Source organism: Lethenteron reissneri, chromosome 51 (genome assembly GCF_015708825.2).
Source record: "Lethenteron reissneri isolate LAM-NWPU_2019-01 chromosome 51, ASM1570882v1, whole genome shotgun sequence".
NCBI classification, from domain to species: domain Eukaryota; kingdom Metazoa; phylum Chordata; class Hyperoartia; order Petromyzontiformes; family Petromyzontidae; genus Lethenteron; species Lethenteron reissneri.
Genome location: NC_083829.1, coordinates 10,496,878 through 10,568,966, shown reverse-complemented (window position 1 = coordinate 10,568,966; position 72,089 = coordinate 10,496,878). Strand labels below are relative to the sequence as shown.

The following is a 72,089-nucleotide window of genomic DNA, read 5'->3' as shown; positions in this document are numbered from 1 at the left end:
TTTAACGACACATTTATATATTTATGCGATCTAACCCAAAAAAATTATCTTGTATTATGGAGCCCAAATGTAATTGCCAGCCCTCACTGAAAGCCAAAGTGGAGGCTTTTGTGCGCACTGTGTAAATATTTTGTCGTCTAAGCAGCTAAGTTGCAAGTCGAGTACATGTCAAATCTATTCTCGCCAATGTCACCACAAACGCAGCCGGAACGATTGCAGCAATTAATGTCGCCCGCTGCCTTGAGACTCGGGAGAGGTATTCGGGGAATAGATAAACGGCACCGTTATTTCCGTGGAACGAAGCGGTGTTAATTACAACGGTCGCGACATATTACTCGGCTCGTGTTTGTTCACAACTTCTGCGGCAGCGACAAGCAGCGGCGGCAGCAGCAGCAAGCACACAGCAAGCAGCAGCAAGCACACAGCAGCAAGCAGCAGCAGCAGCAAGCAGCAGCAAGCAGCAGCAAGCACACAGCAGCAGCAAGCAGCAGCAGCAGCAGCAGCAAGCAGCAGCAAGCAGCAGCAGCAGCAGCAGCAGCAAGCAGCAGCAAGCAGCAGCACACAGCAGCAGCAGCAGCAGCAGTAGTAGCAGCAGCAGCAGCAGCAGCAGCAGCAGCAGCAGCAGCAAGCAGCAGCAAGCAGCAGCACACAGCAGCAGCAGCAGCAGCAGCAGTAGTAGCAGCAGCAGCAGCAGCAAGCAGCAGCAAGCAGCAGCAGCAGCAGCAGCAGTAGTAGCAGCAGCAGCAGCAAGCAGCAAGCAGCAGCAGCAGCAGTAGTAGCAGCAAGCAGCAGCAGCAGCAGCAGCAGTAGTAGCAGCAGCAGCAAGCAGCAGCAGCAGCAGCAGCAGCAGCAGCAGCAGCAGCACACAGCAGCAGCAGCAGCAGCAGCAGCAGCAGCAGCAGCAGCACACAGCAGCAGCAGCAGCAGCAGCAGACAGCAGCAGCAGCAGCAGCAGCAGCAAGCAGCAGCAGCAGCAGCAGCAGTAGTAGCAGCAGCAGCAGCAGCAAGCAGCAGCAAGCAGCAGCAGCAAGCAGCAGCAGCAGCAGCAGCAAGCAGCAGCAAGCAGCAGCAAGCAGCAGCAGCAGCAGCAGCAGCAGCAGCAAGCAGCACACAGCAGCAGCAAGCAGCAGCAAGCAGCAGCAGCAGCAGCAGCAGCAGCAGCAGCAGCAGCAGCAAGCAGCAGCAAGCAGCAGCAAGCAGCAGCAAGCAGCAGCAAGCAGCAGCAAGCAGCAGCAAGCAGCAGCAAGCAGCAGCAAGCAGCAGCAAGCAGCAGCAAGCAGCAGCAAGCAGCAGCAGCAGCAGCAGCAAGCAGCAAGCAGCAGCAGCAAGCAGCAGCAAGCAGCAGCAGCAAGCAGCAGCAGCAGCAGCAAGCAGCAGCAAGCAGCAGCAAGCAGCAGCAGCAGCAGCAAGCAGCAGCAAGCAGCAGCAAGCAGCACACAGCAGCAGCAGCAGCAGCAAGCAGCAGCAAGCAGCACACAGCAGCAGCAAGCAGCAGCAAGCAGCAGCAGCAGCAGCAAGCAGCAGCAGCAGCAAGCAGCAGCAGCAAGCAGCAGCAAGCAGCAGCAAGCAGCAGCAGCAGCAGCAAGCAGCAGCAAGCAGCAGCAGCAGCAAGCAGCAGCAGCAAGCAGCAGCAAGCAGCAGCAAGCACACAGCAGCAAGCAGCAGCAAGCAGCAGCAGCAAGCAACAGCAGCCCCTTAAGCCTTAATTCGCTTCTAGATTTGAAGCTTTCGTGACTGCAAGGATTCATACTCTTTGGTTTTGTCGGTAAAGTCACGTAGGTGAAAAGTAAAATAAAATAAATGAAAACAACTAAATTAAATCACGACGTTTCGGGCGCAACACAAGCGTCCTTCTCCAGGTGGGGACAACGTAGCGAAAGCACAACGCTTAAGCGATTGTGCTTTCGCTACACTGTCCCCACCTTGGTCGTAGGTTTTTACCCTTTAAACTGGTACAAAACTGCCACCTTTATACAAGGCATCATGTTTGCAATAACCACAACACAAGCAGTCAAAATGCTAACAAAAAGAAACAACTCTGATAATGGTAATGATATGCACCGTCCTTGAAGTTGATTGGTCCACACCAGAGACAGCTTTCCTTAGAGCCTAGTCTCCATTGGTGTTGGACCAGATGACGCCAAAAGGCGTCATCTTTCTTTCTGTTTGCATTTTGACTGCTTATGTTGTGGTTATTGCAAACATGATGCCTCGTATAAAGGTGTCAGTTTTGTACCAGTTTAAACGGTAAAAACCTACTACTATATTTTGCCACTGGTAAATGAGGTCTCATTGTGTAAATGTCCCCACTTTATTTCGCTGTTGAAGAGGCACCGAGGGTGATCCGTGACGCCTCTGGAGGGGAGGGATCGCCCTCCGCCTGGCTGCTTTTGTGAATCAGCTCCTCCGCAGGTTGGGGGGGCGGGGAGGGCTTCGAGGAAATGTTCTCGGTGGCGCAATTAGGATGAAGTTCTCCGGTTAGCGCGGTCTTCAGCCAATAACCAGCTGGGTCAGCTGCCAACATCGGTGTGCGGAAGGGGGTAAGGGGGGTGGTTGACAGGCGTGTGGCAAACACTCCCTTTGCCGCGGTGCGTAGCAACCCCCGACAATTGGGAATGCAAATTATTATTTGCGCACATCTATTCCCAAGGCTTGTTTACCTCTGCTTTGTTTAGGTCCGTGTGATGAGCGTGGGTGAAAGTGTTACTGCGCTAGAGAAGCAATCATTGAATACGTTCATCCACTCGTTAACATTTCTTGCAGAGAGATTTCATACCATCACAGCGCAATGCAAGGGAATTGTAACTAAGGTTCGATCCCATGCAGACTCCAAGTACACGGTTCGATTGGGTGGAAGGGTTCCTGAGTGCTATCGAACTCGTTAAGTGATTGACCCCACAAGCATCTCTGAGATCCTGCACTCAAGGCCCTGGATCACGTCATCCACTGGGACACCATACAGCATTTCTTGTGCGCGGTCCATCGATGATTCTTGGCTCAGTCACCGGTCATGCCACCCACTATTTTCTTCGTATTACTACCGACAATTCACACTGGCGTTCCAATCTATCGCACTCTTCGCCAATAGGCCTATTAACACGTTTGCATTCGGATGACGTACGTGTACATCATGGATGTTTCTTCCTAGTCCGTTCCGATGATGTACGTCACGCACGCGTACGTCATCGGAATGGAACCGGAAGGAAAAAAAACGAAAATTAAATAATGTTATTGGTACCGAGGATCCCACAAGGCCATGCGGGAGGGCGTGTGACGCAGTTTGTCGCCAGCTATCTCTGCGGCGAGTACAGTGTCTTTGAAAAGTTGCGCCACCACGCATCTCGAAATAAAACCAACTCTGAGCCACTTGCCGAGATTCAGCGGTGAACGGGACACCCACCCTGCAATTTGCAGACGTCTCAGAACGGGAAAGCGTCAGTATGGTCACAAGGCCACGAGTGCAACAACCTGCACGCACGCTGAGCAGCCACACCAATGACAGCTGGTCCAGGTGTGCTCAGTCAGAAGTGATCGATGTGTCCCTCAACCCCGCCCCCCCTCCCGATACGTTCCATTCATTGGCTACCACATTCTGATAAGCTCCTCCCCCCCTCTCCTCCCCCTTAGCTTGTATTTAAGCGCTTGCATCTTGAATCCCTGCCTCACTTGATGCAGCTAATCTGGCTGTGACGGTCCCACCTGATGACGGAGACTTGTGTTGCCTCCGAAACGTCGTGATTTTATTATTTTATTTTTTATTAATTTTAATTTCATTTTTTACCTTCGTGACTTTACCGAAAAAACTAAGAGTATAGACGACTCATCTCAGACTGAGTTGACCTCGTGGAGGACCAGGGCATGTATCCAGATATAACTTTAACTGATCTACGCGCTCTATTATTCATGTTTAAAAAATCCGCGTCCGTTAATTGAACTAATTGCAGGTCTAAGCGTTTCTCTTCCTCCTTTCCTCAAAGATCAATATTTTGAACTCCCATGATCTCTCTCTACCCCTGGTTGGGTTTATTCCACCCACTCCCGCACGAGTCCATATCAACTTTGCACAATTCAAAGCATACCTGCTAGTCCCCTATCCGCTGTGCTATCATTAGTGCGCGCCTGACTCTCTCTTTTCTATCTCCACCCACGCACTTTAGTTTTCTTTTGCAGATTGAGAGCCCGCTCCGACTTGGCGCACACGTCAGCGTGACGCGCGCGACATTTCGCCATTCATCGCGCAGCGTGCAGTGTGATGTGATCACTGGCGGTGCCGGTGGGGGTGGGGTGGCACGTGCCCCCCCCCCCCCCCGATCCGATCGAAATCCCTAATTTCGATCGGATCATTGGGGTTTATTAGTAATAAATCGGCATTTTGCGACCCCCACTGCCACTGTGTAGCATATCATTACGTGCCAGGGTCTCTGAGATGATAGGACAATAGTCCGAGTCCATAATTGGCACTAAGTAACGGCAAAGCAGTTATAAGCGACTCACAGAATTGTGCGCAGTTACGTATACAGTCCACGACTTCCCTGAAGGCATTCACCTTCAGCGAGCGCGATGCCGATCACACGACGCGGTTCTAATTCGACCCTCGATCGATGGCTGTGCCATCGAATAAAAAGCAAGGGACTTATAGTCCTTACTCACTAACAAATCCACGCGACCACTGGGAGAGAGAGACACGCAAACTCCCTACGACCTCCTGTATACCAGGCGAGGTAGTTAACATCGTCTAGCCACCACGGCGCCCCTATTGCTACTTCCATGGCTACCGTCGCCGTGAGCCTGAGCTTGATTCATCCTGCAGTCGCAGACCAACCTGCAGTCCACGACCCTTGCAGATCTGCTGCTCCACGTGGCTTCGTAGCTCCTCCTCCTCCTCGCACAGATCCCCTTGGGTGCCCCCTCCCTTCGTCGTCTTCTCTGCCACCCCAAGCTCTTCATAGTCGAGCGAAAAAAAAATGTGCTGCACCCTCTATCTGTGACAACTTTGAAAGCGCCGGTTGTTGCTGCTTGTTTTGCATCATTAACATTTGGGGTACTCTGCTCGGCAACGGGAATGTTAAAACGAGTCTGCGAATCGACCACAGGTGGCGAAGGTTGTTGGGACGGTTAATTAAACACAGACATCCTCCCTCCCGACACCTCTCGCCTCCCACACACATTTGCTCAACTAGCTCTTGTTTATGCGCGTTTTATGGATTTACACGGCAATTCTCTAACAACTGGAGCTTATCAATGAGCAGCCCACATGATGGGTCAGGTGCTTGTAATAATGATTTCATGCGGCCTCTGAAGAGCAACAATTATTCAGTTCTAAGTGAGTTAACCACTCATTTCCTTTGTCTGCGATTTGGCGAATCGCGAATGCACACTAACCCACTTACCCACCCACTCGCCCACTTACCCACCCACTCAGCCACTTACTCACCCACCCACTCAGCCACTTACTCACCCACCCACTCACCCACCGACCCACTTACCCACCCACTCAGCCACTTACTCACCAACCCACTCACCCACTTACTCACCCACTCAGCCACTTACTCACCCACCCACTCACCCACCCACCCACTTACCCACCCACTCAGCCACTTACTCACCCACCCACTCAGCCACTTACTCACCCACCCACTCACACACCCACACACTCACACCCACACACTCATCCACCCACCCATACACTCACCCACCCACTCACACACTCACCCACCCACCCACCCACACACTCACCCACCCATCACACACTCACCCACCCACCCACTCACACACTCATCCACCCACTCACACACTCACCCACCCATCACACACTCACCCACCCACCCACTCACACACTCATCCACCCACCCACTCACACACTCATCCACCCACTCACACACTCACCCACCCACTCACACACTCACTCACCCACCCAACCACTCACACACTCACCAACTCACCCACCCACTCACACACTCACCCACTCACACACTCACCCACCCAACCACTCACTCACTCACCCACTCACCCACCCAACCACTCACACACTCACCCACCCACTCACACACTCACCCACCCACCCACTCACACACTCACCCACCCACTCACACACTCACCCACCCACTCACATACTCACCCACCCAACCACTCACACACTCACCCACCCACTCACACACTCACCCACCCACCCACTCACCCACCCACCCACCCACTCACACACTCACCCACCCAACCACTCACACACTCACCCACTCACCCACCCAACCACTCACACACTCACCCACCCACTCACACACTCACCCACCCACCCAATCACACACTCACCCACCCACTCACACACTCACCCACCCACTCACACACTCACCCACCCACCCACTCACACACTCACACACCCACCCACTCACTCACACACCCACCCACTCACTCACACACTCACCCACCCACCCGCTCACCCGCCCACCCACTCACACACTCACCCACCCAACCACTCACACACTCACCCACTTACCCACCCAACCACTCACACACTCACCCACTTACCCACCCACCGCCTTCCATTTTATATTTGGGGCAGTGCGACATCACGTGATCCACGTCTTGGTGTTCGTAGCCTCAGTCGCACACAGGGTAGAGTATTCTTCTTTATTTTCCACTCGTGCATTGGGTATCCACGTGTTCTGTGGTTTGTGTGGATCCGGTAAAACACTGCCCATTGTGTCCGTGGAAAATTAAAGCCGGGTGGTGTGGTGGTGGGCTCGCTGATGAGCTGCGTGTAGAGGAAGCTGGGCAGTGTGGTGGTGGGCTCGCTGATGAGTTGTGTGTAGAGGAAGCTGTGGCAGTGTGGTGGTGGGCTCACTGATGAGCTCTGTGTCAAGGAAACTGGACAGTGTGGTGGTGGGATTGCTGATGAGCTGTGTGTGGAGGAAGCTGTGGCAGTGTGGTGGTGGGCTCACTGATGAGCTGTGTGTAGAGGAAACTGGACAGTGTGGTGGTGGGATTGCTGATGAGCTGTGTGTAGAGGAAGCTGTGGCAGTGTGGTGGTGGGCTCACTGATGAGCTGTGTGTACAGGAAGCTGTGGCAGTGTGGTGGTGGGCTTTGCTGATGAGCTGTGTGTAGAGGAAGCTGTGGCAGTGTGGTGGTGGGCTCACTGATGAGCTGTGTGTAGAGGAAGCTGTGGCAGTGTGGTGGTGGGCTCGCTGATGAGCTGTGTGTAGAGGAAGTTGTGGCAGTGTGGTGGTGGGCTCGCTGATGAGCTGTGTGTAGAGGAAGCTGGACAGTGTGGTGGTGGGCTCGCTGATGAGTTGTGTGTAGAGAAAACTGGACAGTGTGGTGGTGGGCTCGCTGATGAGCTGTGTGTAGAGGAAGCTGTGGCAGTGTGGTGGTTGGCTTGCTGATGAGCTGTGTGTAGAGGAAGCTATGACAGTGTGGTGGTGGGCTCGCTGATGAGCTGTGTGTAGAGGAAGTTGTGGCAGTGTGGTGGTGGGCTCGCTGATGAGCTGTGTGTAGAAGAATCTGTAGCAGTGTGGTGGTGGGCTCGCTGATGAGCTGTGTGTAGAAGAATCTGTAGCAGTGTGGTGGTGGGCTCACTGATGAGCTCTGTGTCGAGGAAACTGGACAGTGTGGTGGTGGGATTGCTGATGAGCTGTGTGTGGAGGAAGCTGTGGCAGTGTGGTGGTGGGCTCACTGATGAGCTGTGTGTAGAGGAAACTGGACAGTGTGGTGGTGGGATTGCTGATGAGCTGTGTGTGGAGGAAGCTGTGGCAGTGTGGTGGTGGGCTTTGCTGATGAGCTGTGTGTAGAGGAAGCTGTGGCAGTGTGGTGGTGGGCTCACTGATGAGCTGTGTGTAGAGGAAGCTGTGGCAGTGTGGTGGTGGGATTGCTGATGAGCTGTGTGTAGAGGAAGCTGTGGCAGTGTGGTGGTGGGCTCACTGATGAGCTGTGTGTAGAGGAAGCTGGACAGTGTGGTGGTGGGCTCGCTGATGAGCTGTGTGTAGAGGAAGCTATGGCAGTGTGGTGGTGGGCTCGCTGATGAGCTGCGTGTAGAGGAAGCTGTAGCAGTGTGGTGGTGGGCTCGCTGATGAGCTGCGTGTAGAGGAAGCTGTAGCAGTGTGGTGGTGAGCTCGCTGATGAGCTGTGTGTAGAGGAAGCTGTGGCAGTGTGGTGGTGAGCTCGCTGATGAGCTGTGTGTAGAAGAATCTGTGGCAGTGTGGTGGTGGGCTCGCTGATGAGCTGTGTGTAGAAGAATCTGTGGCAGTGTGGTGGTGGGCTCGCTGATGAGCTGTGTGAAGAGGAAGCTGTGGCAGTGTGGTGGTGGGCTCGCTGATGAGCTGTGTGTAGAAGAATCTGTGGCAGTGTGGTGGTGGGCTCGCTGATGAGCTGTGTGTAGAGGAAGCTGTGGCAGTGTGGTGGTGGGCTCGCTGATGAGCTGTGTGTAGAAGAATCTGTAGCAGTGTGGTGGTGGGCTCGCTGATGAGCTGTGTGTAGAGGAAGCTGTGGCAGTGTGGTGGTGGGCTCGCTGATGAGCTGTGTGTAGAGGAAGCTGTGGCAGTGTGGTGGTGGGCTCGCTGATGAGCTGTGTGTAGAGGAAGCTGTGGCAGTGTGGTGGTGGGCTCGCTGATGAGCTGTGTGTAGAAGAATCTGTAGCAGTGTGGTGGTGGGCTCGCTGATGAGCTGTGTGTAGAGGAAGCTGGGCAGTGTGGTGGTGGGCTCACTGATGAGCTGTGTGTAGAGGAAACTGGACAGTGTGGTGGTGGGATTGCTGATGAGCTGTGTGTGGAGGAAGCTGTGGCAGTGTGGTGGTGGGCTTTGCTGATGAGCTGTGTGTAGAGGAAGCTGTGGCAGTGTGGTGGTGGGCTCACTGATGAGCTGTGTGTACAGGAAGCTGTGGCAGTGTGGTGGTGGGCTTTGCTGATGAGCTGTGTGTAGAGGAAGCTGTGGCAGTGTGGTGGTGGGCTCACTGATGAGCTGTGTGTAGAGGAAGCTGTGGCAGTGTGGTGGTGGGCTCGCTGATGAGCTGTGTGTAGAGGAAGTTGTGGCAGTGTGGTGGTGGGCTCGCTGATGAGCTGTGTGTAGAGGAAGCTGGACAGTGTGGTGGTGGGCTCGCTGATGAGTTGTGTGTAGAGAAAACTGGACAGTGTGGTGGTGGGCTCGCTGATGAGCTGTGTGTAGAGGAAGCTGTGGCAGTGTGGTGGTTGGCTTGCTGATGAGCTGTGTGTAGAGGAAGCTGTGGCAGTGTAGTGGTGGGCTCGCTGATGAGCTGTGTGTAGAGGAAGCTATGACAGTGTGGTGGTGGGCTCGCTGATGAGCTGTGTGTAGAGGAAGTTGTGGCAGTGTGGTGGTGGGCTCGCTGATGAGCTGTGTGTAGAAGAATCTGTAGCAGTGTGGTGGTGGGCTCGCTGATGAGCTGTGTGTAGAAGAATCTGTAGCAGTGTGGTGGTGGGCTCACTGATGAGCTCTGTGTCGAGGAAACTGGACAGTGTGGTGGTGGGATTGCTGATGAGCTGTGTGTGGAGGAAGCTGTGGCAGTGTGGTGGTGGGCTCACTGATGAGCTGTGTGTAGAGGAAACTGGACAGTGTGGTGGTGGGATTGCTGATGAGCTGTGTGTGGAGGAAGCTGTGGCAGTGTGGTGGTGGGCTTTGCTGATGAGCTGTGTGTAGAGGAAGCTGTGGCAGTGTGGTGGTGGGCTCACTGATGAGCTGTGTGTAGAGGAAGCTGTGGCAGTGTGGTGGTGGGATTGCTGATGAGCTGTGTGTAGAGGAAGCTGTGGCAGTGTGGTGGTGGGCTCACTGATGAGCTGTGTGTAGAGGAAGCTGGACAGTGTGGTGGTGGGCTCGCTGATGAGCTGTGTGTAGAGGAAGCTATGGCAGTGTGGTGGTGGGCTCGCTGATGAGCTGCGTGTAGAGGAAGCTGTAGCAGTGTGGTGGTGGGCTCGCTGATGAGCTGCGTGTAGAGGAAGCTGTAGCAGTGTGGTGGTGAGCTCGCTGATGAGCTGTGTGTAGAGGAAGCTGTGGCAGTGTGGTGGTGAGCTCGCTGATGAGCTGTGTGTAGAAGAATCTGTGGCAGTGTGGTGGTGGGCTCGCTGATGAGCTGTGTGTAGAAGAATCTGTGGCAGTGTGGTGGTGGGCTCGCTGATGAGCTGTGTGAAGAGGAAGCTGTGGCAGTGTGGTGGTGGGCTCGCTGATGAGCTGTGTGTAGAAGAATCTGTGGCAGTGTGGTGGTGGGCTCGCTGATGAGCTGTGTGTAGAGGAAGCTGTGGCAGTGTGGTGGTGGGCTCGCTGATGAGCTGTGTGTAGAAGAATCTGTAGCAGTGTGGTGGTGGGCTCGCTGATGAGCTGTGTGTAGAGGAAGCTGTGGCAGTGTGGTGGTGGGCTCGCTGATGAGCTGTGTGTAGAGGAAGCTGTGGCAGTGTGGTGGTGGGCTCGCTGATGAGCTGTGTGTAGAGGAAGCTGTGGCAGTGTGGTGGTGGGCTCGCTGATGAGCTGTGTGTAGAAGAATCTGTAGCAGTGTGGTGGTGGGCTCGCTGATGAGCTGTGTGTAGAGGAAGCTGGGCAGTGTGGTGGTGGGCTCGCTGATGAGCTGTGTGTAGAAGAATCTGTAGCAGTGTGGTGGTGGGCTCGCTGATGAGCTGTGTGTAGAGGAAGCTGGGCAGTGTGGTGGTGGGCTCACTGATGAGCTGTGTGTAGAGGAAGCTGTGGCAGTGTGGTGGTGGGCTCGCTGATGAGCTGTGTGTAGAGGAAGCTGTGGCAGTGTGGTGGTGGGCTCGCTGATGAGCTGTGTGTAGAGGAAGCTGTGGCAGTGTGGTGGTGGGCTCGCTGATGAGCTGTGTGTAGAGGAAGCTGTGGCAGTGTGGTGGTGGGCTCGCTGATGAGCTGTGTGTAGAGGAAGCTGTGGCAGTGTGGTGGTGGGCTCACTGATGAGCTGTGTGTAGAGGAAGCTGTGGCAGTGTGGTGGTGGGCTCGCTGATGAGCTGTGTGTAGAGGAAGCCGTGGCAGTGTGGTGGTGGGCTCACTGATGAGCTGTGTGTAGAGGAAGCTGTGGCAGTGTAGTGGTGGGCTCGCTGATGAGCTGTGTGTAGCGGAAGCCGTGGCAGTGTGGTGGTGGGCTCGCTGATGAGCTGTGTGTAGCGGAAGCTGTGGCAGTGTGGTGGTGGGCTCGCTGATGAGCTGTGTGTAGAGGAAGCCGTGGCAGTGTGGTGGTGGGCTCACTGATGAGCTGTGTGTAGAGGAAGCTGTGGCAGTGTAGTGGTGGGCTCGCTGATGAGCTGTGTGTAGCGGAAGCTGTGGCAGTGTGGTGGTGGGCTCACTGATGAGCTGTGTGTAGAGGAAGTTGTGGCAGTGTGGTGGTGGGCTCGCTGATGAGCTGTGTGTAGAGGAAGCCGTGGCAGTGTGGTGGTGGGCTCACTGATGAGCTGTGTGTAGAGGAAGCTGTGGCAGTGTAGTGGTGGGCTCGCTGATGAGCTGTGTGTAGCGGAAGCCGTGGCAGTGTGGTGGTGGGCTCGCTGATGAGCTGTGTGTAGAGGAAGCTGTGGCAGTGTGGTGGTGGGCTCCCTGATGAGCTGTGTGTAGAGGAAGCTGGGCAGTGTGGTGGTGGGCTCGCTGATGAGCTGTGTGTAGCGGAAGCTGTGGCAGTGTGGTGGTGGGCTCGCTGAAGAGCTGTGTGTAGAGGAAGCTATGACAGTGTGGTGGTGGGCTCGCTGATGAGCTGTGTGTAGAGGAAGCTGTGGCAGTGTGGTGGTGGGCTCGCTGATGAGCTGTGTGTAGAGGAAGCTGGGCAGTGTGGTGGTGGGCTCGCTGATTAGCTCCACATCAGAGAGGGATGGAAACTGGAGGTGGTCATGGGTTTGTTGATGAGCTGTGTGTATAGGAAGCTGTGGCAGTGTGCTGGTGGGCTCACCGATTTGCTGTGTGTAGAGGAAGCCGTGGCAGTGGGCTCGCTGATGAGCTGCGTGTTTGATTCAATAATCACAGGGCGCCTGTAAACAGTGACACTCAAGCAAAGCACGTGGTCTGCATACGTGCGTGTTTGATTGACAGTGGCTGTGTCAAAAAACAAAATCTGTTCTACAGCTTCGCATCATTAAAAACTAATAAGGCACATTCGCTTCCTTCCGCTACCAAGAGGTGAAGTCATTTAACGAAAGTCAGGTGAACGGCAAAAAAAAAACAGCAATATCCAAGTGAACTAATGAGGTGCACGGATGAAGGTTTTTTTTGTTGCAAAGAAAGTCGGGGCGGTGCTCTCGCTTCAGCGCAATTTGGCGACTGAACTTGAGTGCAACCCCAGCGAGAGGCTACGGAGTGTAAAGACTCGAGGAGTTACTTGGAATGTTTCTTTTTTGTTTTACAACGCAACATTGGCAATTATCCGCCACCAGTTAGCGAAGGACGGACGATGGCATTGCCGGTGCTTGCGATGTGAGTGCTTGACTTGATTGTAAGGGCCTCACTCACGCGTGATGTGAATGTCTCTCGCTGTGTCAAGCATTTGGGTTAACAGCGTGCAGTTTTGCGTGCTTCGTAAAGGTGGGAATCTACCCAAGCTAGCCTGAAATGAATGATGAAACTTTATCGACAACACAACGCCACAAGCGATAGTATAAAGTAGTAGTAATTGTGATGGTTTAAGTTTGCCAACTTTTAATTGTCGGTGTAAAAAAAAAAACACACAGATCATGACACCGAAAAATCTGATTCGGATTCCTTTTCATATCATCATGTAAGCATCTCCAAAATAGTAATGATGGTCTAATTATTATGGGTATAATGAGCCATCCATTCATTGACTAATGTAGTAATATTCATTCTTTATTTCATGATGCGTATGAACAGGAACTGCCGGTGGCGCCAGTCTTGGAAGGTTGTCGCTTGCGTCTTCTGAGCGCGTACATCCAGCAGCCCATATCAAGGGACTCCTCTACTTACGAACATTCGACTTACGAACTTACAGAGATACGAACAAACCTGTGCGTATGTCATGTAGATGCCACACGAAGAACCAGTGGCATCTACATCTGCGGAACGTGAAGAACCAGTGGCATCTACATGTGCAGAACGTGAAGAACCAGTGGTATATACATGTGCAGAACGTGAAGAACCAGTGGCATCTACATCTGCAGAACGTGAAAAACCAGTGGCATCTACATCTGCAGAACATGAAGAACCAGTGGCATCTACATCTGCAGAACGTGAAGAACCAGTGGCATCTACATGTGCAGAACGTGAAGAACCAGTGGCATCTACATCTGCAGAACGTGAAAAACCAGTGGCATCTACATCTGCAGAACATGAAGAACCAGTGGCATCTACATCTGCAGAACATGAAGAACCAGTGGTATCTACATGTGCAGAACGTGAAGAACCAGTGGCATCTACATCTGCAGCACGTGAAGAACCAGTGGTATCTACATCTGCAGAACGTGAAGAACCAGTGGCATCTACATCTTCAGAACGTAAAGAACCAGTGGCATCTACATCTGCAGAACATGAAGAACCAGTGCCATCTTCATCTGCAGAACAAGAAGAATCAGTGGCATCTACATCTGCAAAACAAGAAGAATCAGTGGCATCTACATCTGCAAAACGTAAAGAACCAGTGGCATCTACATCTGCAGAACATGAAGAACCAGTCGCATCTACATCTGCAGAACATGAAGAACCAGTGGCATCTACATCTGCAGAACATGAAGAACCAGTGCCATCTACATCTGCAGAACAAGAAGAATCAGTGGTATCTACATCTGCAAAACGTAAAAAACCAGTCGCATCTACATCTGCGGGAGGAGGAATCCGATGAGCTATGGTCCATGTGGTCAGCGAGTTACAACATCCAAACAATAAAAATACACAAAAGGAGTGCAAAATAGAGAAAATAGTAAGCAAGTAACTACACATAAACGAATACAAAATAAACGATTTCATTATATAAGTCCGATTTTGTCAAGCCTTGGGAAAGGCAGCAAAAACGACACGAAAACAGTCCCAGACCACACGGAGACAACACCACAGCAGCATCAGTCCCTGGACACAATGGCACGTTCACGTTTTAACCGTCGATACTACGCAGGTAAGGATCAAAGTTACAAATCCTACATTTGCAAATGTGACTGCTGTGTCCAGCACTAATCTTCTGCTTTAGGATCATCATTTTGTTGTCAAAAGGAAGATCTACGATGCTATGGGAGAGAGAAGCAAGATTGTTTACAAGACGTTGGTACTGCGACGGCAAAGACCTTGTCACCTACTCCTGGTCTCGTTCTCGGGATGGTTAAAAGGCAATTGGACAGACGCCTTCGGTTGTTATGTTTGGGTTTGACAATGGGGAGAATGCATTATCACCCCAAATACTGTCCATTACGAAGCACTTCCTGATATGATTTCATGACATTGGCCGAATGCTGCACTCCAATTTACCCATGCGGCTTAGCGGATGGAGCGAGCGGCTCAGCAGTTGAAAGTTCTCAAGTTCGAATCCTGGTCAGGGGCGTTGACTCGGCCCGTCGTACCTCTGGGGACAAAAAATAGGTATCGCTTTGCGTGGAAGCCAACGGAGGTTGTCTCGTGGGTGAACTGTCCCTCGCCACGGGAATGTGGAGTTGCCACACACTGGCTCAGGGGCTGTAAACATGAGATGCGCACCGCCTCCAAAGCTCGCTTGAGCGAGGAATAAACTTGGGCTTTGACGCGTTTCACCATGGAGTCCCGTTCCATTCACCCCTCGTGCACGGCCAAGTGTTTGGAGTGCAGTGCGTTGGGCACATTCGCAGAGAATTAGCAGTCGGGTGCGGCATTAAATGTGCGTGGACTTGAGCATGACTTTAAAATGCATTGATGAGAAGGCACGGTTTGGATCGTATAGATTTTTAAAATTAGATTCATTTCATGGGATTATCATTCTCTGCCATGAGTAATCTAATTAGTCACATATTGTAACTCATTACTCCGAAATTCCGTTTACAGCTTATTCAGAAATCACTCGCTAGCGAGTAAAGTGTGCGCATGTTTGAGTGCACGTGGGGAAAGTAACGGGCAATTAATTAAATAAATACACCCCCTCTCACAATAACATGCACAAGGTGGCCTCATAACACTGGGACATTGGGAAATTAATTGGCGTTCTGGCTTCATCTGGCACGTGTTTGGTGATATTCCCAAAAAAAAAAATGGGGGCGTTCACGTGAAAACTCATCCCGGCCTCGGAGTGCTCCCCACGCTATTCGGCAGCTGCCGCTGTTTTCTTTACAATCCGCTCTCCTGCGAGTCGTTGAAGGTACATTTTAAAAGTCGCCGAAAATATGTCGCGTTACCAAGACGTCGCATTGCATCGCGATTTCACTTTGTGCGAACCATAATCAATAATAACAATTACAATTTACATTCATAAAGTGCCCTGAAACTATAGATCTCAGTGGCGCTATGCCACGGCAAGGCAGACAATAGTTTAACAACAACCAAGTAAAGAATAAAGCGAGAAGGACGGTTTAAAATAAGTAAAGAGAGAGAGAGAAAGCCACTCTAAACGGAGACGTTTTTTTTAGTGGAGATTTGAAGATTTGTGCAGAGTCTCAGAAGTCCGTCGACCTCGAAGGGGCTAGCTAGAGGAGCTGCACAGTTTTTGGCGTCGCAATTGCAAAGTCGCCCGCCGCCACCACGCCCCGAGTGTGATGGCTTTCTCGCGTATGTAAGGGATGTCATGGGAATGTTCAAGTTCATTTATTAGGTATAGCCCTGTGAGCCATTCGGCTCTTGAATCGGGTGCAACCGCAACAAACAAAAAACTAAAACATGAACAAAAAAACATCTTAAAGTGAATTTGTGACTGAGTGCAAACAGAAAATCCAAGAAAAGACAGCAAAATATTGCAGAAAAAAACACCGTACACCAACGCTGTGTGCAAAAATCCCAGTGGGATGCAAGTCAAACAACCAACAACAACCACAAGACAACTTAGATTAAGGCCATCAGTCTAACTCTGTACTACAACATACAAACATGGCTAAACCAATACACTTTTCAAAATCACTAAAATAAAGCCATGAAAGCAATGAAACAGTGATCATAGGAACTGTGACGGAATTTTCACAATACATGGCATAAACAACATGTACTACCAAAACCCTGCAGCCATAGCTGGCTGCATGAGTCACTCCACAACAGCAGGAGCATCAATCGGAGTATTGTAATTTTTCAATGCACCTTTAAGATCAGCACACTAAATCAAAACACAGGTCATACTTTGTAGCGATGTTGCACGTGGCTGCCGTGAAACTCCGAAAGGCGGTCGCCCAAGAGCACATCAGCTCCCACACCTTTGGCATGGCTGCCACGAGTCGGTAAACTCGTCTCAAATCGTCCCCAAAGCTGCAATTCAAATTACTACAACAACAACAACTTGCTTACAACAGTTAAATGATTACCACATCTCTTAATGCGATGATGTGAGGATGGTGGTGGGGAAATATTTTGAGAAGTTAAAATAAAATGCGTTCGTGCCTTTTGATTATATTTATCTGATTATATGTATCTGTTGATTACGTTTTGAGCGAGGCTGGGCCAAGATTGGACAGAGACGTGACACACTTTTCTCCCAGGCAATTGGAAAGTTTGGTATTTCTTAAATTATCACAAAAACAACAAACAGCTGCATATATTTTAGAACTCACAAGTAAATAAAAATACTATGAAGATGATTATTACATTCACAATTTTTTTTTACATAATATCGCGTCAATAATTATCATGTCTGGGACACAATTCAAGTATCCAAGCAAGCAAGCATCGTTAGATCCAACTGATTCCAATGTAAATGCGGTGCTTGAATGCCATCTCTCTGTGTGGGTGGCGTGATATGTAACGTTTCCCCTCACACGATACAAATTTGGGTAAAATCAGATCTTGTCTCTAAACAGGATAGCATTCTTTTTCCTTCCGCATGCTGAGGATATTTCATTTGAATAACTCCAGAAGGTGTTTCGTGGAGCGAGATATTGAGTGTCTGAGATGAAGATTCTAATAAAATGTCACATCAAGAATGTTCAAGGCGCTGACTGAGGCACACTGACAGATTGATGGATTATTATTTTTTTGAAAGCGGATTTTATACTTTCTGAATTATTATTTTTGCGGTATTCTTTTTTGTGTGTGTTTGATGTAAAGGGCACCTTGCACCTTTGGATGGCAGAGCCATGCCAGCAATGTGCCACAGATAAATTAAAAATAAATCTGCCTTGACTCGGCACGTGACTCCCAGGGGTGGCCCCCTCTATCACGCAAAAGACAAACCGAGCAAGTGGAATGTGGATTACTTTTGTTCGCTCCCGACAAAACTCAGGACATGAAACGAGGCACACATTGAGCAGGCCCACGTATGTACATCTGTATGTCTGTATGTATGTCTGTGTGTATGTATGTCTGTATGTCTGTATGTCTGTATGTATGTATGTCTGTATGTCTGTATGTCTGTATGTCTGTATGTATGTCTGTGTGTATGTATGTCTGTATGTCTGTATGTCTGTATGTATGTATGTATGTCTATATGTATGTCTGTATGTATGTCTGTGTGTATGTATGTCTGTATGTCTGTATGTCTGTATGTATGTATGTCTGTATGTTTGTATGTCTGTATGTATGTCTGTATGTATGTCTGTATGTCTGTCTGTATGTATGTATGTATGTCTGTATGCATGTCTGTATGTATGTATGTATGTCTGTATGTATGCCTGTGTGTCTGTATGTGTGTCTGTATGTCTGTGTGTATGTCTGTGTGTATGTCTGTCTGTATGTGCGTCTGTATGTATGTCTGTATGTATGTCTATATGTATGTCTGTGTGTATGTCTGTATGTATGTATGTCTGTATGTATGTCTGTATGTATGTTGCTATGATGTTTAACTTCTTTCCAACTGAATGTGGCCAAGCGTGAAGGCTTCCAGCAAGACACCTACCATCGCTCGTAGCGGTGCGGCAATGTGATACCTTGAACCCGCTCGCAAGCTGATTTCATGGCTCCATCTCCTAATCGGATGTCCTCTGAGACAGTGTTCCGTTCTTTGCATTTGTGAATCTTGACTATATTAATTCTATATTGCTGTGTGCATATATGTTTGTATGTGTGTGGTCCATTCCCTGGATCTGTAAACAATTTTTTGTACATGTTGTACGTATAGTTACATCGTTCTTTTGTATTTTTGTATGATTTTTGTCAGTTACATTTATTTTTTAATGCCCCAATTCATAATGCAGGTCTCAATTCAGAACTACCGTAAATCGTTTGCAATGTGCATACGCTTTTGAACCAGTGGTGAGAGTTAAAAATGTATTAAGTATATTACCACTGGGAGTAGTTTGAAAGCTAAACAAAACCACGAAAATAATAATAATAAAAAGGAGTTAAAGAATATCAAAAGCAGTCAAATATTGTTTCCAAAAAGCTCACGGTATCTGTAATGCAAATTAATTTAGAGACAGTCATGTAAATACATCTGACATATCGCATTAACTAATAATAATAATATGTAAACAAAATGTAACATATATTTGATATCTTACTTTTTGAATAAAAGTTAAGAATTGTGTTCCTTTGAAATTGACGAACAACAAAGCCGTGATGAACGCAAATCTTTGTGATTCGCGCACATTTGTGAGTGAATGTTGAAGCTCACCCCAGCCTTGGCTTGCTGCACACCGCCACCTCGTGGCATGCCACGGACCGTACTTGCCCGTGCGCGTGTCTCTGCCTCGGTGGACCTCCGATGCCATAACCTTGACATTTTAAATTCGATTAGGACCCGGCTTAGCATGCATGTCGGTGGTTCTTGGGACATTACGTGCGCTATTAAAATACATTTCACGTTGAAAGGTAAGGTCACATCGCCGGTGGACAGATGCGCTAACAGGTAATGGATTACACGAAGGTTGATTTTTTATTATTTTGTATTATCTTTTGAACCACAGTAATTTGTCTCGCTTTCATAAAGTATTAACACCGGTTGATTATACAACAGGCGAGAGAGGTAGCAGTGCTCCGATGTATAGAACTTATCAACTTACTGACAAACCTGCAACGACTTCACACACATGCACGGTGTAGGGTGCAGCCGAGAGCCTCCTCGACCCGAGCTTCCGACGGTGACGATGACGACGAGGCTGACGTTGACGAGGGTGACGACGATTGCGAGGGCGACGATTGCGAGGGCGACGATTGCGAGGGTGACGATGACGGCGGTGACGATGATGACAGCGGTGATGATGATGAGGGTGATGATGACGACGGTGTTGCTTTGTTTTGGGCTGCTCCCTCTTTGTCCCACGGCGGATCAAATCTCGACATGTCCCTCCGTCAGCCGAGATCCATCATCATCATCATCGACGGCAACACGGCGCATTTGTGTGCGGTGATGAAAGTCCATCGCAATCTCTGCCAATTCCCACACTGCACCGGGTCAAACCTGGACAGGTGGCAACCCCATTTCTAAAACTAAATTGGGTTGGGGTGCCATTGTTTTGCTGCATTGTAGCCACGCCTGTTATAAGCACATTTGGTGGTGGTGGTCGCGGTGGTGATGATGAGGATTGATTCAAGTCAATCCGCTTTAAACACAACGAGAGTGTGCGGACACCTCGTTAATTAGTGTTCCGTTCAAATAAAAAGGTCATCTTGTCACGTGCTTACACTTTAGGTTGTTGTACGGCGGAATAGCTCAACGAAGTGGGCTTACCATGTGGAAATGTATAGCAGCAATATACTCTAAACGCGTGTTGTTGATTCCAAATGTGGGGGGGGGGAGAACCGGAGGACCCGGAGAAAATCCACACGGCAACGGGGAGAGACAGAGACACGCAAACTCCAAATATACAGCAGCAGGCATCAGAGTCGCGATCGACCCCACGACCTCCTGTATACCAGGCGAGGTAGTTAACATCTCATAGTCACCACGGCGGCCCAGATGCGTGCTGTGTAGTGTCATTGAGACCCCATCTCTTCTTAAAGTACCCATTTCAATATTGCGATGTGACCCAAATGAGTGAAACGTTAAGGGGGAGGCGTGGGGAGGGGGGGGTGCGTGCACCGCGTAACGACGAAAAAACAACAACAACAACAACAAAACGTTACGTGTGACGACGAAAGAAACAACAACAACAAAACGTGCAACTGGCAACGGTTGTTTCGCGATGAAGCTTCAGGTCGTGCGCATTTGCATGGAGGGATGGACGGTGGAGGAGGGGGGTGAATAAAGTTGCGCCGACACGGCTGAGTGTAAAGTGCCACGTGTTCAGAATGATAATCGTAAACACGCATTAGAAATGCTAATTACTTAAATTGAAATATTCCATACGTAGCAATCAGCGCCCGCCCTACTGCTGTGCTCATAAACGTGTCGGCAGCATTTAAATCCCAGGGAGTCGAGGAACACGTTTTCACAATCGGTATAACGGAGAATTGAGTTCCATTAATCCGGGAGACCAGGTTTCAAATCACCGTTGTGTTTTCAAAGCGGTGCTTCCACCCCCCCCCCCCCGTTAAAAAAACGTCACCATTAAATGAATGTGGCTCCGGTGAAGACATCGCAACAAGATGTCATCACGAACTATCAGCGTTCATGGCGCAGTCTCGCCCGTCGCTTTATAAAACGCCGCTCTCAATGTCCTCGTCGTTGGCATATCGTGGAGAGTTATTTTGCAACTAAGAAGCATTCATCTCAAAAGGCAGCACGCAAGCTTCATGCGGGGGGGTTGTAACGGGTCTGGGGAGAATATCGATCTGTGAGATTCGCTGATGAAATCAGCTCGGGCTGGATTATTGCATCAGAGGATCGGGAGAGATGGAGACGCCTTGGGGAGGCCTTCAAGCCGAGCAGCACTGGACCGATTGTGGCTGGTGATGACGATGATGCTGACACACTGTGTCTGAGCTCTTTTGCTAAACTTCAAGAGCTGTGATCTGTGCAGACAATAACGCATGAAGCGTCCTTGTCTTACGAGTGTCTTGGACACTCCTGCACGTGTGTGTGTGTGTTTGGTATGTGTGTGTGTGTTTGGTATGTGTGTGTGTTTGGTATGCCAAGTCAGAGCCTTGTATCCCGGTCACCATACATGTAAACGTCGTGTCTGAAATTTGTATTTTGTTCTGGTAGCATTACAGGGCTTGACTTATATTTGTAGCGAATTATTTGTATTCCTGTGTTACAGAAGAATGTCAACTCCACGGTATGCACGTGGGTGCCGCTTGCGTGCGTGCGTAAGCAATATTGAGCGGGGAAATAAAAACGACTGAACGAGCTAGAAGTCAGAGAGTTTTTATTTTTAAACCAATTTGGAACGAGAATTTTATAGGCGTGCCAGTTTTAAGGGCGTGCAATATAGCACGTTTAAATGGAAATAGGGAAAACAATTCAGAGGGTTATGCAGTGGTTGGAATATTGGATGCCCTTTAAAAAGAACTGACCCTATGCCCTACCAAGCTTTGAGCAGTGCTCATGCATTCTGGCGGTGTTGAGTGGTGAAAATACACGCAATTACGCACTAACATTATTAACGCTAACGATATTAATTTCAGCTTCAAAACGCGCACATCATTCGCTCAGTCCCGAAGAAAGGGAACGGCGGCTCAGCGGTGCGAGGCGCTCTGAGCGGGAAGTAGTGAGCAGCAATAATCGAGCCTGGTGGATGGATGCACGACGCCCCACGCCACCGCGTTGGCTACGTGGTCGAATGCGTCGCAGAGCCCCCGATACGACCATCGCAGGGCTTGACTGCGTGATTTTAATCAAGATCGTCGCGAATACTGTGCACACGCCGCGGTTGATGGGGGGTTGGAGCGCAGCAGACACTTCACGACGCACGCGCAGGTCACAGGGGTCGCGAGCCGACTCGTCGACGCGCAGAGCAGAGAGCGATCCGTAACACTCTATCGTGAGTCGGTTGGCAGATCTGCGGGCCGCTATGTGAGCGAGTTCGGGAGAGTTTCGAGACCAGTTTTCTTGCCAAGACGCTCCGCCCTCCTCCGCGTCTGCTTCGCAGCGATCACCTCCGGTGACAGTCGGCGACTGAGCGCTTTCCCCGCCCTCCCGTCGTGCGGATGGGAGCACGAGTTCACGAAGAACAGCAGCGGTTACACTATGAGACCTCCTTTAGCAGTGGCAAAATATAGTAGTAGGTTTTTACCCTTTAAACTGGTACAAAACTGACACCTTTATACAAGGCATCATGTTTGCAATAACCACAACACAAGTAGTCAAAATGCATTTTAACGATCATGTTCGCAATAACCACAACACAAGTAGTCAAAATGCATTTTGACTACTTGTGTTGTGGTTATTGCAAACATGATGCCTTGTATAAAGGTGTCAGTTTTGTACCAGTTTAAAGGGTAAAAACCTACTACTACTACAACAGCAGCGGTATCATTTTCGAATTGAGCTGCAAATGAATCGACCGTGGGTGCAGGATCTCGGCACGCCGATGGTGGGCCGAAGCGTCTGGCGGAAAGCATCGCGGTCCAGTCGTTCCCGGTCTCTGTATGAAATCGTCGTGACGGATGGAGGAATAATATAATTGGTGAGGCCACTTTGCACGACACGAGAATCGTGATCCTGCAGTACCCCCCTCCACGTCTTCGATAACAAAGTCGGTCGCGGTTGCGGCGTCGGCGGACGCGAGGCTGTGATCCGGTGTTGTTTTCCTGAGCAACGTGTCGCGCAGTTCGATAATCTCGGAGAGATCCGCCGTTGATTCTACCACGGGAAGCCGTTCGGTGCGGGACAGTTCAGGTCACAATTCTAGATTTGAAGCTTCCGTGACTGCAAGGATTCATATTCTTGTTTTTTTGGTAAAGTTGGTAAAGTCAAAAATGAAAATATTTTTTTTTAATGTTTTACCTACGTGACTTTACCGAAAAAACCCAAGAATATAGTTCAAGTCACCGCAGGCGATATAGCGAGAGTCAAGTGACCCAAGCCAAGCGAAGCAGAAAGCTCGGGGAGGAATTCCGACAGCGCTGGAGGCGGCGGTCAATTGACGACGGAGATCGTAGACGTCCCAGCATGCTGTGCGTTATTCTCGCGAGCGGCAGCTCGGAGGACGTGGTTGTGAACGAGTCGCTCAGGACTCAATCTCTGACGGGAATTGAAGCTCACGGCATTCCCGTCCTCAGACAGACGACTAACGTGGCATCCCGCCAGACGCTGATGTAAAATTATCTTTCGAATTGGTGGCGCTTGTTACGAATTTATTTGTTCACTTGTTCACATTCTCTGTGCTAATGGGAGCCGAATTCCTGTGATGTATTCGGCTTGTTTGTGGTGTGCAGCAAAGTGGTAGATGAGCCAAAACATTGTGCAGAATTTTAATAAGCCCGTTTTTTTCATTGTAGCGCTCACAAACAGAATGTCTGCCAAACGCCAAAGTTCGCCAAGATTGAAACAGAGTCACGGTACATCACCTGGTGTAAAGGGTGACCCAAAGGGTGCCTTGGTTTGATGGCTCAAACGGTTGGCTACGTACGGTGCGAAAAAAGTTCAACATACATACATATGGGACGGGCATATGGGTTTCAGAATTAGAATCTTCCTTTAATGCTTTAGAAATCCGATGAGCTATGAAGCTCTTTTCCCCCCACAGATGTCCAGTAGGGGCGAATCAGAAAGTTACAAGCTCAAAAAATAAAAAATAAAACGATACGACTGCAAAGTATTGTAAAGGTAAAAAAATCGCTAAACACAAAAACATAACGTGTACAGGCGCATCGCCCTGTACACACGTTTTGAGGGGCAGTTGCGCCATTCACCGCCGTTTTCCCAATGCCCATCAAGTGGGATTTCAAGTTCATATATTAGGTATAGCCCTGTGAGCCATTCGGCTCTTGAATCGGGTGCAACCGCAACAAACAAAAAACAAAAACATGAACAAAAATACCTCTTATAGTGACTATGTGCAAACAGAAAATCCAAGAAAAGACAGCAAAATATTGCAGAAAAATCACCGTACACCAACGCTGTGTGATAAAATCCCAGTGGGTTTGAACTCGCAACTCTTCGGACCGTGAGCCGAAGCTCTCTTGCAGCGACGGTTAAAGTTAAACGGGACGTGAAACATTCTCTCTGCACACAGACCACTGCGACGGCATTCAAAGTGAGCGCGGGCAAAAGCTCTCGCGGCAATTGGCACGATTGGACCCCGCTGCTTGAAATCATCCATCGGGCACACTCGCTCTGCCCACGCGGTGACCCCGGGTAGACGCATCACGTTGTGACGCGTCGTGGTTTTCATTCGCGATGTCGCCTCGTGCGAGGTTTGACACTCCGCGCTGTCGTCGAACCGTGACTCACTCTGTGCCGCGTTGCACGACGCAACCGTGGCGCCATTTTCTCTGCATCGAGGCCGACATCATCATCATCATCGTCGTCGTCATCGGCCATGGTCAATCCTCTTCTGGATGAAGGCTTCCCCACATCGATGCCGCCGATACACGTGGTTACATGCACGTGAAGTGATGTCATCGCTCTATCCATCGCAGCATGTGGTTTTCTATAAATTACTCAGAGCAAAATAAAAATGTTTTTTTTGACATATTGTCAGAATGTGAAAACAAAAACGAAGTATATACAGATCCATGTTTCTCCCTAAAGGATTTAGAAGGGATTTGTGTGTATTGGGAGCACTGGTGCTGGTTTAAGTGCAATGTCTTTCTTATCATATCCTATCCACAAGCAATTGTTTCTGAATTTGGCTTGGGCGACGCCTACGTTGACTCGGCATTAAAATGGGTACCCTGATTGCTCACCGTACGTGGCCCTACCCTCTATGCGACTAAACAGGTGACCGTTCTCCTTCTCGGGAATAATTTCAGACGAGGCATATTTTGAGAGTGGGGTGTATTAAAAGTAATTCCAAAGATGCAGTTATTGTTAAGAATATTTGATTATCAACAAGATAACAAAGGAGCGGTGGTTATAAGAATTCGCAGGACTGAGCCAGTGGTGGGAATGCCACACGTTACGTAACAATATCAACCATTACACTAATGCACAGTTGTTTTTGAAAGTGGTTTCAATATTATTGTAATCTATGGTCATTGAGACATTTTATCTATATGTACAAATATACAGTGGTCCCTTAGTTCACGATGCCATTGATTAACGATGTTTAGATTAACGATCCACCTCCCACAGGGTCCCATTGGTTCTATTAACAACAAATGTTCGATTAACGATATGTTTACGATATCACGTGACCGTCAATTTCGGCCAATTGGAGTGCTGCGAAGTGGACTCGGCAGACCTCAGCCAATCAGCGACCTTCTTCTCCATCAACCAGTTAAGCCATCGATCTTCTTAGCCTAAGGTAAGAATTTGTATTTTATGCTCTGTTTGCTTACCTTTTTATGCTGTATTCATTATTTACCCACGTTTCTATGAATATTAATGCTTTAATATGTTCGTATTCCGTTTATTTAAATTGCGTGTTTAAATATTATAAACTGCGTTTTAGGGTGAAAAAGGTCAACTTCCGATCGTCTTGGAGCAAATTGAGCCTTGCTCGTTTATTTCCAACATTCTATGAGCGATTAATCTCAATTAACGATGGTTTTCGTGGAACCAATATCGTGAACCGAGGGACCACTGCATACCATAATAATGACCGCCATCGAATTGCACATGGAGAGGCTGTGAACCTATTTGCTGTACTGCCATATACAGGCCACGCCACTGTGGGCTCATTCACTGGCACCATCCCTCATTCCAGAGATGCTGTGCCCAGTCCTCCGACTGCATTTCAATTTTCTCATCTTCTCATCATTATCGATCTTCCCTTCCGCAAACGCCAAATTGCCCCGCATAGATTCCAGATTATTTCTTCATTTTTTTTTACAGGTGGGAGCCCATTGCCACGACGATCTTCTTCTTCTTTCGTTTAGCTGATGTAGATGCAGAACAACAACCACAATGTCACGTCCTATGTCAAATGTCTGGATTAAGGGCTTGATGTTGAAGCTCGCAAGGACCATCCACAGCCTCCAAAACAATACGCCTGACATGGACGACCCTGAGCAATAGGCGACTGCGCGTCTTTATGGGCCACAAAGCCAGCTCACCCCTGTTCCTCGACATTGCCACGATCATCCCCGTGCAGTCCACAAACTCTGCCTTCACAGCTCGCCATTGCAGGCCCGCAGCACCGTGCTCAGCTATTAAAATAAACACAAGACGAGAAAAGGTCACGCATTTGTATACATACAAATATATATTGCCCAACCTTTCCTAAAGTGATATCCTGACATTTAATGCTTAGCTCTGAGATGTTTTCCCCTCTTTCCATCTTAATGCTCTAAATTGCGTGACCTTATAAACCGCCACGTAACCTTAAGAATGCTTCTCATTTAAAGAGCTCCATTCTTTCGTCCCTTCACGTGTCTCATCTCCGCAGTCTGCCGATGTGTTGGGGCTGCATTAACTTAGACAAGGCGATCAAAACAACGCACGTGCGAGAGAGCGCAGTGACATGCCATCACCTGGCCTTGAATATGAACCTCAAATTGAATATGAACCTCAAACTTTAGCCCACTCTGTCAAGGTATATGGTAACATTTACTAAAACTACGAATTTTTATTTTACCAGGTAAGACACACTGAGCTTTGTAGCTCTTTTTCGGAAGCGACCTGGCCACAAATGGTAACTCATCAAAGTATGTATGTTGAACTTCTTTCGCACCGTATGTAGCCAACCGTGCTAATCGGAAGTGGCTTATCATGTGGAAATGTTTATTATCCAAATACTCTAAGCGCGTGTTTTACTGGTAGGAACTTTCTGGTTACACCAGCCCACAGGGGATTATTGTGTCCGTCCGTCGTGCAGGGAGGGGATGTCTGGGGAGGGAGGGGTTGGGTGGGGAGGGGAGGGGAGGGTGGGGTGGGGTGGGGAGGGGCTGACTGGGGAGAGTGGAGCTGGGTGGGGAGGGGCTGGGTGGGGAGGGTGGGGAGGGGCTGGGAGGGGTGGGGCTGGTCATTCCGTGGTGCCCTGATAAAACTCAACGTTTAACCTACTCACGCCGGCTTGTGCCCGCCCTCACAGTCGGGCATATTTGCGGAATACACCACGCCGCCGTTGACCCTGGCCATTGACCGAGCAACCCAACGTTCCTACCAGCTCCCTCCGCAGGAATGTGTTAAATGTGGAGGGAGAAACCGTTCGACCCAGAGAAAAATCCACGCGGCCACGGGGAGAGAGACATCGGAAACTCCAAATATACAGCAGGCGTCAGGGTCAGGATCGAACCCGCAACCTCCTGTATACCAGACGAGGTAGTTAACATCTCTCCACCACGGCAAATACCTCCACACCCAGCATTCCACATCCAGTATTACTCTCACTGTGGCTACAAGTCGCGTGTCCACTTCAGTGACCGGCAACCCGGATAATATCCAGAAAGAAATCAGTCCTTCGCCTTAAGTGAGATATTACGTGTATTATCGCTTGTTCAACCAGTCATGCATTGTTCTGCGACACCGCTTAGTGGCAAATTACCTTTCTTGGGTTTTTATTTCAGTTTAACATTATCTTTCCGAGCAATGTCTAATGTAATGTTTTTCTTTCTCTCTCTCTCTCTCTCGTTGAGGCTGTGTGCACATATCAGTGTATCTGGAGGTGCTTTCAGTTATCTCTAAGCGCTCAATTTTCCAGCGCCGTTATCACTTGGATGACCGGTGTAAAATAGATGCCCCTTGTTCATTATAGCTCAACTGTCAGTTCGTTCATAAAATGAAAAATGATAAAGCACCGCACATTGGACCTTTGGTGAAGACCTTCATTCCACTCACTGTGATCACGAATATATCTCAATTCTTAGACTATTTGTGTCCTATTAAGGTATTTTTAAAGCAGTTTTAGTCATACAATTACCTATACAATGGCAGAGACGTGTCATCAAAATGTTCCCATGATCAAAATAGCATTGGGTGGTATTTGTGTTTCTAAGTCATCGGTAAAAATGTAATGTTCCTATGGCTAGTGACAATGCCATCCATAGGACAAAATAAATAATCAGACACTATGCCTCTTTCCCATATCATTGCCTCCACTTAAAACACATCTCAGTACTATATTTATTTTTTACACATCCCATTGATCACATGACTTTCTGAGAATATTTTTCCAGCAGAATTAGTTTCATTCAAGAAAATTCTGCTTTGGTCTCAACAGGTCGACGCGAAATGGAAAAAAGAGTTCACATCGCTACCATTAGTCCACCATGTTAGAGGGATGTCAATTTCTGAGGTATATCGCCATCACGGAGGCGAGATGTTAACTACCTCGCCTGGCATTCAGGATGTTCTGGGTTCGATCCCAACCCTGTATGTCTGTATATTTGGAGTTTGCATGTTCTCCCCGTGGCCGCGTTGATTTTTATCCGGGTCCTCCGGTTTTTCCCCTTCATGCGTTTCGAGTATTTGGCTGCTAGACATTTCCACATGATGATAAGCCACTTCGTTGAGCTATATTTTGTGGCCAGCTTCTTTCTGATACAGAGCTATGTAGCTCAGTGGGCCTTACCTGGTAAAAAAAAAGTTGAGTTTAGTTTTAGATTGACAGCTCTATTGGTCTTATCATGGAGTTGCAGTGTGCTCAATATTAATCATTACACTTATAGCTGATGGATTAAATATGACTTTCTTCACACCGATCTTTAGGAATGTTTTTTTTTTCTGCTTTGACTAACAAAGATGCATCACATCAACCGTGAGGTTCGTTTCCTTCCAGACCCTTGTGTGTATAATGACTAACTATTTATCTACATTTCTGGAAGTTTGGTCATTGGAACAGCAGATGAATATCTGAAACAATGGGCGCTTGTGTTGTTTTATTTTCGATAAAAAAAAATACCTACCATGAGCTTATCTTGTACAAATAGCGGCCCCTGTTTTTGCAGCCCTCTGAGGATCTTCCTCTCGTATGTGTGCGTTTCTCGAGGCAATCACGCGTTCTCCCACATGACAAACACCCCTTGAAAAGGACTTGATCAAATGTTCCAATGGATGTCCGTCCTTAAAAAAGAAAGTTTTTACACGCGACGAGACTTCACCTGGATAAATGATTGACAGAGGCAATCGTCCCAATAATTCAGGCGAGTTCAACGCCCTCATTTGAAGCCCACTGTTACTCTGTGGCCAATAAAATGAATATCACTTTGTCGAAAGTTACCAGTGGTGGTCCTACGTACTGATCCACGGGAATGTGGAATTTCCACAAAAGTGCGTCCTGAGCCACCAATAGAGAAAGGTTCCTCACGACACCGGTTATTTAGCGACGAGACGATTTGTAAAAGTACCGAAATTATGCGTTGCCGTAGCAGATCAAGACGTAAAACATTTAGGAAATCGTTGATAATTATGGGCTGGATACCGTTCGCGCGTGAAACTTTCAGTGGAGACAAAGCAGCATGAATCATTTCTGAACTTATAAATAACGTAACACTAAACTGTCTCTCTCTAAGTGGTCTGCCAATGTTGTGGTGTGCCCTACATTTGGGCAACACTACATTTAACGCGTGACATTCATCACCGATGACAAACGCGGCTAATTATGCGACCTGAGGACTCGATGATGAACGTGCCGTTATGCCATTTGCAACCTTGTGTCCAACACACGATCACACCCATGATTAGCACGGTTGGCTACGTACGGTGCGAATGAAGTTCAACATACATTCATACAAACAGTTGTCCAACGTACAAAATCAGTGGTTTCCATCCCACAAGAAAACATCCTAATAACACTGCTCACGTCAAAGAGAGGGCTCAGAATTAGACGTTTTAAAAATGTTATTTTAAAAACACTTCTGATTTCAGAGAAATGTTCAATACGCTCAACTAACTTCATATAATAATTGTTTTTTTTTTACCCTTCTATCTGGCAACAAACTGACACCTTTTTACAAGGAGTCATGTTTGCATAGACCGCAATACCTGCAGTCATAATACAAACAAAAGACATAACTCTGATAATGTGCACTGTCCTTGAAGTTGATTGGTCCACACCCGAGACAGCTCTAAGGAAAGCTGTCTCGGGTGTGGACCAATCAACTTCAAGGACAGTGCACATTATCAGAGTTATGTCTTTTGTTTGTATTATGACTGCAGGTATTGCGGTCTATGCAAACATGACTCCTTGTAAAAAGGTGTCAGTTTTGTTGCCAGATAGAAGGGTAAAAAAAACAATTATCATATTTTTACTGGCAAATGAGGTTCCCATAGTAACTTTATATATCACACGTTACTTCCCTTGATTATGCTCATTAAAATAGTTAACGTCTCGGCACCACCACAGTGGCGGGATGTTAACGACCATTTAAGCCGTGCCATTGTCGTGTGCTGTCAACTCAACTGAGAGCCCAACTTTCTATTTCAACTCAGTTGTCAAGCAGCAAATTTAATTTGTCCACTGTAACCACCCATCCCTTGCCACTTTTTCAATTACGGCCAAAGAGAGACGGGGGGAGGGGGGGAAAAAAACTTTCATTATTCTCTTTCTCATCTTTCCTAAGTGGCCTGGGGGCAATTTCCTCTTCATATTTGCCTCGCTTTAATATTCATCAAGTGAAAGGGGCTAAAGAGGATAATGGTGCGGCTATAACCAGAGCGTGCCCCCAGCTTGGCTGGCCCCCGGGATATGAATCGCAAGCTTTAACCTCAGTTAACCCATGAAATGTTGCCGGCAACATCTGATGTCATTTTTTTTTGCTCTCGATACAAATGCGTTTTTGAGTTGTTACTCAAGAGCCGTTCATGGATAACTATTAATATGCCGATATAAAACTGTTCATCAGGAGAGAAAACAATGGATTATCATCAGGCCTCCACAGTGTGAAGTGGAGTCTGCAACTCGTAACCACTCTGCCTCTCTGGCATCTATATTTACGCGCAATGAAGAAGAGCCATAACCCGAAACGTCGCCTATTATACAATTTTTCCCTTTTAACGCCACGCACAGTTTTTGAGGAATTTCTTGATTTTTGGTGACACTCAGCGAAATCGATATTGCTTTTTTGGAAAGCCAGTCCCCCCCCCCCCCCCCCAACATAGGAATGTGGAATTTCTACCATCTGTTCGTCGTGTGACCCAGGGCGATAAGCGCGCTGACCTTGTGTGCGTTTGAGCGGGGACAACTCCGACTCTGACAAATCCTCGTGTGGCTGCTGCGACAATTGGCGACGTTGCAACGCACACGAATTCGCAAGCACTTAACAATAATCTTATTTCCACAACATTCTCGCCCATTCGCTTTATTATTCACTGCAAATTAGTTCATTGGAATTTAATTAGCGCTCAGAAGCTTCGTGAAACAAAATCCTAATTGGAATGTACATCGAGATGAATTGTGCTTTTCTTCAATTAGTACGATTACTGATTAGTCTGTGCTGCGAGGTGCATTTACTCTCAGCCAGCATTCAAAAGAGGACACGCAGCAAGCTCAATTATCAATTAGGCTTGGCAATTAGTGAAGACATGTATTATCGAGAGACATTGGCAGGATGTGCTACAGATCATACCTAATTGCTAATTAGTCTACTCAACGATGTCCATGTTGTTCTGCCATTTATTGAACAGTTGGCAAAAATGATTCGATGCGAAACGCACCCTAGGCGCAGAAGAACAGGCAGCAGCATATTTTCATGACGATATTTTTTTTGCTCAAGTGTCATTGCACATTCGTTTGGCAGGTAACACACCCCTCGCTTGAGAGACGGCGCGTTTATTTTAAAAAACCAGACACAACACCAACAACGCGCGAATAAGATGTTTGCAGTTCCGGTATGGTGATGGCACTTTAGCATTAAGTTTGTATTATTAATAATAACGCAGCTCTGCGCCGAAGTGCCATGAGCAAGAGGGAGCATCGTCACAGCGTGTCCACTGGCCACAGTTACGATGGGCCACGCTGACAACCGACAGTCTCACACGGCGAGCAGTTTAAAGAGGTCACGTGCTCAAATCAAGACGGGTCCTCAATTCAGCCCCACCGTTCCTTTGGTGTCAATAAAATGAGTACCACTTTTTTTTGCTTGTCCCTCGGTGGCTAGGAGATGTTAACTACCTCGCCTGTTATACAGGAGGTCGTGGATTCTATCCCGACCCTGAGTTTGCGTGTTTTTCCCCGTGGTCGTGTAGATTTTTCTCCGGGTCCTCCGGTTTTTCCCTCCACGTTGAGAATAAACGTCACGCGTTCAGAGTATTCGGCTGCTATGCCTTCCCGCGTGATGAGCCACTTCGTCGAGCTATCAATTGTGGCCAGGTCGCTTCTGCAAAAGAGCTGTACAGCTCAGTGGTGCTTAGCTGGTAATATCACAAGAAAAATAATCCTTAGTTTAGTTCATAGAGTTATTGTTAAGGTAAAGAGCAACCCAGCCAGCAGCCAACTCGTAAACAAGACTTTTTTTTTAAATAGCGGTATGATTTTTTTTGCAAGCAGGAGGAAACTAGAGAGCTCGTGAGAAATCCACGATCAGAATCCGCACGCGAAGGCGAGGATCCGATTTGTTTGACTGATTTTCACCACGGAGCAAATGGCTGTCTTCTATTCACGTCCTGGCGGTGCCATCTCTGCAAGAGCCACCGCTCCCACCTCCACATCGCGTATTCCTCACTCGCGCCGACTCGAGGGGGATGGTCCAAGTGTCGTGATGCGAGCATTAAATGTAAACCGACAAGGAATGCATTTCACACTGATATTGACTCGCTACTGAATAGATAATACCAGGTTTGCCAAGATGTACACTTTAAAGTCACAACACAGGCCAACTATAATCCATCGTTTTGTCCGTGATTGTTAATGCTCGATATGGTCTTGGAGGGAGCCCCCTAGAAAGAACATTTACCAAGTTGTAAAACATCGTTTATTTACCAAAATAAATTAAAGGTCTTTAGAGTTTTCTGAAGGGAAATTAATATTTCACAGGCAGACTAAATAAATGAAGCAGGGTGCAATCTGTTAGCCTGTGGCTTTAATTAGCATGACTGCTGCGATGACGTTACACAAAAAAACAAATCATTACTTATTTACGAACAAAGGCATTGCTGACTCTTAAGAATCGTGTTTGGCAAAGGGCTGCTTTTAAATGTTTGGCCAATTTTCCGTGGATAAAATCTCACCCAGAGCTGTAATTGCGCATCCTCGGTAATAAATGAATCATTGTATTGTTCTTTTCGACAATGATGACCCACGGCGAAACCAATGGCGTGTGGGCAAGCCAACAGCATTTGCTTAGTGCACCTGATCCCCTTGATGAGCCGCTGATTGGCGACTCTGCTTCAGAGTTTGCTGTTGATTACCACCATAAGTCTGAGAAGGCTAAGGTACTCAAGTATACTTTACGTGGAGATAAGGAGTGGAAGATCATTTTGCTTGATTATCTTTTTTTCATGGTTTGTGTGTAGGTGTTGGAAGTGTGTGAAAGAAGACCGGCTTCTTTGAACGAAGACATCTTCACACGATTTAAACTCCGTCGAAAGCAAAAAAAATGGTTATCGTCAACTGTGCTGAAAGTGGTATGAACACAATACAAACAAACAAAAAACAATAAGATTTTTTTGTAGGCCAAACTAACAAAACCCCTTCATTCGAGTGGCAGAGCGATTGACCGACCTGTATTCCCAGTTCCCACGATCACTGGGAAGCAAGCCGGCCCAATTCGTGAGCCAGGGTAACGTAAGCTCGGTCCTGATTCCCACTGTAGCCTTGCCAGAGCAAGCTGCCGCTGCGTAGGCCACGTGGCGTTGCTTTCACTGAGCTATGTCACCTCAATTTCTTCAAGGAACGATCATAACATCGCATGATACAGATTGTTTTTAAAACCATGGCGTCTTCTTCTTGGTTCTTTCGGTAAAGTCACGTAGAAGTGAAGTAATAAAATAATAAAAATAAAACATAAGAAAATAATTCTCACGACGTTTCGGCCACAACGCAAGCAGCCGTCCTCAAGGTGAAGACCAGGTCTGTCTACGTGACTTTGCCGAAAGAACCAAGAAGATGAATCCCTGCAGTCACGAAAGCTTTAAATCGAAATTTAACCTTGGCGTCTCTTATTTCACGAATAATCAGTCGATGCGCCCCCTTCACACACGTGTCCCTTCACACACGTGTCCCTTCACACACAAAATAAACAAATGACACGTCCCATCAGCCACATTGTCTTCTGGGAGGGAATCGTTTCAAAAGGGGTATTAATAATAACAATACTTTCATTGTATATCGGGTAAGTGACGCTAATAGCGTCCCTTAACGCTGCACATGAATTATATATGAGGACCAATTCCCATGTGCAGCCACGACCAATCAAAGCCCTACTACCACGCGAAAAAAAAGATTAAACAAATACAGAAATGGCACCAAAAACAAAAATCACCAACAAGTTAAATTGTCTGGTTATTTAAAAGCTTGAGATAATCAGACCAATCGTCACTGCGAGCATTGTGTTGCCTGTAAACATGGCATTTTGTATTAATCGTCCTCAGCCACTGTCTATCGGTCTGTTCCAGGGATCGGCAACCCGTGGTGACTCTTTAAGGACCGCTTTTTGGCGTTATTCACGCGCATTGCGGCTCTTGAAAAAAAAATATATATTTTTGTTATACCGAATTCGACAAAAAAAATATGTTCTTATTCTTTGGGTCTTTCGGGAAAATCATGTAGATAGGTTCAAATTAATAAAAATAAATGTAAAATGAACAAAAAAACTACGACTTTTCGATCACAACACGCTTGATGACGATCGCTTGTGTTGTGATCGAAGCATCGTAGTTTTGTGTTTATTTTATATTTATTTGTATTAATTTGAACCTATCTACGTGACTTTACCGAAAGACCCAAAGAATATGAATTCCTGCAGTCACGAAAGCTTTAAGTCAAGATTTAAGTATCTTTTTATTTGGTTGCTGGATGAAGGCGTTCCTCCTACCCTCACCATCGCTCAAAGGAATGCCTCCCCAATGCTCGCTCAGCCTTTGACTTTAAACGTACACACACCGTTCTATTTATCGCACTTACACCATTAGCAGCACGTCGCAACACACGTGTTTTTGTTTCGTTCACGAAAGTCCTTGATTGAACAAACCACTGAGCTGCACACAGAAGGCATCGATGGGAATTGACACCGGTAGTATAGACACGATGCGAGGGACGATGATTACTTTGCAAAAGATTTATATTTAGAACCTGTCCATGGCGTGTGTTTAAATGAACTCTGCACCGCTGGTATTGACCTCCTGAACTCGGATAACCCTCCAGGAGAGGGACGGAGAAGGGGGTAGAGATATAAAAGAGGTGGGGGGGAGGGGGGGCGAAGGGGAGGGGTGGGGGCGTGTAAATGCCCGGATGGACGATTTTAAAAATCACTGTCCGTTGGAGAAGCTTCCAAGTTTGATGATTTTTGCTTCCTTCCACGGCAACTTTAATGTTGCGCGCAGATGTTCCAGAGCGGATATTTTTTTTTGACAACTCATTGAGCCAAAGTCACGCCATTTAAACATGTTCCGATCTTCCCATTGTTATTATTTTTAAATTAATATTTATTATTAAGAATTATATTTAATAAGTATTCATCATAATGAATTATAATTATTGATTATTACTCATTATTAATTATTATTATGAATAAGAAATTATTAATATTAATAAGTATTATTAATTATAACAATAATGTTGCATATTTATAGAGGCACAGGCCATATGGGTAGCTGTGGTGGTTTTGAGTTTGCTTTAGCTTGAGCCAATGTTTACGCACTATTAGCAGGCTTAAGCACTCGTAGATTTCCCCTCCGTACGCTGTATACAGCCCTTACAGGATTATAGGATTTGCTGGATTTGTAACAGTTTGTCTAATAAGGGTATTCCAATGAGAATGTCCGTAGCTAGATGTAATCCGCAGCCTAACACGCTGTCCTCAATGATAGGTTAAAAAGGCAACCCATAATCGTTTCCTGCAGATAGAAACGAATACATATGCCTAACACACAACGACCGCATGTCGTTTGGCCTGACAATACTGGCCAACGTTGTTAGCCAGCAACCACCACTAGTTTCATTTTTTTGCAGTTTCAGTTTCATTTATTAGGTATAGCCCTGTGAGCCATTCGGTTCTTGAATCGGGTGCAACCGCAACAAACAAAAAACAAAAACATGAACAAGAAAACATCTTAAAGTGACTATGCGCAAACAGAAAAATCCAGGAAAAAACTGCAAAGTCTTCCAGAAAAAAAAGCACCGTACATCAACGCAGTGCAAAAATCCCAGTGGGATGCAAGTCAAACAACAACAACAACAACCACAATACAACTTAGATTAAAACCATCATTCTAACTCCGCACTACAACAAACAAACATGGCAAAACCAAATTATTTTTCGAAATCACCAAAATAAAGCCATAAGCAATGTAACAATGATCATAGGAACTGTGACCGAAATTTCACAATAAACGACATAAACAACATATACCACCAAACCCTGCAGCCATAGCTGGCTGCATGAGTCACTCCACAACAGCAGGAGCATCAGTAGGGGAGTATCACTGGGGTGGTGTGGCTCTCACCATGCCCAGCCACTTAGTGTCTCCCCAAAGCGCTGATGTTCACACACTGCACCGTGGGAGATTCCGCACAGAATGAGATAAGCACGAACTCAGATTGCCAGCATCATAGGGTAACACTTTACACAAATACAGATACAAAAAATCCCAATATCGCACTTAGACACTGTTGGGGCAAGTGCTGTTAGTGAGCAACTAGTAAACAAACCATCTGACCCTGACGCCTGCTTTATATTTGGAGTTTGCGTGTCTCTCCATTCTCTCTCCTTTGTCACGTGGATTTTTTCTCCGGGTCCTCCAGGTTTTCCCTCCACAGTTTCCCTCCACATTTAGAAACATGCGTTTAGAGTTTTTGGTTGCTGTAAATGTCCACGTGATAAGCCACTCCGTTGAGCTGTCATTTGTGGCCAGGTCGTTTCTGAAAAAGAGCTGTGGAGCTCAGTGGGCCTTACCTGGTAAAATTAAAAAAATAGTTTAGTGTATTAATATCGGCCAGGTACATGAGGTAGAGAGCGTGGTCAGCCCCGTACCTGGCCTCCTTTGTCTCCCCAACAGTGCCGATGTTTAGCACATCGAAACAGGTACTCATTTAAGGCAGAGGCAACCTAGGGTAGGTCCAAAGCAGGTCCTATTACCATGCGTACACTGACGGGTTTGTAGCGCTGTGTGCTGACTGCTGTGCCACCCATATCCCCTGCTTCAAACAACAACAACAACCACCATTCGCCACTAAGTAGCGGTGACTTCACCACGGCGCTTGTGCCAGGCTCGGTGCATGTTGAGGCCACGTGAATTGTCGAACTCCCGCTGGCAGGAGGTCACGGGGTAGACCCAGGGGCCATGGGTCCACTTACTGAGATGACTGGCCGATGTACCACCTGTGCCCGCGACTGTACCAGCTTCACATACATACATACACACAAACACAGAAATATACACACACGTACGTACACAAACACAACTTGCATTTTTTTTGTATTAAACCACCTGGCACTCCAATGTCAATACTTGCCTTTTCCTATGCGCTTCTTGGTTTGGGCAAACCAAATTTCACGGACGATTACCGCACACACAATAACCACTGCCATTGTTGTCATTAATTAGCCTGACAATCCAGAAGCCTCAGGCTGACCAGCAGTGCTGCCGCGATAACAGCAGAGCCGCATTGCTGATTTTATTTTTAACGAGCACGGCCCAATACTAGAGCGAGCCAACATCTCACGCCACATTCGCGTCTATTATTAAGACTAACTGAGCGGCCACAAACACATTCCTGCGGAGGGAGCTGGTAGGAACGTTGGGTTGCTCGGTCAATGGCCAGGGTCAACGGCGGCGTGCTGTATTCCGCAAATATGTCCGACTGTGAGGGCGGGCACAAGCCGGCGTGAGTAGGTTAAACGTTGAGTTTTATAAGGGCACCACGGGGTGACCAGCCCCTCCCCACCCAGCCCCACCCCTCCCACCCCCCACCCAGCCCCACCCTCCCCACCCAGCCCCTCCCCCTTTCTCCCCTCTCCACCCAGCCCTACCCCTCCCACCCCCCACACAGCCCCACCCTCCACCACCCAGGAAACTCCCCGCCCTCCCCACCCAGTCCCTCCCCACCCTCCACACCCTCCCCACCCAGCCCCACCCTCCCCACCCAGCCCCTCCCCACCCTCTTCTCCCCATCCAGCCCCTCCCTCCCCACCCAGCCCCTCCCTGCACGACCGACACAATAATCCCCTGTGGGCTGGTGTAACCAGGAGGTTCCTACCAGTAACACCCCTTCACCGCACAGACGTTGGGATCCACATTTTCGCCGTGCTGCCTCCTCCCGACAAGCCGGGGCGTGGTGGCTCCTCCTTGACGCCGACGGGAAGGGAGTTTCACGACGTTTGTTCTATCCACCAACTGTCACCTCCACAGTGCTGGATGACAAGCGTGCGTAGACACCACCACGTAGATTACTGCGTGGTTCTGCGATGGGCTTCCTTCGGTTAGTGTGCGTTTATATTGCCTACGGCCAAATCACATTCGATACGGTCGATGTCGTCGGATGTCAGGCATGGTTGAAACTGTGGTGAGGATTTGGATAGGGGCACCGCTGGGGAATTTGCCGGTGTTGTCGGGCTCGTGGCCAACAGATGGCAGCAAAGCAACGGATGAAATCTGTGTGGGGCTCTGCGGTTTATCCCAAACTATGCAAACATTTTCCTTTTTCTCCCACAAGCCATTCCTTTTTGGAATTAGCCGCAAACATTCCAATGCAGGACCCTGATTATGCGTCTTGAGATGCAGTGAGGTTTTCTCGGGTACATTGAGGGCTCTAGTATTTTTTACGATGTCCATATTGTTAATTCACAGCGCGTGTGATCAATATAGTAACAGCATTCCAATTTGCTAATTTACATATATCGAGTTCACACATTTTATAGAGTGTAACACATACTGGCAGCCGACCCCCCCCCCCCCCACCTTTTAATTAAGGCTGGATGTGTCCAGGGAAACCGCACAAGATTCCAAAGCACACATTTACCTCAAATCAAATTATTGAAGACAACAATTTATTTATTTATTTTAGAATCAAAACCCAACTTTGCAAAATTGGACAGATGTGCTGCCACCCACGTCAAACGATGACAAACTCTCTCCTGAGATACGGTGCATAGTCTATGTCTTGGGTGTCATGATTTTTGGCAACGAATGAAACACATTTTTGGTAATGCAAACAAATCCATGTGTGTTAAAGGTTCATCACTCAAAAACAGTGCTGCTTTGTTAGCAACAAAACAACTTTGAGATCAACGTTGTGAATTATTCACATTGAAAATTGCCATTTTTGGTGGTATTATTAGACTAATTTGACAACTTACATTGTGAGAGAAAAATAGTCACGTATATACAACATTTGCACAAAACATCGCGTAGAAAATGATGATACGCATCGCTGCGCTGACAACGTATTGCGGAGCTGTGTGAGGCGGTGGTGCAGTGGCTGGTGCTCTGTCAACCCGACAGCCCGCGTCGGATTCTGGGCCAAGGCCGACATGAGTGGCGAGCGATATTTGAACGCGTCCCCGGGACCTGCCTTCAGCAATACGCGCGGCTGAACCAGCCCGGTGAAGTATGGTTAAACAACACCCCTTCACTGAAACTACGTGGGGGAGGCCTTCATCCAGGAGTGAACTGACAGGGAGGGCTTAAAGGTTTCTTGGCGTGAGTGTACCACATTCTTGATAGTGTGGGACAATGTTGACACAATTGGACCCTTGCGTAAAATGTCGTTAAGGTTTAACATAGACCAATTTGGTCCATAATAGAGGTGTTTTTGGGTTAGATCGCATACATATAAAATATCAATATAATATAAATTTACATAAATATTTTTTGCATAAATGATTTTCATATGAAGACGATGGCTTGTGTTGCTATCGAAACGTCGTGATTTATTTTGTTTAATTTCTACCTATGTGACTTACCGAAAGAACCAAAGAGTATGGATATAAATAATTGTTAATGATCCAGTAACGGATTGGCACGTATTGTTTACGTGACAAACCATACTAATTTGCTAAGTCGGTGGTGGCAGGTTTAACGACACATTTATATTCACGCGAACTGACCACCCCCACCCACACCGCACTCTCATGAACGTCTTTGCCACGACAACATAAATGTGTGCCCATCCTGAGCCACCAAGCGGCGCTGTCGGCCCGCTGGGAGCTTTGGCATTGATCATGGAGAGCTGTGAGCGTGCGCCCAAGCGGAATGTGTGCCGAACCATGGCCTCAAAACCTGTAAACGTTCGCTTTATGGGCATACCAAAATAGTAATAATAACATGGTATTCTAGATTTGAAGTTTTCGTGACTGCAAGGATCCATACTCTTTGTTTTTTTCGGTAAAATCATGTAGGTGAAAAAAGAAAACTAATTAATTAAATCACGACGTTTCGGAGGCAACACAAGCTTCCGTCTTCTGAAGACGAAAAAAACAAAGAGTAATAATATGATAATTCACGTGTGTAAAGCGCATTTCATGCAAGAATCCCAATGCACCGTCAATATGGGATTCATTGTATCAAAATAATGGATCCCATATTGGCAAGTCATATACGTTGCACAGCAATTGTGCAAACGGCTATAAGTTCACAGCTAAGACAATGCCGTTCGTAATTTTTTGCAACGCTGGGGAATTGTATAATTGTTGACATAACTGGGGTTTGAATATGATTTGTACATTACACATTGCACAGCGGGCTGAGGTGTTGTCATTGCGGCAGCAGGTCTACCGCGGTGCATAATACAAGGTTTGGATTACCAAGCACCCATATCGGTGGTTAGTGTAATCCAAATCGACCCAATACAATGCAGTGACAATATAAAAACAGCTTAACACAATCCTCAATAGCACTGTGGACTTAACAACGAAATGTGTAATCAGAGACGTCCGTAGACGGATAAAGACGTAATTACACATCTTGACTAGAAGCTTTCGTGACCGCAAGAATACATATTCTATGGGTCTTTCCGTAACACAAGCAATCTTCAGGTGAGAGAGGAAGACGATTGCTTGTGTTGCGATCTAAACGTCGTGATATTTTTTTTATACTGGAAGAAACCTCCTGGTTCCACCAGCCCACAGGGGATTATTGTGTCCGTCCGTCCGTCGTGCATCCAAAAATGGGAGGGGTGGGGCTGGGTGGAGAGGGATGGGCTGGGTGGGGAGGGGAAGGTGGGGAGGGGCTGGGTGGGAAGGGAGGGGCTGGGTGGGGAGGGGCTGGGTGGGAAGGGTGGGGAGGGGCTTGGTGGGGAGGGTGGGGCTAGGTGGGAGTGGGAGGGGTGGGGCTGGGTGGGGAGGGTGGGGCTGGGTGGGGGTGAGAGGGGTGGGGCTGGGTGGGGAGGGGCTGGTCACCCCGTGGTGCCCTTATAAAACTCAACGTTTAACCTACTCACGCCGGCTTGTTCCAGACCTCACAGTCGGCCATATTTCGGGAATACACCACGCCGCCGTTGACCCTGGCCATTGACCGAGCAACTCAACGTTCCTACCAGCTCCCTCCACAGGAATGTGTTTATTTTTCTATCTACGTGACTTTACCGAAAGACCCATAGAATACGTAATTACAAGTTGGAAACTGCCCTTGCCACCATGGAGGCTGATTGTGTGAGTTCAGTTATAAACATGTTTTCTGATGAACAGTTTTTCAAACGGGCATATGAATAGGTAGTTACACTCATATTAGCTGCTGGGAAACAGACAAGCCCGTTCATAGACGATACAAATGCTGTCACCACAACATGCAACTCCAAGGTCGTGTTAAACGGACGTTTGTTTAAATATAATAAATGACATCGTTCACGAGACATTATCTGCCGAATTGGAAATAAACCGATGCTGACATTCAATTATTTAATCCGATGTGTTTATAATTATCCTTTGAGTTGACAACGGATTGGGAAGAGGCATAATGTGAATGCAAAACGAAATACAAAAAAAACCTTAATACATTTATCCCCATCGAGATCAGCATACATATTTCCAAGCGATTGCTACCTTTTTACCAGTATTTATGGTCCAGCGAAGAGACTTAATTTTACTTGTAAGTTGAATACATTATCCGCACTAGCTGCTAATTAGAACCCAATTATTGAGCCCATGCTCTAATTACCATTCTGGCTTTTCTCTGTTGGTGGTCATGATTCATATCCCTTGAAAAAGAAATATTGAACAAAAATGCCACTTATTTGGTAGCCTAAGGAGGAACCACGTCCATCGAGGGAGATGGAGCGATGACATGAGAGCACGTGTGCAGATCGCAGGGCCGTGGAAGATGGCGACTGCAATGGGAATGTCTTCATCCAGCAGTGGATTTATCATGGCTGGTGAAAATAAAAAAATAAAATACTTTGTGAACGTGTGCCATAATTTTAACGTATAAATCAACCAACGCAATCACAATCATCGCTTCTACACTCACTACGCAGTGTACATGTGTGGGTTTTATCCTGGTGTTGGTAAACACTCCAAATAGAGGACGGCAAAGCTCGGGAAATTGTTGGCGCTGGCTTATCGCGTGGTCTGCTTTCCTGGCTGTCGCTCCTCGCTCCTCTGAGTCGTTATCTCTCTCTCTATGAGAGTGAGCGAATACTGTGTGCGTTACTAGTTGAAGTGATTTTGTAATGGAATCCAGGTATTGTAGTTACTGTTGTTATCACATTGCCTCCCACAAGAATAAACCTTTCCACAATGCAATGTGGCAGCAAATTTTTTTTACTTATAATGTAAATCAGTTTATTGATTAATACTGTTTTCATTATAATTGAAGGGTTCCTATGGTGTAATGGAATCCAGGTATTGTAGTTGTAAATAAAGAAACCTTCCCACAATGCAGTGTGGCAGCGACATTTTATATTTTGACTTTTCATGTAAATGAGTTTATCGAGTCATATTTGTTTTGATTAATGAAGGCTTGGTCGATACCACCTTAATATATAGAGGACCGCAGAGCTTGGTATAGTGCCGGCTCACGGCCTGGCGGCATTCCCGCTTGTCTGTGCTTCCTTGTTGCACCTCTGAGTCGATCTCCTCTGTCTCTGTGTACGACTTCGTGAGTGCGGTGGCAGCGCATTACAAGTTGGGATCATCATCGCAACGCATGTTGGGCGGTGGGTATCTCAACGCTTTCTCCTCTGCTCCACACACAGACCCACTTCTGTTGTGCTTCCGAGAGCAAAAAACGCAACGTATGACCCCCCCCCCCCCGTTTGACTGCCAGCACTGTTCCTCCAGCTCTGTTAAAAGCCCAAACAGGGTTCCCGCCTGTCTTCGTGGCCGCGGCAAAGTGACGCTTGTGTGGATTGTTTATCGCTTTGTTGTTATCTCACGAGATGAATACTCAGACGCACTATTGTGTTCAACATATGAATCACGCGTTCAAAAAGCCGCACAAAAGACTCATCAAACCGAGCTATACGATGACGATGTTTGTAAGCAATGCAGCACATGCAGCAGTAAGAGTGAAAGTTAGACTTGCAGAGTATTTCCAACTACTTTACTACTACTACAACGGATACAGGGTATGCCCCCTATTTTTACGGGCTACATTATATATCGTACATCACTCTATAAACTTTTACAGACATGTTGTCAATCCACTGCTGGATGAGGGCATCCCCACATTGTTTTGTACTTTTTCAAAATTCGCAATATTACTGAAACAACTACAACCGTGCAAAGTAGTTCTTTCTCAATATCTTATATTTTTATTATATTCGTTATAACTTCATGAAATTCTAATACGGTACAATTAAACGGGTCGAAATACCGTGTTTGTGTGTGTACAGCCCTTTTTGTCAATCCACTGCTGCATGAGGGCCTCCACAATGCTGTGCGGGACATTGGCAGTTATTTGACCATACTTCCCCACGCCGGTCCAGACAGAGCATGGACCGGGAGGCATAGGGAGTAGAATACAACAATACATTTTGCTGAAACTGCATTTTTCGGCTGACCCACTCTGCTCACACAATGCTGTGCCAGTATTTTATTGTAATTATATTTAAATTCCACTGCCCATCATGCAATTGTAAGGCTAGACAAGCTCTGACTACGTCGGAACAGTTGTTTGTGCTATTTATTTTTTGAAGGGGGGGGGGGCATTTTCTTTAAATTCCTTGGGATTTGGACCAGAAATAGAGACAAGTTTCGTAATAATTCAATGGTATACTTTCAAAGAAAAAAAAACCCCACTAAATTTTCCTAACAGATGTCTGAGAATTGTCGAAAGAAGGGAGGTGACTGAGACACCTTTTTGTGTGTGGTACTTATAACTGGGACTGACTTTTCTCCTCCAAGAAACCCAATTACGCGTGTTTTTGGTGAACCCCAGAAAAAAAAACACTCACGTGCAATGTTTTTGTTATTTTACAACGGACTCAGGATTTCTTGAGGTTGCACCATAGGGGCAGCAAACCCCCACGATACGGAGCCAAATTCGAGATATTCTCGGAAATTCTAAAGAGCTCAACAACAACAACAACAACCCCAAATCGAATCATAGCAAAGGCTCAATTCAAATACCAAGCATGTTTACAATCGTTTAAATACATCGGTAATATTATTTTGAAACAAAAACCACACGCAACAATGTGAACCCTTGCTGTGTAGACAATGGTTCACGTCGTGAGTGTGGGGAGCGGTGGTGCAGCGTTTAGCGCTGCACTGCGCTGCGGACCTGGCGACCCGAGTTCGATTCCCACTCATGGTCAATACCAGTGACCATTATCTGAACCGGTCTTGGGCCTCCCCTAGGTCGACTCAGCCTCAAATGGATACCTGATGCGATGTGAAAACATCGCCACTGGGGAGACAAAGACGGCTGAACGTGGTGCTGGCCACCCACCCCCTCGTATGGCGTGCCGGCCTTAATAGGAGCTCTCTAACAGCGCTTGCCACGCCAGCATGTTATGTCAATACGGGGGATCTTTATCTTTGTTTGTGTGCTGGTGGTGAGAGTATTGTGTGTGTCAGTGTGCTGGTGGTGGTGGTGAGAGTATTGTGTGTGTCAGTGTGCTGCTGGTGTTGTTTGGGGTGTGTGTGCCATTGTTCTGGTGGTGGTCTTATTTTGATGTCTGTCTGTCCTTGTGCTGCTTCTGGTGTTTGTGTGTGTATGATTGTGCTGCTGGTGTGAGTAGTATAGTGTGTGTGATTGTACTGGTGGTGGGATATTAACAGTCTGTCCAGGCTATAGGGGGGAGTCTTTGTGTGTGATTGTGCTGGGGGTGGGGATTCGCACAGTCTCTGCAGGCTATATGGGGGAGCTTTGTCTTTGTCTGCCTCTGCTGCTGCTGCTTTGGGGAGGGGTATGAAGGGGGCGGGGTTTGTTTTGGGCTCCTGCATGAGAGGGGGGGGGGGGTGGTAGAGAGCGAGCGCTCCCATTGGCTGGCCAGGAAGAAATATAACCCGCGAGTACGAGTGGCGGCGTACGACTATCACAGTGTGAGTGGCGGTGGCGAGTAGCGAGTGGAGAGAGAGTGGAGAGAGTGGCGAGAGCGTGGGGAGTGCGTTGGGTGTGAGTCTGCGAGCGTGAAGACGCGCGGACCGAGTGGCTTGGAGGGAGGAGAGGCCCATGGCAGAGGAGACCGCCGACTGCATTGAGCGTCTCAGACGCGAGTTGGTAAGCGCCGTTCAGTCGTCGTTTTTCATTCATTTTTCATTCATAATTTTTTTTTGACTTTTACACCAGGGTCAAGCCATGCCACTGCTGCTGTGTTGTTACTATGAAACGAACGTCCCTGGGTTAGCATGTGGAAGTGTTGTGTGTGAACGTCTGCACGGTATCGTTATTATATAGCGGACAACTCAACGACTTGTACGCTGCCATTATTTAGTGGTCGTATTGATGTTGAATTTTAGGCGAAAGTGTCTTGCTTGGTTGCTTAGTTTAAGGGGGTTTTATTATTTTGAAAGCAAAATTTTTGCAGGCGGGGGGAGGGTGTGGGTGACGGACATTCCACGTTACTAAGCCGTGCCCAAGACATTACATATACTAGGACGACGAAGTGATAAACAATTTGACGCGGTAAAGTTGTATGATTAGTGCAGTGTATTGTCATTAATATATCGAGATACACACACACACGAGTGTTTGAGATGGAAGCCCAGTAGTTTGTAGTAGTACAACATTTGTAAGCGTCGCAGCTTGTTACAACGTAGCATTAGCGTGTAATTATCAAGGATAGATTTGGTTGGTGGGTCCACCGATTTTACTTATACATTCACGCGAATATTAACTTTTTATAGGCATTGGCCGCGAGCCGAGATAAACTTTCACTCGTAAGCGGTTACGCAAAGTGGCTTCTGTGAAGAACAAAATAGTTGCAAAGCAAATACGCGCGTGTGTGCGTGTTTGGCTTTGAACAGACTGCAACGTCTATTTTACACTTATCAAAGTGGTTAAGGAATCCATGTGGTTTAGGGATATACATCATAACTTCGCCTCTATATGTAAATTTAGATATTATTTAAAATGTACGCATTGAATGACATCGATTTTCAATCGAGTGTTGTTGGTTTAGGATTCGTGCTCGCTTCGCCGAGACAATTTTTCTTTCAGTATTATTTGAATCATTAATATTTTCCGTTTCAACGCCGTTGAATGACGTCTGCCCCCCCCCCTGATGTTGGTGTATTGGACACGTGTGATGCTGCTGTACTTGCCAGCTGTAGCGTCTACTACAGCTTACGTGTACGCGTACTGTGTACTACAGTACACATGAGGTCGTTTATATGACTTAATTGTTAAGGTTTGCGAGTGATCATTGGAGCGAATTTCCCATTGGGGGGTTCTCTGTAAACTTACTTTCACCTCCTAGTGAGTCGGCAAAGTTTATCGCCCCCGATAGATGATGGACTTGGCCCCGGACCTAGGAATGTGGAATCGCCCCAATTTTCAAACGCGCATAAAAAAATAGTTTTGTACATGGACGCAAACATTGGTGTGTGTGGTGGTGGTGGTCATAAATGGGTAACGAATATCTGAACCGGTTTAGGGCCTCCCCCTAGGTCGACTCGGCCTCAAATGAGTACTTGGTGTGCGGTGTGTAAACATCGCCACTGGGGAGACAAAGGCGGCCGGGCGTGGTGCTGGCCACCCACCCCATCGTGTGCCGTTCTGGCCATCATAGCTGCCGAACTTGCCCCGACAAGTCTGTTAAGGCTACACGGGGGGTCTGAGAATCGTTTAAAGTGAATGTAGCCGCGGTGGTGAGATGTTAACAACCTCGCCTGCTATACAGAAGGTCGTGGGTTCGATTTGTCGTTTGCGGTGTCTCTCTCTCTCCCTGTGGTCGCGTGGATTTCTCTTTCTCTCTGGGTCCTCCGGTTTTTCCCTCCACATGTATAATCATACGCTTGAGAGGACTGCATTTGGCTGCGAAAAATTGCCACGTGATAAGCCACTTCGTTGAGCTTTTATTTGTGGACAGGCCGCTTCTGAAAAAAAGCTGCATAGCTCAGTTGGGGGCCTTACCTAGTAAAATAAAGACAACGATCGTTTAGTATCCAAACCATTTGTTTGGGGAACTCCAAAGCAATGAATGCACTTTCTATTTTGCCCCCTGGCCCTCTATAAATGAGGACTCATCCTTTGTCCATTGACCTCTCACCTGGTCAAACAAAATCAAAACAAACTACGCACATAGACGACACAGTCACAAACAAACAAAGACAAATATCCCCCGTATAGCCTTAACAGACTGTAGGGGCAAGTGCTGTTTGCGAGCACCTATGAAGGCCAGAACGGTACACGAGGGGGTGGGTGGCCAGCACCACGCCCGACCGCCTTTGTCTCCCTAGTGGCAATGTTTACACACTGCACCATGTACTCATTTGAGGCTGAGTCGACCTAGGGGAGGCCCGGGACCGGTTCAGATAATCGTCACTGGTGTTGGCCGTGAGCGGCAATCGAACCCGGGTCGCCAGGTTCATAGCGCAGCGCGCTACACTATCGCTCCCCAGTCAACATACATACACACACGCTGCCTCCTTTGTTGTTAAATCACAGACTTGTGATGCAGAAATAAGTCGCAGCCGCGTCTGCTCGGGATCTCTTCAAATTGAAATTCACAATCTACAGCCGCCCAAGGGCATTCGTCTGCCTTTGCTCTGTGGGCCCCCGTAGGGACCACCACCACCACCGCACTATTCCCTGGGGTAGGTGGAAAGGCAAGAGAGGGGGGTGGGGTAGAGATGTCTGGTGGTACTTGTGTATTTGAGGGGAGGCGACAGGGTGGTAGGATCTGCTTGCCCATCCATATGCCCACTACCATCCAGCGGCTGCAATGAGAAAGTGTGGTGGGGGGCGCTGGCGCTCAATTAGACAAATGGATCCACCGCTCCCCGCACACGTGTGGAGGATTTCAATTAGTCTAATGGAGAGTGGCTTGCTGGCTTGGCTGCTCGTGAGCGTGGTGGTCATCACTCGCCCCTGTAATTGCCCCCCCCCCGCCTTGTGCTTAACCTGATGCGCATGGGGATACAAAGACGCTCGGGTGTGGTGCTGGCCACATTGACTCCCCCGCCCTCCCCCTCGTGTACCGTGCCGGTCTTAATCGGTACTTGTTAACAGAACTTTCCCTAACAGTCTGTTGAGGCTATACGGAGGGGACTTCGTCTTTGTCACTTGTGTGTGTGTGCGGGGAGTGGTGGGTGCAGTGGTTAGCGCGGCACTGCGCTACGAACCTCAGCGAGCCGCGTTCGATTCCCACTCACGATCAATAGCAGTGACAGAAAACTTCTCTGGCCTTGAGTAACCTGGTACCGTCTGTAAACATGATAACAATTGGGGAGACAAAGGCGGCCGGGCGTGGCCAGCACCATAGATGCTCACGAACAGCAATTGCCCAAAGAGTCGCTTAAAAGAAATACAAAGTCACGGATACGAAGCGAAATTTAATTCGAACCGGCATCCATCTCATCCAAACCTGAGCACAGTAGTGCGCCTCTAAATCGAGTTGTGTTGCGATGTATTTAAGTAGGCGAAAGCCCATTATCTGCTAATGAGATTCATTATCTGCTTAGCCATGGAGACCTCTAAGGTCGCATTATGTAGGATTACATAGCGGCTCCCCCCTCAATTGTTTATTGTTGTTGGAATTTTGAGATTTTTTTAACTGTTAACATTATTGGGGTACTCTTTCACGTGTCATATTTTACGTCTCTGAACCGGCCGACCTGAGTCTGATTCCTAGCCATGGCCAACCTCAGTTGCGAGTGATATTTGAACTTGTCTTAGGGCCCCCCCTCCCACGACCAATACGGTGTGTCGATGGTGCGTCAAGTCCCGTCATCCAGCAGTGGATCGAATACGGGGGCTGTATTTTTTTCTTATTGTTCTGTAATGTGTGAAAATATCGTTATATTCACCTTTTGCAAAGTAATATAATTCGTTTTGTCTGGATTGTGCTTGGATTAAAGCACTCACAGTACATATCTTTAAGGTCAACTTAGGCCATCATCCCTCGAGGGTTAATAACATACTGCAAAGTACTATTGTTTGTTGAACATAGACAGTGGTTGTCCTGTAAAGGATATTTCACTTGGCATCTTATCCCAGCCATACTAATCTGGAACTTCCCACCATTTGAGTCGTGGCCTCAACTTGCGCAAGTACATGCCGAGTATTTTGTTGTTTACATGCATTGCACCACATTCTACCATTGATTGCGAATAGGTTTCTCAACGTTCAATAATGGTAACGGACATGATGGGGTTCTGGTGCCACTCGCATTGTAGGCTGGCTTACGCCTTTAGTTATTCTGCGGAGCGCTGTTTGACATAACGCCGTCTGTTATCCCGTGTTCTTCAAGTTTTGTTTACAGTTGGACCAAACGTATCTGTAGTCTTTTTTTTTGTTTCTCGGTTCTCATAATATTTGGTTTGAAGTAGCCCTTGTCTGATCCTCGCAGTGTCTTTTCTCACGGTGGTATGCGATCTAAATCCGCGCGTTTTGGGCACAACACATGCGGGGTTTTCACGAACTCCGTTGGGAGCCAAATTTAAGGTTTACAAAAAAACAACTTTCTGTTTTTGTTCTGTGTTTCCACCAACGTGGTCAGGTCCAGTTTTAAGAAAGCGTATCGCTACAATTAATATATGTGGTATGCCCATCAACCCTTGGGACCTGACTGTGAGCTGAGCACTTCTGACTACAGTTTACCAGTGACATCAGCCTACGTAGTTTATTTGAAATACACATTGTGTCTCTCTGAATTTTGTTTATGCTATCTGTAAGCTGACTGGGCCTGGTATAAAGTTCCTGGTGCGTTGCGTTAACGTCAGTACTTTTGAGACACATCAGAAGCCTAGAGTTTGTGTGGTTCAAGCCACGGTTGCCCATTTGTGTTAACCTTCATAGACGCTTGCAAAGACCATTATGCCCCAACAGTCTGAAACTACTGTAGCTAGACCATCACAACAACCAAAAATATATGTTTTTCTTATTCGTGCCACCTGATGTGGCAAAACTTTTGTATACAGTAGTGACTTCCGCTCATGGATTATGTCCTCAACAGGGGCATCTTTGTCCTACGCTGTATTTTACTGCGTAAATTGTCCACTAATGCCCTATGCAGCCAAGTCATGGATGTAGGGCCTCCCTCTCTTCGACCAGGTAGAGGCTAACCTTCATGGCTCTCAGAGTTGTTTTGCCGATGTGGGGGGGGAAGAAAAAAAAACCCCTGGAATTGATGTTAGAGCGGTGAGGTGGGAAGGTGTGAGGGTGGGAGGGAGAGGGTGGGACCTCAGGGCGTGTACCTCCCTCCATGGGATGGATGATGATGCATGCTGGAAAGAATCCCCCTTGCCTCGTTTTCTCGAATTCACCCCCACTGCCTCTGATAAACCTGTTTGGCATCACACAAGTCTAGACTCTTCCCTGTTGACTGCTCAAAATGTTAAAAAGCCAGCAGCATGACAATGGAATCCAGCAGCCCTTCAGGGTGCTTTAATTGAAGCCGTATAATTTGTAAGAGAGTGTTTTGTTCCCTGTCGTTTTGTTGTTGTTGAGTTTACGAAGTTTAAATATTTGCACGGTAAAATAAAACGTGGCTGGCTGCAATCCTAGTGGGTGGTGGGGGGGGGAAGTAAAAATAAAATGCCTTAACGCTATCCGTGAGCTTACACCATGGCAAAAGAGCCCCGAGATTATGGTGGAAATTCTACGCTTCTATGGAAAGGGTGCCCCAGTATGAGTTTAAGAGAGATGGAGTTGTGCGATATGTGACAGTCCATTAATCAAAAAAATTACACGCTGCAAGAAAATACTCATGTGCCCCAATCGGTGCCATTTTAACACAGGAATTATTTAATAACTATTCTGGTGTAAACTAGGGCGAGTGTGTGCGCTAATATTAGGGCTTGGGGATGGGGTTTGGTAAAGGCTGTCCTTGGAGAGTTATTTAACACGTGTTTGTGTAAGGAACCAATGCTTCAATATGGCCTTGATGAGCTACAAGTGCTTGCCCCCTACAGCCTCCTTTCAGGTGAAACGGGCGATTGTTATCTTTGTTCGTGCACTTTTTAAGGCGCGTGCTCACGCGTGCTCGCGCATGCGCCAAATGCGTGCTCGACGACTGCTGCCGATCGGCGCCGTCATCCCCGCGCGCGGTCGCCCGTCGCGTCCGCCTGCGTCTCCCGCGTCCCCGCTAATCGCCCCCCCTCCCATTGCTGTCGCTCCGCAGCAGGGCCTGAGAGAGTCCGACGTCGACCTTCAAGCGACGCTGCAGCGCGCCCTGGACGTGCTCGGCGAGATGCACCGCGCGCGGCAAGCGTCCGCGACCCCCGCCAAAGCCGCCGGCGCCGCCGGCTCGGTGTGCTCGGACGTGTCGGACGCCGACACGGACGACTCGGCGTGCGGCTCGCTCGCCTCGCCGACCTCCGAGCCGAGCGGCGTTGGCCCCTGCGCCCCGCGAGGCGACAGCGCGGCGGAGGCGCCCTCCCCGCCGTCGGAGTCGGCGAGCCCGACGTCGGCTCGGGACGACCAGGAGGACGCGCGTTCCGACTCGGAGTGCTCCGTCGTCTCGACCGACTCGGGTTTCGGCCGCGCGGCCGGGTCGGGACAGCCGGCGTCGTCGGCGCCGCCGCCGCAGCGCTTCCAGCGCAACCTGCGGCGCGCGCAGCTTCCCGAGCGGTGGAAGAGGGCGGTGGAGAGGAAGCGCGCCGAGCGCAAGCTGACGGCCGCGCGCTCGCTGCCGTCGCTGTGCCACGAGGACGGCTCGCCCGTTCCCCCGCAGCAGCAGCAGCAGCAACCGGAGGAGCCGGAGCGAGAGGATTGGACGGAGGCCCTGCTGAGCGGCTCGCGCACGCGCCAGCCGCTCGTCCTCGGGGACAACAGCTTCGCCGACCTCGTTCACAACTGGATGGATCTGCCGGACATCTGCAACGGGGGCACGGCTCGCGCGGCACAAACGCAGCAGCAGCAGCAGCAAAATCCAAAGTCGGAAAAGGAGTCCAAGAGGCCCACAGGGCTGGCGCGGTTGCTGTCCATCCCGGAGCAGATCCGCAAGCGCTTCAGCAGCAGCAGCAGCAGCAGCAGCAGCGGCGGCGGCAGCGGCCTCGGCAGCCGCGCCGACAAGTCGAGGACCGTCAAGAAGACGAGGCACCTCTCCATCTACGAGTTGGACGACATGGACTCCTTTTTTGACGAGCTGCCCCCGCACGGCGCCCGGCAGCTCGGGCAGCGGCACTCGCACCCGTGCATGGTGGGCTCGCTGAGCCAGCCGGATGTCTGCAGCTTCGTGGGGTCGCACCTGGAAGACTCGCGCAGGCTCTCGTCCCACTTCCGCTCCGTCGTGTGGGTTTGAGTCGATCGTCGGGGCCAGCGAACGGTGGCGGGCGGGGTTAGGGGGCAGCGGAGAGACTTACTGGTGCCCGCGTTGGACTATAAGCGAAAAAAATAAACGTCGGTCGCGTCGGATGAAGACGGCCGCTTTGTTGCGGATGCGATCCCTCGGATGCAATGACATTAGTGCGCAATTTTGACACTGCAAATCCTGGCACGTGTTGTTGAAGGGTTAACGTTGAGGTTTTGTGGTGAGTTGGCATGCCTCTTATTATGCAGCACTGTGTAAAAAAAAAAATACCCACTTGTGATTGGATTGTTGTGAAGACCCCGCTCACTGCGGAACGGTTGATGTTTGAGGTATCACACTCGGTGAGGGCGCTCGTTGTTTGCAATCTAAGTAACGACGTGGAATTTAATTGTCAGTTACGGAGTTATTTATTTTTTTTGCCAGGACCATGCACCGTGCCAAAAAATCAACATTTGACATCGCCACATCTGAAAAATGTCGAAAAGAGATTTTCTGGGTGCAGACTGCTTGAACCAAAAGAACTGTCAAGCCATTTGCACTGTATAATTATTATTATTTACATAATCTAAAATGCATATTCCTTTTAATAAACAGGTAAATGTATTTAGTAACTGTACTATAACCATAATTGCTCGGTATAAACTAGTGACAATAGTATTATTTCCGTGTGGCCAATGGGTGAGATTTTGGAACAAAGCTGGACAAACCTAATGTTTCCATGCAGTATTCTGTTGTGTTTCTATACAAAACCATTCCGTCAGAACGTAACGCAGCGTTCAATCGGACGCTCTCTCTCTCTCGAGGGGAGATATTTCCATCTAGCAGACGTAGAAATCGGTGGCCTCTTGAGCGGAGGTTAGCACTGTTGTAGTCCATTACACGAGGGAGATTCAAATTGTCAATATGCAAGGTACGAAGGTTAATGGTGAAATTATCTGTGTGTCCTTGATAATAGGAGACCACGTGCTATGGCCCTCGGAATCCGTGCAGTTGATGTTTGCCTGCAGTGTGCGTTCATGCACACACGTCAATGCGCATCAGGGTGAGCAATTGTGGACAACTTCATAATCCAGAAGGTAAACATCCAAGGCCCTTTTTGAAAAGCTGAAACAGTCTGGTTCATGGCCACATTTATACAATGGACCTCCGCCTTAACAAGGATGTTACCTAGCAGCGTATAAAACATGCATTATGAGTCTATTTTATTTAGGGGGAAATGTAAATTTGTTTGGCAAAACGTTTAATTCGCTGGCTTTCCTTGTTGTCATGCGGCCTTCAACAGTGGACTCTTGTGGATGGTATCCCAGATTATGTGGGCGAAGTTTAACACGTAAGCTTTGTCGACCAAATGTGGGCTAATTTTTACATGTTGTTCTGAGCATTTTTTTAAATGTAACTTTTGAGGTGCCTGTAGAAAACTCCACTGTTTATGCAAAAAAAACACAACACACTAGCCTTAACATGGTTAATAAGTTATAATATTTCAAACTGTTGAGATTGTTTTCAGTATCTGTTAGAAGAATGGAAATGACAGCACTGGCTAAGAATATATCAGATAAGAGTATTCAAAGAAATATTACCTATTATAGTAAAAAGCATGGCAGTGAAGAGAGATCAAAGAAAATAGTAAATTTTAACCGTGTCATGTGCATTTCATTCCCAGTATTAAAGGCGCCTTAGCTGAATCGTAAAAAAGTGGTGCTGTGTAGAGGAATAACCACGTTGAAGTTCAAGCTTTTAGCATGTTCCCAAACAAGATATAAATTGATGAAAACCTAACAAAAATTTTAGCAAAATTCAGTTATTTCATACTTGACAAAAACTAACATCTGGCAGAGATGTCAAACCACCATGTGCTCTGGGTTTTCCCCTCAAATCTTCAATTAACACCGTGTCTATGTTAATATTGGTAGTAGTCTTCAATGTGGTATGGCCCAGAGACCAGGCACATGACCAGGATTTTTTTCATATGTTCATACAGCAGTCCAACATAACAAAACGCATTACGTCGTGAATAGTGAACTTATACACGCAGACATAGGCTCTATTATATTATACAACACATTGTTCAGTTGACTCGTTTCCATGCAACATTTGACATTTCCAAATTGCAATTGGGCCAAGTGGAGCTATACTGGACAGTATTTACTATTTATTCTCTCACTTATGCCATTGTGTGGTGTAGGAACCCACAGTGGGGGAGATGTTAACTCCCTCGCCTGATATGCAGGAGGCCATGGGTTGGACCTTGACGCCTGCTGTATATTTGGACTTTAAAAGTTCTCCTCGTGGTCATGTGGATTTTTTCTCCGGTTCCTCCGGGTTTTCTCTCCACGTTTAGAAACATGCGTTTAGATTATTTGGCTTCTATACATTTCCACATGATAAGCCACTTCGATGAGCTGTTATTTGTGGCCAGGTTGTTTCTGAAAAAGAGCTCCATGGCTCAGTGGGCCTTGCCTAGTAAAATTTATAAACGTAAAAATCTTATCATTTTATAATGTAAACACACGTCCACGACAAATCAATTTTCATATATATGTGTGTACTTGTATCTCAATGGCACACTATTTTGTAGAAACAAACATGCCACCAAATAAGGTTGATTTGCCAACCTTTACACCAAGTTGGTGCTTTGAGGATGTTAGAAATGCTCGCACAAAGCTCACTGCAATGTTCTACCCAATGTGTAGATTCCATGTGCCACATACTTTGGATGACTGGGCTGTATGAACACAAGTAGGCTTAGTTTTCTCAAAGTAGGCAACTGCCAGTTTTAAACCATTCAGATGCACACATTGTGAAGGCTGTCATTTGTTGATGCGGTGTTGCCCCATACCCTTTGCTGATTAAAATTGCCTGTTCTACTCAAGGCCATACAAATAATGTTAAGGCACTTTTCTTAAATTAAAATAAATGTTTTTTCACATTTCCCTTTGATATTTTTTTACACGTTCAATAATTGTTCGTTGTGTGTGCCTGGCTATGAAACACAGTTTATTTGTTTTGTGTTTACTGGTTATCGTTACTGTTCACATTTTGGCTGTTCTGCGGTCACGTGTACAGTAACTGTAAAAATTTCATTTATTGAAATACTGTATCAACATGTATAAACACACGCATAAAAGTATTCATCGACAAATAAAGTTTATACTCAAGTTTCACCGCAAATGTATTTGGCTCAATTCATGCGTTACAAAAGCGGGAACGTCTTTCCCCCCCCCCCCCAACAACAACATTCCAGGAGTGTAAAGAACCGCTGGTGGGCCAGACGTGATGGCGAGCTCGCACAAAATCGCAAAGGTTTCTCCGGCTGGGATCGAGGAGACGGGGGGGGGGGGGTGGAAATGGGATGGGATGACCAAGAGATAGAGACAAGTCGACAAAGGGAGAGACCCAAGTTCACCTCTACACCATTAGTGATCCCTGCTACCCAAGTTCCCCTCTACACCATTAGTGATCCCTGGGACCCAAGTTCTTCTCTACACCTTTAGTGGTCCCTGCTACCCAAGTTCTCCTATCCCCATTAGTGATCCCTGGGACCCAAGTTCTCCTCTACACCATTCGTGATCCCTGGGACCCAAGTTCACCTCTACACCACTAGTGGTCCCTGCGACAGTCCCTGAAGACATGCAATGGTGAAGAGCGCCTCTGCGTCAGCTTTAACCGCATGTTGTTGAACTTCTTTCATAGCCAACCGTGCTGATCGGGAGGTGTGGGGAAGGTCGACAAACTAAACACAAACGCAGTGTTTAAACGCGGGCAACCCTTGGGTCTTTCATTGCATCAATTGAAGGAGTCTGGGACCACTGCAGTGGGCAACGCTCACTCGTGTACCTTGCAGGGCCGAGATTGACGTGGGGGGGTGGGGGGGGGAGAAGCCCAGCAGGCGAGAGTGGGTAGAGGGAGGGGAATAGAAGGCCCTCAATGGCCACGTGAGAAATTGGGTCTTCTCCGCATGGCTGCTGATGTTGGTATAGGGCAGTGGGTCTCGGAGTGTGGTCCCCACACCACCGAGACCCACTGCTCTAGACCAGCGGGTCTCAGAGAGTGGTCTCCACACCACCAGTGATTGGTCCGCGGGACTGTTATTCAAACGTCGTAGGTTGATCCGGATATGATGACAACGTTCATACCTTTTGTTTCGGACGTGAAATATTATTTTACTTTTGATATTTTATTTAAAATGAAGTTAGGTAAACTACCCTGAGGAAACTATCCTCAACCCTTGGATCTAAATGCCTCCCCTAAAAAAGAAAAACATCATAGCTACAATATTAAAAAAATCCTGTAATATGAATTATTTAGTGCGACTGGTATTTGGCGAGGGAGGAGTGAATGCGTTATGTCGCTCGGGGTGGGGTGGGTGGACTGGGTGGGGTGGGTGGCCGTGTGGCCGTAGAAATATTTGCATCGGCTGAGCGGTCCCGCAGGCCAAAGAAAGTTCGAGAAACAGCGATGTAGAACAACAACCAGGACTTCACACTGAAGTGGTCATCAGGAGGAGCGGAGCGGTGCATCGCTGTGTCGATGCCTCCCTCCGTGTTCGTGAATCTGGCGTTGAGTCCGCGCTGTGTCCCACGGTTCTTGTTCTGTGTGGTCGCAGTCGCACGCTGCCGAAGGCTTTCTTTTCTCCAAAATGAGTATTTTATTACCAAGACGATTCAGGTACGGACACACACAGAGGATATGAAACGGGGTTGACACCAGCACCACACACATTACGGATTACAGTAAAAATGAAAATCTGTCTAAACTGCATGTTTCAACAAACTGTTTCAATAAACATTGTAAATGTTGTGTAATTACTCTCCAACACCACCGGTGTGCTGTACAAATAACAAATTGACATATTCTGTTTACGTGACAAACCTCACTAATTGGCTGTCGGGTGGTGGCCGGTTTAACGACACAATTATATTTATGCGATCTAACCCAAAAAAATTATATTATGGATGATATTGGTCGTGAAAGCCTCCTGCGTGTTAAAATAATTCAATAAACTCTACAACCCCCTGGTGTCTTCTTCCCAAGCTCTGATACCCCTCCAGAAGAAGAAGAGGGAGGGGGGGGGGAAGGAGGGAGTGCTCAAGTGCCCCTCACGAATCCTCTGAAGAAGAATGAATGGCCACTGGTGGAGAGGTGGTGAAGGGGTTTCCCCGTTTGGTGGTAAGCGCTGCCGGGGAGGTTTTAATTTTCCATTCGAAACTGGATGACAACCCGGTGCAAAGTTTGGATCCGTGGATATGACCAGAAGGCAGGAAAAGAGTTTGGATAATGTTGTTGCGAGCAGTTGGAACAATGGGGGCTCTGTTGTATAGGACATATTTTGCCCTGCGCGTTTGCACGGCGTGAGCTGTGAATAAAGAGTAATTGAGAGAGCCACAGAGAGACGCGTACGTACTTAACGCCCTTTGGAACATTCGATCCCAGACCTGGGACCAGCAATCGGCCTCTCCCAAGACAGCGGCCGTACACTTCTTCCACAAATCGGGTCATCTGCACTCTCATGCCATCGTCGTATTGATTATTAATCGGTCAACAGTTTAATAAGCGTGGCATACTGCAAGGGGGGGTAAGCACATGGGGTTTGGAGACCATAGGTAAGAATTTTAGAGGTGCTTCCAGATCTGTACAACAGCAGAGAGGTGGTACTCCTAATGGAGCGTGACCATTGCAATGTAGACATCTCCTGAAGGAGTTTCAACGGGGCCAATGTCCCTTGTTTTCATGGACAGTATGCGTAAGTGCCGCTAACAAGCAGCTATTTAAGGAAGGTTGGCAAGGCCTTAGAAGCAGGCAGCAGGGCCTCCAACATTCAAAGGTGGATTGCTTTGTCTGCCCGGTGCAAGTGTTCACATATTATGCCAAGAACAACGTATTGTTTTAACCATAATCAAACAGATTCACATTATTTACTTTGGACATGGCTTTCTTAATCAGGTCTATGGCCTACATCAAGGAGCTGAAAAGTGTGGCCAAGTTACCCCCCCCCCCCACTCAATGGCAACTGCACAGCGAGACCTTCATTCATCAGTGGGTTGATAAAGTGTTGGATATCTGTATTTAAAAACAGACAAAAAAAACATCTGTTATTTTAAAGCCACTAATATAATCTAGATTTGAAGTTTAATCGAGATTTGAAGTTAAATATCGTTTGTTTCATCCGTACGTTTATGAAAAATACACAAAAATGACATAGTTCCCTGCTATAGGAAACCCGATGCGTGTTCAACGATTCATGTGGCTTTTATTTTTTTCTCCCGACGATTTGTCTGGAGCCTTAACTGTATACTGTACAGGCGAATGCAAGCTAAGAGATTTTTCGAATCAAACAAAAAACGTCCGTGTCAATCCCACGGTTTGTGTTCTCGAAAAAAGTCAACTAGTCGTGCAGAGTTGAGGGCTCAGATCCTGCATCTGCCCAGTAACAGGGAATTACCACATCATGTCACTTTGCTTTCCTGTTAACGTGAGAGAATCAGGAGGATTGTTTACTAGAGTGGGTCATGGTGATGGTGTCTTTGAGCGCAGATTGCAAATCGTACAATTCCAGTCAATGGAACTGTAAGAAAAGTTAATTTTGTAATTGTAACGCTGCCATCTAAGGCCTAAACATGAGGAGGGTTTCTCCACAACTCTGGCTGTCGCCTGATGATGCTGGTTGTTGTAATTACCGGCGAAACGTCACGGCACTCGAATTGTAAATGTTGCTTTGGGTTCATTCTCCAACACACCGGTTAGTGCTGTACTAGTAGCGAATTGTAAATGTTGTAGTGGGTTCACTCTCCAGCACACCGGTTAGTGCTGTACTAGTAGCGAATTGTAAATGTTGTAGTGGGTTCACTCACCAACACACACCGGTTAGTGCTGTACTAGTAGCGAATTGTAAGTCCAACACACACCGGTTAGTGCTGTACTAGTAGTGAATTGTAAATGTTGTAGTGGGTTCACTTTCCAACACACCGGTTAGTGCTGTACTAGTAGTGAATTGTAAATGTTGTAGTGGGTTCACTCTCCAACACACACCGGTTAGTGCTGTACTAGTAGCGAATTGTAAATGTTGTAGTGGGTTCACTCTCCAACACACACCGGTTAGTGCTGTACTAGTAGCGAATTGTAAATGTTGTAGTGGGTTCACTCTCCAACACACACCGGTTAGTGCTGTACTAGTAGTGAATTGTAAATGTTGTAGTGGGTTCACTTTCCAACACACCGGTTAGTGCTGTACTAGTAGCGAATTGTAAATGTTGTAGTGGGTTCACTTTCCAACACACCGGTTAGTGCTGTACTAGTAGTGAATTGTAAATGTTGTAGTGGGTGAACTCACCAACACACACCGGTTAGTGCTGTACTAGTAGTGAATTGTAAATGTTGTAGTGGGTGAACTCACCAACACACACCGGTTAGTGCTGTACTAGTAGTGAATTGTAAATGTTGTAGTGGGTGAACTCTCCAACACACCGGTTAGTGCTGTACTAGTAGCGAATTGTAGATGTTTTAGTGGGTTTACTCTCCAACACACCGGTTAGTGCTGTACTAGTAGCGAATTGCCACTTTTTTTAAAGTGACAAAGCTTACTAATTGGCTGTGTCGGGTGGTGGCGGGTTTAACGAAACATTTATATATTTACGCGACCTTAACCCAAAACAAACCCTCTATTATGAATGATATTCGTCGCGGAAGTCGACTTGTTCTAATGCCCCGTCTCTTCCCTTGACGCACAACTTCATGTGTGTGTCACGTTTAATCACAGAGACCGCAATATATCAATGCAGAGCAACGTTTCTGAAAGAAAAACAAAACGAATACACAGCTTTGGTTACACAGATTGTTGTCCCGTGATCACGAACCGCTTGGAAGAAGAAGAAGAAAAAAGTTGCCTCACGTCAGGGGTGATCGCTCTTCATGTGGGTTTAACAACAAACTCGAACTGGGCATTCGTTCGACGAAACACGCGGGAACACGAGCGCAGCATCAACCGCGTTCCAGGCACATTTCGCATTTTGGCGCAGGTCTCCTGCTTACGTGCACAATCAAAAGAAGAAAAAATTAACCCGTAAAAACTAAGTTTTTCACTATAAATCCTTTATATGCGTGGCGGCTAGAGTCTTCTCGTCCTCTGGCTTGAGATGGCTGCCACCTATGGGTCAGATGATTGCCTGGCAGCATTAAGCAATTGGTAATTAAATATAATATTTTTGTCCTAAAAAGTGTAAAATTTTGAAAGAAAAAAATTTCGCGAACATTAATTGTCACGCACAACGAGTCTGTGTGGAAAATGTCAGCTCGATTGGATCACGGGAAGTGGGTTAAAAAACGACCGAAAGATTTGCACGGTCGTAAGCGTGCAAGCAAGCAAGCAAGTGAACTTAATATAAAGGATTTAATAAAGGATAAAAAAATATATTCGCCTGTGGAGGACGCGGGGATCGATCCCGCGACTTTTGGCATGGGAAGCGAGGGCGCTACCAACTGCGCTACTCCGCCACGGCCTGTCGAGGTGTCATGCTCTGGGCTCCTACACTGTGACGTTCAGCCAAAGCCATGAATGAGTTATATTTGAATAAATGCAAAATAACTTTTTTTTTGCCTAAAAAGTGTAAAATTTTGGGAAAAGATTTTCACGAACATTAATTGTCACGCACAACGAGTCTGTGTGGAAAATTCCAGCTCGATTGGATCACGCGGAGTGGGTTAAAAAACGACCGAAAGATTTGCACGGCCCTAAGCAAGCAAGCAAGCGAACTTAATATAAAGGATTTAAAAACCTCCATCACGCGCAGGGTTTGCGCGCGTGCACAGCGGTCAGCAGAACACTGCGGGGAAAGAACGACAAAAATCGAACGATGAATTGGATTGATTTTGGCCGCACGTACTATTCGTTATACCGGTGGCTGACGGAACGTGGGGTAACTCGACCGAGATGTCAATTCCCCGGCGAGCGAATACATTCGTTACGAATCGCCGATTGTGATACGCGTCAGTCACATCATGACGAGGCAATACCTCTACGAATGCAGATATTTAAGGTTTTTTCGGTAAAGTCACGTAGGTAAAACATTAAAATTAATAAAAGCAAAATTAAACAAAAATCACGACGTTTCGGAGGCAACACCGGCTTCCGTCTTCAGGTGGAACCGTCACAGCCACGACAGCTGTATCAAGTAAATGAGAGATTGCAGGAGCTACCGACGAAACGTCGTGATTTTTGTTTTATTTTGCTTTTATTAATTTTAATGTTTTACCTACGTGACTTTACCGAAAAAAACTAAGAATATGAATCCTTGCAGTCACGAAAGCTTCAAATCTAGAATTAACGCCAATTCGGTTTGACCGATGCGTTGGTTCGCTTGTGGTTTCAAACCGCACGGTTGGATTTGTGATTTGAAGAAGTCTTGTTGGCCTGTGAGCGTCAATGCTCGCGTGAAAGTGTCGAACAATGCGGGTGGATGGACCGTGAAATGACACCCCAACATCTGTACTGAATTCTCTGTGAGACTTCACGTCGGGTGGAAGGTGGCAATAGTCATTTCCCGGCACTTTGCACCGATCACAAAGGAGCCCGAAAAGTAGCTTAAGAGTTCGGAGGCCAGTGGGAGGCGTTCGGGAATGAGTGGACATCTCTCTGTGTGTGTGTGAATCCAATTTGGTATAACTCACCGGACGCTGTTATATTTGGCGGGCAGGAAAATGATGCATAGCAGAAATGAACAATTTCACACCGAGCGGTTTAGCTTCAGACAAGGCTTCCCTCGCTAAAATTGTATCAATTCTAGCTCTGACCCAAATGATACTCCCAATGGTGCCACACGGTGTGTGTATTTTACCCCGTGAAATTGCTGCCTGCCCATAGTGATGTCACTCACGATTAAAGGATCGTCAAGAGAATTTTGAACTGCGCCGTTTTAAATCTGGGAACGTTATCCTATTGTACGATTATTGATTTTTTAAAACCAAAACGTACTGAAGTTATCTGAAACGGTACAAACCTGACTGGAAAATGTCTAACTGAAACATTGTGCGACTAAATGTAAATTTGTCACTATAAAAACTAAACTATTTTTTTATGTTGCCAGGTAAGGCCAGCTGAGCTACATGACTTTTTTCTTCCAGAATTGACGTTGCCACAAATGCTCGTCTCGTGGCTTATCACGTGAACGTTTATAGTAGCTAAATACTCAAAACGCGTGTTGATTCTGAACGTGGAGGGGAAAACCGGAGAACATTGAGAATAATGATGCACGTGGCCACGGGGAAAGAGAGAGAGAGAGATACGTGCAAACTCCAAATACAGAGGCCTCAGGGTCAGCATCGAACCCACGCCCTTCTGTGTGCTAGGCGAGGTAGGTAACATATCGCTACCATAATCAACGTTTTTGGGTTTAGATCGCGTTATTTATAACTGTGTCGTAACCCTCCACCACCCGACACGGCCAATCAGTAAAAAAGTGTCACGTTGACAAAAGACAATTAGTTCGCTGCTTTAGCCCACCGGTGTGTTGAAGCGTGAAACCACAACATTTACAATTTGAGTACGACGTTTCGCTGGTAATTGCATCCAGCATCATCGGGCAATTCGCCAGAATTGATTATGAATAATATTGGTCGCGAAAGCCTACGTCTTAAACTGATATCGCCACCAATCGAATTGCATCCACTTACGACAAGCAAATAGGAGCGAGGTTGAGAAAACGCAACAAAAGCAGATATGATGATGAAGCTATTCCAGATTTGTTATAGTAAATGTTTTTTTAAGGCATAAGGGACATTTTAGAGAAATCTTTTTACAAATTATTCTATGATAATTACAGTGCTCGTGCAGTGATATCTTTACAAACTAAACACGTGAATGTTCTACACATTAGGCATTGCTTTTCGACACGTGAACTATTCTTAAGTCATTATAGTATTAAATTTCGATTTAAAGCTTTCTTGACTGCAGGGATGCATCTTCTTGGTTCTTTCGGTAAAGTCACGTAGAATAGAAACGATAAAAAAATAAAAATTAAACATAATAAAATAATTATCATGACGTTTCGGCCACAACACAAGCAGCCGTCCTCAGGTGTCGGACCCATCCGACAGACCTGTTCTTCACCTGAGGACGGCTGCTTACGTTGTGGCCGAAACGTCGTGAGAATTATTTTATTATGTTTTATTTTTATTATTTTATTATTTCCCTTCTACGTGACTTTACCGAAAGAACCAAGAAGACATTCTAGCATTGTTTAGGTTAAGAAGTTATCGGCAATGCCGACCTCAGGAACCGCACCCAACATTGTTTGACAACATTCGTTTGCTTATTTCACGGAAGCCTTCACACGATTAGGTACCTCCACAAATATCCCTACACATTTTGTGTAAAGCTTTTGCCGTACGTAGAATACAAATACGTGGAAGATGGACACACGCACACACATATCTCAATACGTACGTAGCCATGTAGGCTGTTGTGTTGAGATCAGTAGAATTCAACAGTAATCTCTGCATGTCAAGATTAATTTTTCTTTTCAGCAGGGCTCTACATTGTTGTCTGGGATGTTTGGCCAATTCCTTAACGGGTGGTGTGGTTTTTTTTCTTCTTTCTGTGCTGCCCATTCTCTGGGAAACGTGAGGACCCACAGACAGCAGTCTTATAGTACAACAGCAACACCACGTGCTATTAGAAAAAGATAAATCCCCTTCCCCGTTTAGCCTCAACTGACTTTTGGGGGCAAGTGTTGTCAGCGAGAAGGCCGGCACGGCACACGAGGAAGTGTCTGCCCAGCACCGCGCCCGGCCGCCTTTATCTTCCTCGTGGCGATGTTTAACACGCAGCACCAGCTCTTAATTTAAGACTGAGTCGACCTTGTAGAACCCCAGGATCAGTTTAAATATCCGCGACTGTTATTTTGCCGTGAGAGGGAATCAAACTCGGGTCCCCGTGTCCACAGCGCACTGTAGCGCTAACCTACGGCACCTCTGCTAGCCACCGCACACACACAACGCGAGACTCGTCGAGACCACGAGGGCATGGTGTGTGCTTGAAGCGCTATGCCCGGACAACTGGCTCCATTTGTCTCTTCAGTGTTCATGTTTGTTCACCTGACTCCCGAAAAACTCAAGTGTTTATTTATCTTTTCCGATTGTTTACCCAGGAGAAGCCTCGAGTTACGGACGCATTTAATCGCGCTTGATTTAATTGACGGGGGCTCCCTTCGTCGTGTGTTCATAGCTCACCGTGTGCCACTGTCACAGCCCATGTGTTTCTACAGTTTTTTTTCGCCTGCAACAACAACAACAGCAGCAACGCAATTGCCGCTGCAAAGATGCAGTTGAATTCCCTGGTTATTCCGAGGCTGTTGAGTCTGTGTCTCGCTGCGTTTTGAGAGCAGACCTTGTGTTTGGAGAAAGGTGTCACATTTAACACCCTTTTCACACTCGGCTCTCGTGGGCCCTAAAACGCAGGCTGTTAGGAAACGTGTGTGGGGTCGGGTTAAAGCAAAGCAAGCTAGATTTATTACCCACGATGGGGCAATTAAGGTTACAAACTAACAAACAAACGTGTTGTTTCCATCAACAACTTTACCGGCAATATGTCCGTGTAGATTTAATGCAAGGCTGTTTAATGAAGCTAGATTTCATGCAATAGACTCCATCATGTTTAAAACATTTTTATTAGGCAGTTATAAATTATTGTAATGGAGAATCAATATTTACATTTTACATTTTATCCATAAGTGGAGGCGCCATTAATCAAGTTGACTCAGACGTGTGTTTGTTTGTTTTTTCAAATGATCAAATAAAAGATGTTCCCACTTAGGATCAACAGCCGTCAACATGAGACCATCTTCCATGATTGTGCTCGACAATATGCTCCAGAGCTCGGTGCCAATGACGAGGTTCACTCAGCGTCAGTTTGTCGAGTGCTGCTGTTCCTCCAACAGCGGTTTACGATACGGACCGTAGTCTAAGTGTAACGTTGTTATTAATAAGTGGCCTTCAACTGTCCACATGAACAAATCTTGTTTTTAATTCTGAACGACGAGGCACACTGGCTTGTCTCAAAGTACAGGGTGGGGGGGGGGCAGCACTGGACAATCATCGTCTGTTAATACTTCCCTGATATCAGAGAGAAGAGAAGGGCGATAGAGAAAGCAACCAGAGATTGATGGACCAAGGGAAGAGCCAACTTCGGATGGTGTGGATCACGGGGTTCTTACACCATCTAGGGACATTGCGCGGGTTGTGGTGGAGTGACAAACGTCGGTTGCGGGTGTCCTCCTAATGTCGCACAATATGAAGAATACATTTATAGTGAGTTCAACGGAGTCGCAGACGTAGACTTGGAGACAACACATTTATTCAACTCCAACACACGGGGTAACTTCCCCTTAACAGAATAACAACCTATGGTGGTGACCACCAGGCTAACTACACTAGTTACAACGTAACTGCTACTACGGACCGGGACCAACAGCTTGGGTCCAGGTCCACGTGTTGGAGACGCATTGAACAGAGATCGTAGATGAAGGTTTCTTCCAGGATGAACAACAACGCCGGTCTTTCTCGGGACCCGGCTTATATTCTCTGCGGCGTGGCCGGCTCCGCCCTTGGCTACGCCCACCTTCCAGAATCCTCGAGCAGGATCTGGGTCCCAACCACGTGACCACCCCTAGCCCCCACTTGGGGCCCCTTTGTAGACTTAACTGGTCACGTATCCTCTGGGGTCAACCAGAGTGCCATGGCCTTTAGTAACCTCATCCTTCGGCCAGCACTCCCACACCCTGTCCTGTAGGGGTTGGCACTGCACGCCAAGCGTGGTGCCATCCAGCGCTATCGATCAGCGCTCACCAGGCCCCTCTAGGGCCGGTACTACAACCCACACCCTTGTGGTATCCGCGATGTCGTTACACCGCACGCCGTGCCTCTCTCGGGACCGGCACTGTACGTTGACATCCCGCGATGGCACTACACATATGTAAAGTATAGCCTTAGCATGTAGGGCAATGTTCCGTTAGATGTATGTATGTTCGTTAGTACCGTACGTAGCCAATCGTGCTGACCGAAGGTTCGGGGGAAGGATAACGTGAAGCCAATACTGTTCGCTCTATAGTTGTGTGGTATCTAGTTGTGTGGTATGTAGTTGTCAGTTTATCACGTAGGCTTTCACGACCAATATCATCCATAATAGAGGTTTTTGGGTTAGATCGCGTAAAAATATACATGTGTCGTTATACCCGTCACCACCCGACACAGCCAACTAGTAAAGGTTTAATAATAATAATAATAGGGGTTTTCCCCTTTTTTTTCTGGCAACAAAACTGAAACCTTTTGACAAGGATTCATGTCTGCATTAACCACAATACTTGCAGTCAAATGCAAACAAAAAAAACACACGATGATAATAGATGCATTGTCCTTGAAACTGATTGGTCCACACCAAGGGACGGCTTTCTTTTTAGCCTCGACCCAATTGGTGCTCGACCAGAGGACGCCAAAAGGCGCACAGCTCAAAGATAATGCCACTATCAAAGTAATGAGGGCTCGGGTGTGCATTTACATCATTAGACCTCCTTTGCCAGTACAAAAATATAATAATAGGGCTTTTCTCTTTTTTTCTGTTTTTTTGTTTGCATTTGACTGCAGGTATTGTGGTTAATGCAGACATGAATCCTTGTAAAAAGGTTTTAGTTTTGTTGCCAGAAAAAAAGGGGAAAAACCCTATTATTACATTTTGGTACTGGCAAAGGAGGTCCAATGATATAGTAAAGGTTTGTCACGTAAACAGAACGTGCCAATTCGTCACTAGTACAGCACTAACCGGTGTGTTGGAGAGCCAAGCCACAACATTTACAAGCCAAAACATTTACAAGCCACATAATTTACACAGCACTACACCTCTGTCAATGCAGTCCCTAAAGTTAACCTTTTGCTGTTCCGGAAATGGTTTCTCTGGCTTGATGAAATCCAATGATACACGTTCAAGGTGTTCCTGCTATGTACGCGTACGTAGAGTCAAACTTCGAAGGCACCGCGTGGCTTTATTATCAACAACAATATACAGGTAGTCCCCGACTTACGATGGAGATGCGTTACGATGACCCCATCGTAAGTCGAAAATATCGTAAGTCGAAGATGGCCTAGCCTACCCAGGAGTCTTAAAGAATGGTGATAATTATAGCAAAACAGAGCAATTTACAGTACCGTACTGTATAAACTAGATACTGTATGTATTTATTACAAAACTGTATTGCACAGTAAAATTTAAAGTAAAAACCAAGGTAAATTCTTAGCCTACCTATATGAACTGCAATTTCATAGAGTTTTTTCAGGAAACAATCCTATCTGCGATAAAAAAAAACTTTTGACATGCATTGAACACCGAGACAACTTAACTCTGTCGACCACTGGTGAGAGTGAGAGGCATCACCACACAAGGCGGGAGATGCGTACGGTACATTCCGGCAGCGTCCCAACGTAGATTATCGTACCTCGTACACTGCTGCGTTTGTCTGCCGCGCGAAATGTTAAATATGTTACAATTTTGTCATATCGCTATCGCCATCGTAAGATCGAAATATCGTAAGTCGGGGACTACCTGTATTAGTATCATGAGCACAATCCATGTAATATGCACTTCATTACGACAGTAAGAGAGTCATCATTGGTACATTGCAAGCTGGGCTGTATAAATACAGAAATAGCTCGCGTTACGCTATGCTACATCGACAGCGACAAAAAAAGCCCCAAACACTTTGAAAGTTTCAAAAGAGCATTAACCTGTAAACATAACAATTCTAATGAATTATGTTAATAATGGAAGGTACCTGAGATGATGAAGGGGCCAATTGTTTACACAATGAGGTCGTGAGCTAAAGCTTCAGGGGAAGTTTTGTGTTCAACAATCTTAGAACACTCTTGTGTATTTCCTTCAAACTTTGGGCCGAAAATAACTTTCCTGAACCTGTCTTGATGAAACTAGGTGACGATCCACTTGTATATTAAAGTCGTCTTCGGTTGCTTCCCTCGCCTTCCGTGCTGATTCACTTGGCGTGCGTTCGAGCCGAGCACGTGCTTTGTGCTCGCCGGCTCACCGACCCAAAGTATAAACATTTGCCCGGTCACTCCGGTGACTCCAGAGCGTGTTTGGCGCACGTCGTTATCTCACTCAGAGAATTGCTCTTCCGAGGCTTTCGCCCAAAGCGATTCACGGACTCTGGATAGAATCGAGACCCGGTTGAGCGATACATCAGGAACCGGCGGCGAGGACAAGAGTTGCTGGTGCTCTTCGACGAAGACGAAGACAAAGACGAAGCATGGCACGCAGGAAGATTCGGCCTTCTGGTGGCCAGCGGCAATGGAGATCGGCGATGTCGTTGGCAGCTGAAGACTGTGACATGCCGGGGCTGCCGTCTCGAGGAGGAGGAGGAGGAGGAGAGGAATCAGATCAATGGACGGAGAATCTCTTGTCACGGCCCAGGTCAAGAAGGGTACGCATGCTTTCTTAAACTAAGCGCACCTCGTCACATGTATTAACGATACACCAAACTACGATTTGTTTTGTTTTATTTATCAGGTAAGGCACCACTGAGCTATATAGCTGGGTTTTTTTTCAGAAGCGACTTGGCTATCGAAGTGGCTTTTTGTGTGGAAATGTATAGCAGCCAAATCATCTAAAGGCATGATTCTAAATGTGGAGGGAGAAACCGGAGAGAAAGATCAGCGCGGGGAGAACGTGCACACTCCAAATATACAGCAGGCTTCAGACACGGGATTCGAATCTACGACCTCCTGTATACCAGGCGAGGTAGTAAACATCTCGCTACCATAGCGACCATATTTGTCGAGGGCATTAACTTGAAAAATAAGCAGTCTAAGATTTACTGATTACAGTCGTTGGAATGCAATAAGTATTGTAAGAATATCATCGTAAGTGCAAAGTGATATAATCGAATTACTTGATCGCTTTCGTAATTAAAATTGTTAATAATTTTCAAGCCCTTTGCTAGTCCACCCCTGATGAATCTCTACCCCCATACCGTGTTGTTTGACCATACTTCACCACGCTGCTCAACGTGGGTTGTTGAAGTGGCTACCCGGGACCGATTTACGTATCCATTGCCACCGATTTGAGCCCTAGCTGGAACTCAAACCAAGGTAGCCGGGTTCATAGCGTGGTGCGGTGACCGCTGTCTGGGACGCTACACCAGACGGCGAGAGAGAATTCACGTTCTAAAGCAGTGGTTATTCTTCTTACCCTGGGGTGCACGCAACGCCTGGGGTAGATAGATGCCCTTCCTGGGGGTGAGAGACACTGCCGGATCTTTTTTTTTTAGAACGTAAATCACCGAGACACAAATTAAGCACGGAAGTAACAACTTAGTTTCATCAAACATGTCTATTGATGAACATTCATATCTACGTGACTTTACCGAAAGAAGCGAAGAGTATTGATTCCTGCAGTCACGAAAGCTTCAAATCAAGATTCAAACTGTGTTTTACGATTGACAACCCAAAGGGGCGCAAGGCTGCAGTGAAAGTGAAGAAGCACTGCTCTGGCGTGTGCTCCCATTGTCCAAAAGTTCTCGATGTCAACTGAGGGCATTGGGATCCCGCGTTGAAACATTGCCATTGTGTTTTAAAGGTGGCCGGGTGGCTCTCACATGGTTGATTGTGATCACATCGATGTTCAAACTAACGATATATAATGTGACATTCGACGGCATTGCTTACATCAGCACGCAATCCCTTTCACTTGCACGCGAATACTGCCAAAGTTGGCTGAGTGGCGCACGCGATTATTAAACCACGGTGCCGGCTTAATCGAGACATTAGCTCTGAGCCCTGGGTTGCAATGTGGTGCAAGAGTTGTGGCTGAATGTTGTGAGTTTGGCGATTTCAGCCGGGGGTGGATCTATAAACTTCTGAAATGTTACGTTTTTTTTCATTTTAAATAGGGCCCTATATTTAAAATAAAATGAATGAAAACATGCAATATATTGCCTCTGGGTAAAATACCAATGTTCAGGGTCTCCATCACCCCCAAGCCCCCACCCCCGCTCTCCTCCCGGATTCAATGCTGCTTAGCGAGCGCTGGACGGACACGGTGGGACCTTGCAGCACCCGTCACGACACGTGCCTAGTAATATTGTACAAGCTGCAGCTTGGTAATACATTTGCCAGACGTCCCGTAGAGTAGCGAGTTGCAACAATGGAGCCTTGTCAATGCACTACGCTGCGCACCACCGTGTTGGCTACGTCACGACTCGATAGTGGTCGACTGCGTCGCAAAGCCCTGATATGACCAAACGACACATTCTGGTCGAGTATGGTGCCGAGGCTCTTTAGATAAGCGTAGAAAGCTGCGTCACATAGTCTGCGACTGCCACGCCTGATCCTCTTTAAAAAAAAGATTTCGCCTGGGCTTGAGTACCAACCAACAGAACCTTCGATGTGTCTGGCCATCTGAGCTGAAGCCCTCTCTTGTGGCGACCAGACTTCAACATTGGCCTTTAGCCCCTAAACATATTGCTGCCATATGCAAGAATAGCATTTACTTAAAAGTCTCTTAAATGAAATAATTTGCTGTGCATTGATTTTGTTTCTCATTGGCAGCCTCTCGTGATGCAAAACAACATCTTTGACGACCTGGTGCGAAGCTGGGTGGATCTGACACACATCGACGATTCGATGGACCACCACCATCACCACCACCATCACCAGCAGCAGCAGCAGCAAGAGACAAAGAGGTCCAAGTTCCTTAATAAACTTCGGTCCTTTACCAAGAAACTGCCAAAGTGGCTGGAACATGGCAGCTCTGAGAAAAAGAGCTCGGATTTACACGATAGTGGCTGGGATTTAACCGATGCTGGCTCCGATTTAGACAATGGTGGCTGGGAATTAGATGATAGTATCTTGACTTACGATAGCTTCCCCACTCTGAGGATCGGGTCTGCTGCTGCAGGAAATTTATGAATGCCAAAAACTAAAACACACTCGTCAATAACACCGTGGCCATGAAAGGGAAAACATATATACGTCTATCTAAATAGGCAACAATATCAGCAATGTTATTTTACTCTGGTACTTATATTACTCAAAAAGACGCTGTTATATTCTTGCATGTGACAATATATTCAGCAGCTAGATGCCAATGGCGAGATCTGACTTCGGGAGAGAGTTCGTGTCGTTTTATTTTC

General features: G+C 47.1%; 1 protein-coding gene across 2 annotated transcripts; it reads left to right on the top strand.

The window, feature by feature from the left end:
* Positions 1 to 45,532: 45,532 nt before the first annotated feature.
* Positions 45,533 to 56,069, top strand: LOC133355585 (PAK4-inhibitor INKA1-like). 2 transcript variants are annotated; one of them, XM_061572932.1, is made up of 2 exons: positions 45,533 to 45,710; positions 51,778 to 56,069. In XM_061572932.1, the coding sequence occupies exons 1-2, from the start codon at positions 45,663 to 45,665 to the stop codon at positions 52,894 to 52,896; spliced, it is 1,167 nt and encodes a 388-aa protein (XP_061428916.1). In that variant the 5' UTR covers positions 45,533 to 45,662; the 3' UTR covers positions 52,897 to 56,069. The 2 variants fall into 2 exon arrangements, with proteins under 2 accessions (XP_061428916.1, XP_061428914.1); XM_061572930.1 differs by having other exon boundaries at positions 51,775 to 56,069.
* The last annotated feature ends 16,020 nt before the right edge of the window (positions 56,070 to 72,089 follow it).

Excerpts from the sequence above, each read along its gene's own strand:
- LOC133355585 (XM_061572930.1), top strand. The coding sequence starts at position 45,663 with ATGGCAGAGGAGACCGCCGACTGCATTGAGCGTCTCAGACGCGAGTTG. Across the intron at positions 45,711-51,774 it reads AGCGTCTCAGACGCGAGTTG|CAGGGCCTGAGAGAGTCCGA; the intron begins GTAAGCGCCGTT and ends GTCGCTCCGCAG.